Genomic DNA, 70,735 nt, shown 5'->3' on the forward strand with positions numbered 1-70,735 from the left:
GGGGACATGTGCCTGTCTTTTGTGATTTCATCCTGCAGGCAGAAGGTCTGGGATCCCAGGCACTGCACAGGGATCACACACCAGCTGCTTCCCAAAATGGTTTTCCCCTCCAGTACCTAATCAGGAGAGCGAGGGGGATTTCCTTTCAAACGTGCACTTTGATACTTTAATCCCCGCTCGCCGCCAGCCCGGCACTGCAGAGCTGCAGTGTGTTTGCCAGGCCTCACACCCGGTGTCCTCAGCGGGGTCACCCCGGGGCTGCCTTTGGGATGTCCCAGGAGGGGCTGTGTCCACTCGGGATCAGCTCTGCCGGCTCTGTGCAGGCAAATCCCTGCGCGGTTCACTCTGGCTGAGTGAGGATCTGCGGCTGCTGCACGGCTATGGACGTGTGTTCCCTGGTGACGTCAGCGATTACACGTTTCTTTACGTCACTGCATGAGCCGGCCGTTGGGTGGCTCTGCTCAGAACAAACCCCACTGGGTTCTGACCGCCCCCGGTACCGAGACCCCAAGAGCCTGCCCAGGCCCCGCCTCCGCAGCTCCCCTGACGTCATTCCGGTCGCACCGTGACGTCACGCCGTACCCCGTATTGTTGGCGTGACGTCACGCCCCGCGGCGCTCCCGCATTCTCGTTCCGCCTCTCAGGCCCCGCCCCGGAAGCGAGGTCACGCCCCCTCGCTGCTCATTGGTGCTCGTGCCTCTGTCCCCGCCCCCTCCCGGCACTGCCCGCCCTGCCTTGCCCGGAGCCGCGTCGCCCGCTCGGCCCCGCCCATTCTTGCCGGCTCCTCCAATTGGAGTACGGCTGCGTTGAGCGACAGCGCCGCCGCCTAATGAGGGCGGCGCGGGCTCCTCCCCGCGCGGGCGGCGGCGCTTGCTGTGTGAGGGGCCGGGGCCGCGTGTCCCCCGCCCCGCCGGACCCCGCGCCGACCGCTCCGGGCGCCCCCCGCCGCCCCCGGCCCCGCGCAGCCCCCGCGGAGCGGCCGCGCCCCCTCCCCGGGCCGGGCCCGCGGGCCGCGCCCCGCCGCCCCCACCCCTCCACCGGCCGGCCGCTCCCTCCCTCCCTCCCTCCCTCCCTCCGCCGAGCCGGGGCGAGGAATGGGCGGTCCCGGCCCGTAGCCCCCGGCTGCGGCTGCTCCTCCTCCCGGTCGCGGCGTCTCGGCGGCCTCCGCCCGATGCTGGCGGAGCTCGGGGTCTCGGCGGCGGCGTTGTGAGCGCTCCGGCCGGGCCGCGCCGCCATGTCCGGCGTGGTGCGCACCCTGAGCCGCTGCCTGCTGCCGGCCGAGGCCGCGGGCCGCGCTGGGGAGCAGCCGCGGCGGGACGGCAAGGAGCGGAGCCGCGATGCCGAGCGGGAGGCGCGGCGCCGGAGCCGGGAGATCGACGCGATGCTGGCCCGGGAGCGGCGCGCCGTGCGCCGCCTCGTCAAGATCCTGCTGCTGGGCGCCGGCGAGAGCGGCAAGTCCACCTTCCTCAAGCAGATGCGGATCATCCACGGCCGCGAGTTCGACCAGAAGGCGCTGCTGGAGTTCCGGGCCACCATCTACGAGAACATCCTCAAGGTGAGGGGCGGCGGAGGGGGGTGACGGGGCCCGGGGCCGTGCCCAGAGCCGCCGTAGAAAAGGCTGAGAGAGCCCGGCCGCGCCCCCCGCTGCCCCGGCGCGGGTCCCGGAGCTCCCTCTTCCCGGGAAAGGGTCTCGGGCAGGTGCTCGGAGGGCGGGGACCTTTGTGCTGCGGGCCCGGGGAACGGGAGATCCGGGGAATGGGGGATCCGGCCTTGCCCGGCTGAAGGCTTCCCGTGAAAAAGGCTCAAAGGAAATTTCCCTGCAAAGGGGATTGGGAAAAGCTTTGTGGAAACGCAGAGGAAAGAGGATATAGGTGTGGCCTGCCTTCTGGAAAAAACATTGTGAGAGCATCCTCGAAGTCGGAATTGCAGAAACTTCAGGAGTTGAAGAAATGAGGCGGAATTTCTCTGCTTTTGCAAAGTATCTCCCGTCTGTGCACCTGGAGATGGGACGAGCGAGGGCTCCTCGTACAGATGTTGTGGCTGCAAGTGGTTTTCACTTGGTGCATCTTTGGAAACGAGACAGTGAGGCCCGCAGGGTTGGGCACTGTGGGGTGTTACCAAACCTGGAGCTGAAACGGGAATAACTTTGGTTCGGTGCCTTTGCAGGCAAGTTTTAGTTCAGTGTGTATGCAGGTTTTATAGTGCTGGCAGCGTGTTTCTCTATTGACTGAAGACTGTAAAAGCTGCTGGTAGAGCCTTTGGCTTACAGACCAAAGGAAACCAGGGAAAACCAACGTTGACAAATCCTGTTCCTTTCAGGGCTACAAGCGTTGATGCCCTGTGCAGGTAGATGTGATCACACCAAAGAAAATACCTGAAGACACATAAAAAGCTGACTCAGAAGCGTTTCTCTCTTCATCTCCGTAATCTTTCCCTAAAAGAAATGCTGCCTTCCTGCCTATATTTTTCTGTAGGACTGTCTCCGTTCTTTTGTAGGCATGGATTTGTAAGGCTCTGTGAGATTTTGTAGAAAGTTAAAGGAAAGGGAACTATGCAAGTTAAAGATAACGAGTTACTTTTGAGTTTCCAGATTTCTGTTTAAATAGAAGCTTTATGTGCACTTAATAAGTGCATGCATACAATGACTCTTGTTTTTAAGAATGCTGCTATTCTGTAAAGGGCTTTCACTTCTGGTAATGAACAGGAAAATTGTTGTCTAATTTTCTTTTCCTTTTTTTTGTCCATTTTCAGGCTGGAGCCCATTAACTGCAAGAAAGTTGAAATTCAGAAGCTTCTCTCTGATTGTAGTTATGTGAGCAAAGAGAGTGTTATGATTTTTTAAATCTGTATGCCTAGAAATAAGGAGTCTTGTTTTAGCTCTTAATGCTTATTGTGGTCCTGCTGGTGATTTATTCTTTTACTTCTACTAATTTCAAGTAGTAGCAGAAGCTTTTAGGGAAGCAGTTTATGAGAATGGAAAAATCTGAGACTCCTTCCTCTTTGAGGTTGTCTGAGCAGTTATGGTAAAATGATGTAATATTTAGTTTATGCAGAAGGTGTAGAGCTTTCAGCAGTAGAACTTGGTGTACTTTGGGAAGGAAAGTGTCTCTGCCTTGTAGAAGTGGAGGCAGAGTCACACACTTGTTTGCTGGATGGCTCTGGGTAGAGTTGCAGAACTCAAAGTAGAATCCTGGTCCTCAGGATAGCAGTCAGGTGTTCTCACAGTTAACAGCACTTCTTGGACTATGTCAGTTGAACCTTTTAAACTCTTCTAATCCTTAAAGTAAAATTTGGAAGTAGCTTTAAAGTGGGTTAGTATGGCTCAGCAGATTGGTTGCCCTTTTGGCCTTGCAGGTGGTGATTTGGGAGTGTTGAGGTTAGGTTAGGGTTTCCTTTAGGTTCGTGTCATCCTTCCCTTGTTTCTCCAGATAACACAGGTGGCTCTTGTGTACAAGAATACAATTTATACTCCCCCTATAAGTTTTTGGGGAATGGCTTGGGAATAGTCACAGTGGAAAAAGTAGGCAGAAGGAGGAACAGCAAACAAAGAGAACTAGAAGAGTTTTCTGATGGGAAGGCAGGAGATGTTTTGTTTGCATTTTTGCTCATCAGAGAGAAACCTGATAACACCTTGATATTCTGCCATAATCATCAGGAAGAAATCAAATATCAACACAGAATAATGGCTTTCAAAACAGAGTGATTGTCAGTGCTTTTATTTTAGGTTAATTGTGTAATGCTCTCTTGCATTAAACTTTGTTCAGTGGATAAACATCCAGTGTTTAAAGTAAACTTATTTAGTTTCTTTGACAATGTAAATTGTCAAGTGCATGTGATTGCTGCTCTTCTATAACTGAGTGTTTAGACTACAGGTTCTTTTCACTTTTTCAGGAAGTTCAGTGACTGCCCACTGAGGCTTGATGAAGCCAAGATCACCATGTGTTTAACCGGCAATAAAAGATCTCAGATGAGTTTTTAGTGCTATATGTGGACAATGTGAAGTGGAAATGATCCTATCAAATAGCATTTAAATCTGTGTGACATTGTCAAGTGCAGCTGCAGCAACCTTAGCCCCTTTTTCCACACAGTCCTCAGCCTGCTCAGACAATGGTCCTGCTAAGCTTCTGCAGCACTGAGATCTGAGTTAGAAATGCAGTGTAAATCTCTGGGATTAAATGGTCAATTTTCATTTTCCAGCCATGACTAAACTTCTCTCTGAAGGAGGAGCATTCCTGCTCTCCTAACAGTGCTGGATATTTCTGAAGTGCTTATTGCAGGAGTGCTTAGGCAGCTCATGGAGAGTGAAGAAACTGCTTCAGAGAACACAATGTGAAACCTCTTTGAACATAACAGTGCTAACTATGAACTAACATTAGTGTCAGCTTCCACTTTGAGTTTTCACCTTCTTGCTTTTCTGATATCTTCTTAAAGCTGAGTTCTTTGCTTACCCTGTTCTCTCTGGTTCTCATCTCCCATTTTGGGGAAATCCTAGTCAGAAACAAAATGCTGGAGTAAAATAAACCTATGATGCAGAATTTACTTTTCCATTTAGTACAGGTGATGGTTCAGGGCCTTGCTAGCTTTTTCTGGCATTTGTGGGATGGTATTCAAATACAGGAGTTTTGCTTTGGTTTAAGGTAAATAGTCATCGGTTAACTCGGGTTTTGCTTGTTAATCGAGGCTAAGTTTCAAAGTAACTTTTTGGAACTTTTTGATGATTGAAGTGAAAAGCAGTAGTGTTAATACTCTGGTATGAGTACACAGGCTTCAGGACTTCAGCACACCCACCTGGAAAAGGAAAGTGCACAGGACGGGGCTGTCTGGCTGCTGAGGCCTGAATTTTAAGGTGACTCCTGGCTATGCAGAGACACTTGGAAAACTTTCATGTACCTTAAGTTTCAAATTTAAGCAGTGCGTGGTGGTATTACAGAGTATTTTGATGCTTTTCAACTGTAGCTACAGGAATCTTTTGATACCTTCCATCCAAAACAGATGGGTTGGCCTTGCTACTCTATTTGCTTCCTTTGATAAAAGTTAAAGAGCTCAGACACTCAACGAGTCACAACTCTGATGTTCCTTGTCTAAATGTTTTTTTTGTTTCAAGTATGTGAATACCATGCTGCTTAAAAAAACCCAGTTTAGTTGCATAAGAAAATAATTACAGCAATCTACAAGCGCCAGAGTGGTACTTGCACCAGCTTGTTTGGGAGATTTCCATCTGAAGAGAGAAAAATTCAGCTTTTAAAAGCTTGAAGTACAATCTGTTGAGCTCTTTTGGTAATGTTACTTTTCTTGTTGAGAATGGAAAGACCAGCTCGAGGTTTCAGTACATCCATGAATGTTTTCTTGTTGTTTGTGGCCTGCAGTACAATGATTGACTAAGGAATTGAAAAGCCTGGAATTGCAGAGGGAAGGACTCCACAGGAAATTATGTGTAATTTCATTTGTGAGCTCTGAGTGGGGAAAAAACAAGGAAAGATTCTGAACATGTAAAATCTTTGAGGAACAGTCCTTTGGGGCTTTTGAGTGCAGCTGCAATACACGAGGGGATACCTGAGAGCATTTCTCCTTGATAGCAGGAACATGAGTGGCAGTAAAGCAAAATGAGTGGCTTGTGCTGAAGGCAGCTTTAAAAACTTTAGACCTCTGCAATTAATACTAAACCTGGACTGTTGCTGGAACTCTGTGTACCTTGAATGTACCTAAATTGTGTTTGTGGTGGCTGAAGTAAGTTGGTTGTACCTCCTGTCATCAGCAAACAAACCAAGAAAACTCTTCTGCAGCTTTCAAGTTTCAGCCAGGTACAGATACAAACTCTGGGATGTGGAAACAGATTCGTTTGGGACCTACCCTTGCAATTGACCAAGTTACTACTCATTTGTAATGTAAGAATATTTCTTCCAGTGGCCTACAAACTCAGGGGGAATACATCAGGTAAACCCCAGTTACTCTTTAAATGGTCTTGACTCCACATTTCCCTGGGTTTACATGCAAACGACTTTGGAAACCCATTAGGAGGTGATAATGGTCACACTCCATCTGTTGCTTCAGAGCTGGGATCCAGCTGTTTGAGTAGTTGGTCTCAGGACAGTGTCAATCTCCTTTCTGATGGAACAGCTTCTTTTCAGAGGAATGACAAGGAGAGTATAGGAACTGTGGTTAATTAGAATCTCTTTCTTTAAATTTAATATGTAAGTGCTAAAGTAGTGTACTATAACAGTTTTTAAATTCTGATTATCTTTGCTCTGAGCTTATTTTATTAAGAAAAATAATATTCATTAGTTTATGTAGGAAAAGGCAAAAATCCCTTATGAATCAGGTTGATCTTGTTGTTCCAGGTTCATTTCATCAATGATCTCTTACTAACTTCTCGTTGATGCATTTTCTATGCGTTAAATGCAAATTCCATCCACTCTGGTGGTCCCTTTGCATTTGGTGTGTCTCTTGGTTGGGCTGGGAGACAGCAATCTCTCTTCATCGTGGCAGATGCTGGCAGAGGAATAATGGTCAGTAGTAAATGATAAATACTCATAGTTGTTCCAAAGTGGAGCTCACAATGCTCTTGTGATGTAGTCATTAGTATTGCGGAACATGACTTAGTCCCTGGAGACTGCAGGCACATACTTTGATGTCTTCCAGACAAAAGTTTAGTCACTGGAGTGACTAAATTTGGGAGCTTACATTATATTCACTTGGTTAACTATACATGTAGTTTTATGATTAGCTTGGAAACAGTATTGGCAAAAAAATTAGAAAATTGTCCTGTTAAAAATGTTTACAGGAAAACTTTGGAGCAAGCTCTAGTTTACATTGTCTAAACAGTAAGTTCAATGCAAATTCCAACAAGGAAAAAGCTGAAAGGAATTGGAGGCTGCAGAGCTTCCAAATGAATTTCCACCACTTGCCTGAGATTTTTCAGCCTAGTGAAGGTCAGGAGCTGGTTCCATCCTGGCACTGCAGACCCTGTCTGCAGATGTGCTGGGTCCATGAGGGCAGCATGGCAGGGATGTGTTTGGAGCTGCAGATGCTGCATCTCCTGCATTGAAAGCATGACCTGATAGTGGTGGGATGGTGTCAGGCCAAGGAGAAAGCTGCTAATACAAGTCTGAAAGCATTAACTGGGAACTTTTTGTGAGGTCCTGCACCACTCGTCATCTCTGAGGTCATCATCTCCCTGCCCTGTACTGAGTTACAAGTAAAGTTTGCAGTGAGTATTTTCCTTCTGCTGCGTTTATCGTCCTTTTGCAGGGCTCAGCCTGAGACAAGGACTCTTTTCAGAGTTTCCAGACGAGCAGACATCACTGCTGCTCCCAATCCAGAGACTCGGTGGCTAATCCAAATGTTTTTTAATATTTGTGTTCCTGTGGACTAGGTAAATGACACTTCCCCTTTGTTGCTATGTTTTATTTGTATGCTGGGCTGGAAGGTAGGTCATCTCTGCTGTTTACCCTGCTCTCACCTGGGTGGTACTGGAATCTGTGAGTGGTGAAAGGACATGCAGAACTGGGGAGCCTTTTCCTTGTCTAACTGGGCCAACTGGTGCTGTTCCCACCCCTGCCCTTGTGTGTGTCTCGCCTCACAGCAAACTAATACAGCCAGTGGAAATCACTTTTTATATGAATGGCTGGTTTTTGGTGATGTTTGCTCGCTGGATTGTGGGCTCAGGCAGATGACAAACCTATCAAACGCCAGGAAAGATGCCCCTTTGGATTGTACCTCGTTGTTTGACTGTTCTGTAATGTGAAACCTTATCCCGAATGACATTGCGTTCTCTCCTGCTGCTTGGCTGTAATGCTCCAAGGACATAGATCAAAGAAAAACTCAGTTAATGCTTTTGTGATAGTGTGCTGTAAAAATCTGATTGTCTTGCTATTGCTGTGTTTGTAGTAGGTCACCTTCTCTGCAGTGTTCAGACAGCAATTTACAAACAGTGCATACGATTATATTTGCTAACACTGGCAACTTTATTTTTAAAAATTGTGCAGCTGGGCCTGTGTTCCTATGGCTGCATCACCCTGTACTGTTCCTTTGGCTCCAGGGAATATCTGCAGGCTGAGGTGGGAGCAATCCTGTTGGCAGGAGCTCTGATTTAGATTGGTCTTTGTGAGATGAGATCCCCAGACTTTTGCCAGTTCCTTGTCAACAGCAGTGAGGAAAAACACGCAGTAGGAAACACGTTTGAATCTCCCTGTGCCTGAGGTGTTCCTGTTGCTTTGCAGCCGTAGGAGAAGGGAGCAGTGCCTGTTAACTGTGACCTGGAGCCCCCAGGGAGTGCTCAGCAGCGCTCAGCACTTCTCTCAGGACAATAAGGTCTGTAACTGATAGGTAGATACTGGAGATTGCAGGTGTTGCTGTGAGGTTAAACAGTGTATTAATGGTGAAAGTGTAAAAAGTAGCTGCTGTAGTATTTAATATGGAACAGTTACTCTGTTGTCTGTGATCTCATACCCAGCAGTAATTTCTTAAAATTATTTTGAGAAAATGCACTGTAGGAGACTCTTCTATTTGTATACAAACTCTGAGCAGGTTTGCATGTTCTCTCTAGCACTGAATCAGATTTTTTGATCACTTGAGTGCTGGTGTGTGCATGGAAGAACCTGGCCTTGCCTATGAGCAAGTGCTCCCCAAACCTGTTGAGCTAATTTTATGTTTGGTGCTTAACTGAGGGGTGTTCACTTGGCCTCTGAGTTGGTCCGTCTGGTGAAAGGTGTGAGGATAATGAATCCTTCAAGTACTGGAGCATATGAATAATTTAAAAAGTGAGTGTTGTGTTTTATGTAGCAGTGTAACTACAGATGTAAGATGTGCTTAAATCACACTGCTCTTTAAATACTGCAACACTTCTTGTCCTCTGTTGGCAAACATCTCTGGCTTCAAGTGACATTAGCTCATGATAACCTTTCTAACAGTTCCCACAAATCCATTTAATTGTTATTTAAAAATACAAGAGAATCTGGATTTTTTTGAAAGCTAGGATGCTTTCAAAAGTAAAGGAGAAAAAAATGTATTTGAGCTAGTCCTAGTAATGAGCATTTGTGTAAATGCTCATAAAACCTTCCTGCTGGTGAGTAGCAACATGCTCCAAACAGCTGTGCTGTGTCAGGCTGAGGAACTCGGCCTTTGTCTGTGACATGAAAAAACAACCCACAACCAAACCCGGGTAGGAGCACAAGGCAATGTGATCCTTTGGGGTGCTCCTCCAGTTATTGGCAGCCTTTGGTTTCGGAAACTTCTGGAGCCAGGATCTGCATCTGGAATGTAATCGAATAGTCCTCTCTGGACTCTGCTTCCATCTATTCTTCTTCATGGCTTTTGGAGGCCACTTATGCTTTTGGCCAACATCCTGTGTAAATGCATTTGGCTGGCCGGGGCTGTGGAGGTTTTGAGTTTGAACTGTTTGATAACTCATGTTTGTCTAGCAAGGGGAAGGAGAATAATAGTCTTTGTCTATTCCCTTTCTGCAAGTGGTTTGTAATTTCTGTACATTTCTTGTGTCATGTGCCTTAGTTGTCTTTTTTTCAGATCTATGGATTTCTAGACTTACTGTTTTCTTCTGTATAAGATACGGTGTTTTTATGAGGTAGATCTCATCACTGTCTGATTCCATTCAGATTTTGTGCATGCCAGGGATTTATGCAGTGACTTGAATATACTAAAAATTATTAAGAAAGGAATGGAACAGAGAATTTCCTATTTTTTCCTCCCTAGCTGGTGCTTCCATTATGCTGCTAGTTTTCTATTTTCTAATGCCTGACACTATCCTTATCTGTGAATTTTAATTCTTTCCATCTGTGCTTATTCTGGGTCCTACTTTAACTGCAGTACAAAAGCTTTAAATCAGTTAAGTGTTCAGAAGTTTATTTCCCATCTAAAGTTGTTCCTTTATTTTTTTTTTCAGTCAGATTTAAAAACAGAATGGTAATTGATGGTGTTCAGCCTCATGAATGAAAGAGTGAATTGACATTTTCTATAGTAGCAGAAAATCAGAAAAACTGTCAGGAAAGGGGTAGGAAAAGTGTCTTGCTTGTATTTCCAGTAAGAGGAATACTTTCCTATGGTTACTTGCTCTGCAGATTAATAAGGCAAGGATTATCAAATGCTCAGTGAGGTTGCAAAATACAATGTTACCAGTAAGTCTGAGATGCGAGAATAGCAGTACACAGGATCTAAATTTAGTGATTTCTCTGTTTCTCCTCATCTTTCTGACATCTGTTTGTAGCATTTATGGAACTGTTTTGTGGAGATGGAGAAATATTAAGTTCAGATTCACTTTACTGGGGGTTCTGCTGAGTCACACTTCTGGCTGCTAAGAGTTGGGAGGAAGAAACATTGACTGTTATGCTCGTTGTGTGAAGCTTTTATTCCTGATGTGTTTTAGAGACACATTTCAAAGCAGATATGCTCTAAAAGTTTTGAGAGGTGCTGTTTGTGTGGATGTGCATAGGACAGCATTCCTGCCAGCCTCTCTGCTGTTTTATTTTCTTCATGCAGTGTGTGTCTGTCTGTCAGTGCTGGTGTCCCACTACTGAATCACTTTGTCCCAGATCAGGCTCTACGTGTTCCTTGGCGGCAACATCTCTGTCTCTGGGACAGTCAGAGGAAGGTGCTGATGCCATGTGCTCCCCTTGGGTGACCTTACAATAGTTAATGCATTCCCAACAAGGTCTGTGGGACCTGAGCTTAATTCCCTCTCCTGCCTCAGGGAGGGTCAAGCCTGCATTTCCAATGAGCAGCAGCCAGCAGATAAGTGACTATTCTGGGACTGGAGCAGTCTCTATGCCCTTGATTGAAACTGTTCTGTGGTTTTCTCCACAAAAATAATTAAACTTTCCCTAACAACAAACAGTCTCTTGGGAACCTTCGTGTCTCCAGTAGGAGCAGGGAAAGTCAGGACAACAGTGTGGGGAAATGCCCTTGGACTGAGCTCCCAGTGCTCTTTTATCCAGGCAGGAATTGTGCAGACTGCAGCCATTCCTCTGAGATGCTCTGCAGTGTCTGTGAGGTGGAGAAGGGTTAAAGCAGCCGCAGAGCAGGAGCTGAGCAGCCAGGGGGGATCCTGCAGGGCCCAGGCAGGAGAAAAGTCAGAGCTGTGTGGGCTGGGAGCTCTATGCAGGGCCCAGGGCAGCCAGGGGGGGTGGTGACCCTTGGGGACATGGTGATCACTGTCCCACACACAGTACTGATTAACCATTTCATACACAACAATTCTCACTGAGCAGAGACAAACCTGGTATGAAGCACCTTGGAATAACAGTGTCCTGCTGGTCTCAGTCACCACAATCCTCTGGAAAAATCTCCCAAGTTCTTGAATAGGCTGACCCAGTCAAGAACTCACTGGGGAGCTGACCCTCCCTTTCAGTAGCAGCCAAGATGGGGATGGTTTGCAAAAGTGTCTGAAGCTGTGAGATGTCATGGAGGCATCTCTAATTCAGAGACAGAGCCTTATAAGTGGGGTTTTCATGCTTCTGTTTGTTAGTGCCATTCAAATAACCATTGAAAGACTTCTGTTAATAAAGGGATAAGCTCTGCTACTAGGAATGAGAGTTGGCTTTTGGTCTGTATGACACAGTTACTAAATAGTTATGTCTGGAATTTAAAGCAGCAGTTGGTAAATATATTTGATTTTAGTCTTTTCATGGTATTGTGGAGATCCATTCCCTACTTTGAGTGGTAACAATCAGTAGAGAATCATAAATATTTACATTTTGAGGAAGCTGCTCTTCAGGAGCACTGTTGGATAGTGACAAATGTGACACTTCACTTTGAGTTCCTATTCTGTGACACTCCACTAAGTTTCTTCTCACTTCCCTCTCTGATCTTGGTTGCTGTTGGGAAATTACTGTCGTGTGGTGCTGCTAAAGGACTGGAGAGCAGAAAGGTTCAAGTATTAATAAACCATACATGCAGTCTTGATAGCTTAAAGTATGCAAAAAATGAAATGAGTTCAGTAATGTGGAAGCTTATGTGAGTAGTTGTGGAAACAGAGCTTCACTTTTGGAGATTTTTAAATTTTTTTTTTCATATCTCTAGAACCAAAGATCAACCTAATGAGTGAAGTTATCCAGTAGAACCCACAGATTTTACTTGTGAATTCGATGGTACTTGAGATGCTGAGTCACCATTAGCAGATCTACCCATTACTAAAATGGGGCTCACTATTGAGAAATAAATATTGGTCATTGGAAGCTCTTTACTGCAGGTGAAGTTAGAGTCAAGACTGAAGTTTCAAATTTCTTTAACCTCATGTGTTTGGCTTGTTGCCATGAATATGAAATTAGGTTTCCATAAAAACTGCAAAATGTGAAAAGAACCAGCTCAGTAATCCTGAATTGAATTTGAGAACTAGATTAGTTTGCCTCCAGGTTTCTTTTCCAGTATTAGAGTAGCCAAACCTACCTGTCACACGTTGCTTAGTAAGTGTGTGGTAAGTTCAAAAAGTAAGCTGATTCTGAGGGAAAACTGGATCTGCTTTCCTGAGCCTGATAGCTTGGAATCTATGCAATGTCTTCAGTCCTGTAATGCTCCTCTGATCTCCCTAATGCTTGAGAAAGCTGGGATGTCCTTTTTGGCGTCAGAAACCCCAGTGCAAAGAAAAAGATGGAAGAATATGGTTTCAGGCATGGTGTTACTTTTAAAAGTACAGCTGTGATGATCACACATTAGTTCCCAGACACTTTTCTTAATTCCCAGACACTTCTCATACTCTCACTGATGTTTACTTTCATTATCTGTTGGTAGCGCTGCTTGTTGCCATTAGCTGTTGCCACTAATACTTTCTCCACCTGGAGAAATATTTTGTAGCTAAGTTGCTTACAGAAGCAGGCTCTATCTTATTTCTGTTGGAGATGTTGCAATAAACAATGTTTATGATTCTCTCCTGAGTTCAGTCTCACCAGAACAGTGTAAAAAAAAAAAATCTTTGAGTACCTTCAAGTCCTTGTTCTTTTTACACTTTAATCTTTGTATCACTGACTTTCTTATCTGAATCATTCCTTAGGGCTGCAAGGTTCTGGTTGACGCACGGGACAAGCTGGGGATCCCTTGGCAGTACACGGAGAATGAGAAGCACGGGATGTTTCTGATGGCCTTTGAGAACAAAGCTGGGATGGCCATCGAGCCTGCCACCTTCCAGCTCTACGTCCCTGCCCTGGGTGCTCTCTGGAGGGATTCGGGAATCAAGGAAGCCTTCAGCCGGCGCAGCGAGTATCAGCTGGTGAGTAGGGCCGTCTCCACGTGGGAGGAGGAAAGGGCTGCTGGATAAATCTCTCTCTCTCCAGCTGAAAGACAGCTTGCTACGTGCAAGATGGAGCCACCCTGTTAGCTGTTTGTAGGAGTGCTGTAAATCTGAGCACTTCAGCAGCAGACACAAGTGGTAATTGGAGCCAAACTTGAAAAACTACATGGCAGTAAGAGGGAGTGGAAAAGTGCACATGACTGGATAAACTGGAAGAGCAAGAGGAACCAAAAAAGGCAGGAATTGGTTGAACTAAAAATATTTTAGCAGCTCAGTAGGTCTGTTCATAGTAGGTCAGTGATGAAGGCACACTTAATTTGTAACTTTCCAGTCCTGCCAGCTTGCACTATATTGATACTGGCAAACTCTTCCTGCATGCAGCTCTTTTGAAGTGAATGCAGCACCCATTCCTGCTGCTGCTCCCTGACTGTTTCTTTTCATCCTGACGTCTGCAAGTGAAACTTGGATAAGCAACTGAAAGATGACAGTGAGCGTAAAAATGTGCTCTCTTCCTTGCTTTCTTGCTGTTAGGTCTTCATGCTCTTGTGCCAAAATAGCTGCACTTCTTGTATGGGATATGTTTCTGACAGCTGTTCATAATCCACTCCTTTTTCTTCTGTGATGGAGAGGATTTTTTTTCCTTTTCTTTTTCTTCCTGTTCTGTGGAAGAAGGAACTGATCCAAACAACCTGGTACCACAATTGCTATGTTATCATTTTTTAATTAGAGGGGTTAAAGGACAGAAACATGGCTTTGTATAGTCTCCTTTAGATTCTTTTACAAAAGAAGTTGATACAGCTGAAGGAGAACTAGAGAAATTGAATAGTGAAATTCTGATTGTTTCCTCATGCTGCTTCTCTGTGTGGGTTCTCTGGTGTCTGATACTGTAGTTAAACTCATGCTGCAGCCCTTAGGTGCTCATCTGTCTCCACTAATAAGATGCCTGTTTGAGTCTTGTTGCATATCTTTGAAATCTGTCTCTGAAGTATCATGAGACTGCCTAATAGGTAAAGAATAAATGAAATGGCGAAGTAAAGCTGTCACAGGATGATTGGATAACCCTCACTTCCTTAGGCTAAAAATGAAACAATTTCCATGTTACAGCACTGGGGGTGGGGGGAAGGATGTGCAGGGGGGGAGAGGATGGATTAATTGTTCTATTATTCCCAGCATCTGTAGACACAGGCTTTGCTGTTCTCAGCACTGTTCAAATGGGGAATAAAAAGACAGTTCGTGCCACAGGGAACTTGAATTTGCCATGAAACAACTACTAAGAGAATCCAGTATAGTAAGCAATAATTGCATCAGCAGCCTGTTAAGAATGTTTGTTTGTTTTTTTCCCTGGGAAATGCTATGGTCAAGCATGGATTTTGTTTGTAGAGGGAGATTCAGATGGGGATCATGTGGGAGGTTCATTCCTGTTCTGGTTAGCAATAAAGTCATATCAAACTGGGGAGAAAAAAAGTCCCATTTGTTGAATAAATAGCGTTCCAAAAGTAGTAGGCCTACCTCTGCATTCCCTGGCTTAGAGGATTAAACAGGAAATACCAAAAAAATAAAAAAGCCCCACAGAAACAAAGCAGAGAGGCATGCAATGGATCATTTGATATGCTGTCATCTTCAGCATCGTACTGCAGTTGTACAGTGCATCCTTTTGGGTGCCCTTGGTATAACCTGTGTTATAACCAATGTTATAACATTGGGTGCCCTTGGTATAACCAATGTTACTGGGGCACCTGGAACTGCAGCCTCGTGTGTCACAAAACCTCCAACTCCATCCCAGTCCTGCCCCTGTGCCACTGACAGCATGAAAATCTGGGTGCTGGTAGTTTATTGTGCAGGCTGCATCACCAGGGGATTAGAAAGTGCCTCACTTGTCAATAAAAAAAAAAAGCACTTGGCTACATAGGTGTTTTTTTTTAATATAGTACACTGGTCTGAAGGATGCAAATGCTGCTTCTGGATTAAACAAATTATTTGCACCTTAATGCTTTGAACAAATTTCCATATCTTGCTTCTAAAAGTCTGATTTCCTGAGTATATGGGAATAAGCAACTGTACAATTCCTTAAAAAAAAATTAACACTACATAACATTTTAAAGAAAGAAGTGGTTTAAGGAGATGCCTAATCTGTAATTGCATAGGATATGTATAAACCCATACCTTCATTTAGTTTAAACCCTTGCTGGATATAGACTTGTGTAAATAAATAGAAGCTAGATATAGTGGACTCTGAGAAAATAAATCTTTTCTGAACTGATTTTAACTCAGGCTAAAGAAAACCTCTGCATCAGCACTCTCTTTCTTCCCTACTATAAGCGAGCTATTAAATGGAATATGCTTGGTTTAAACTGAATTTATTATCTTTAAAATAGTTCTTAAATCATCACCAAAATTTTTGCAGCTTTACATTACTGTGATCTTTCTGAATGTGCCTTGACTCTGTTTCAGAAAACAACTCCACTCAGCACTGGCATTTTCTTCACCTTCATCTTGCAGTCAACTTTTTTTAATCTTTGTTGTTATTTTGGTTTCAAAGTTGTAGGATTATTGGTCTGCTCTTGAAGGCTCTGTTTCTCCAGGAAGTTGTATGACTGTTAAAAAGTAAAACACATTGGTTGGTAGAGCTGAAAATTGCAGTGTGCAGGTGCCTCCTCTGGTCTGCAATGCCCAGCTCAGTGGCTGACTCAGCAGTAACAAACTTGTTGAAAGAAAAGGGCCCTGACCATAACCCTGTGCAATCTCAAAGCTGCTTCTCTGGCACCGCAGAAGCTGCCTCTGGGCATTGGAGTGTTTTCTGCTTCATACTCAGTGCCTACAAGTGCTGGTTGTAAATCCCTGTCTGGGTCTTTGAGCGTTTCAGAAGTGAGTGGGTGGATTCTACTATAGCAGGCTGCTTTTTTTTTTTTTTTTTTTTTTTTTTTTTTTTTTTTGTCTTCCCAGCCTTTCTTAAAGCAGACAAACCAATTTTGCTTTCTCTTCACAAACATCAGCCTCTTGCTCTTCCCCTGCCCCAGCCAGTCCCCACCAACCCAAGTTCCTCTGTTCCTTGTATGGGAGCCAAGTAGTTTGGGGACAAAAGCTTCATTGTATGTTTGCTTCCATTGTCACGTCTGTCCTCGTTTTTTAACTACTGGAATAGGAATTCCTTTGTAATCAGAATGGGATTCTTCTCCCTTCTCCCCTGCCCTCATTATCCCCCCACCCCATTTTCTGTCTGTGTGTTAGAAGGGAACATATTGGTCATCAGTCTCCAAATGTCCTGGAACGTTTGTTCCTTGCAGGGTGCCCGTGGTAGTTTGGGCAAGGGGCTGCAGATCCCCCAGTGCCAGCAGGGGGAGACAAATCCCACTGGGAATGGATCCTGGAGAAAGGGGAATTGGGATTTCCAGCAGGATTTAGGTGCAGAGGTGGGAGCTTCTTCAGTTTGAGCCTAATGACAGGTGCTTGGGTGTATTTGGGAGTCTGGGTGTCTGCAGGCTCTTCTTCACCCATAAATGACATCTCCTTTTATGCTATAAACCATGGAGACCAAGGCCAAGATAGGAATTGCTTTGGCCATGTGGTTTCTGTTTTGTGGTTTGGGGTTTTTTTTTTGGTTTTTTCCATCCTCTCAGGTCTCTACTGTGAGAATGTGAGAAGCCATTCACTTCTTCTTTAGAGTGTCCAGAACAAAAAGTCTGACACAAGGTTAGATACTCTTTTGACTTCTTGCAGCTTGGCATGCTTGATGTCGTTGTGGGTAAAGATTGGACAAATAGGGCTTGTCAGGGAAAAAAAATTATATTTTTGTCACGGCCAGAACAGATGGATGTAGTAGTGATGAGTAGATCTGCCAAGGCCATCAAGTGGCTTTATCAGTTCTTAGAGCAAAATTAACATTGTTGATATAGAGAATATGTTCATGATCCATCACTAGAATATCAATTGAAATTGTTGTTATTGATGTATTAATATTATTATTGGTGTTCCCTGCACTGTTAAAAGACTTTCTGGTGTTTTAATAGCTCTTTTTAAAAGAAAAAATAAATGTCAGCATTAATGGGAAGTTGTGGTTCCTGTGAGGGAAGTAAGACTCTTGCAAATATAGACAAAAACCTTAGTACTGTGTCCATAGCTATTTTTAGATGTGTGCACAGGGAATTGTATGGAACGCTTCCATTAATACTTCAAATACTGAGAGCCTCTGAAGCCTTGGATGTGGGAATACTCTGGAAAATGTTTTAAAGACCCTTTCTTTTATATTCATTCACCATTCTCTGGGTGAGAGGTGAGGGGGAATTGGGGAATATTTGCAATAACACATGGATCACTCCCCTGAGCATTAACTATGGGGTTTGTTGTTTTTGCTTTAAGCAGACCCTGGAATTGGTTAAATTCTGCCTGCCAGGCCAGGCAGTGTTGGAACAGTGCAGAGGGAACAGCCTGCTCCTTGGGGTGGGGGAGCTTTGCTGCTGCATTCTCCCCATGCAAGGAGCTGATGGCTTCAAAGCCTCCCAGGCAGTCAGTGTGTGCTCTGGCCAGTGTACAGGGCAGGCACCAGTTACTCACTCTAATTCTTGGTTCAGAGTAGACAAACTGTGGCTTAAATTTCTTAATTTTTGTTTGAACAGAAATGCTCAATACAGCAGTGATGTAATCAGGAGTTGGGCTATACAGTGGCCCCTGAGGCACTGGGAGATTTAGTGGCAGCATTTGGCTGAAGCCAAATGAATTGGGAGATGGGGCAGCAGAAAACTGACTTAATATGAGAAGTAGGTGACTTTTGAAGTGACATATTCAATGAAATCTACAGCAGTGGGCTGTGTTTTGTCAGAATTCTTCAATGCACTTTAAGAGAGGTTTCCTGAATCCTGAAGTATGAAGTTTCTAACTGATTATTTCTCTTTAAGATGCAATGGCAGAGTAGGGCCAGCCCTAAAAGCATGTTTCCAGGCAATTTGCTCTTTCAGCACATATTGCAGAGCCCTGAAGTGCAGGGATCCTGGTGCCTGGCATGGCTGTAAAGCACTTTGCACTTGAGGAAATACCAAGTGTCAAATCCAGCCCAGCTTATACAATTGGCTGTAACACAAAAATGAGCTCTTCTCTTTGCAAACTACTGTTTGAATATGAGCTTACACCAGAGACTCTCAGTGTTGCCTGTTCTGCAAGGGTGATTTTTTTTTTCCCCAGAGCTGTGAAACTCTCATATTTCATCAGTGAAATCCATTGAGGCTTGACCAGTGATGGTGAGATGTACAAAGGCAATAACCACACTGTTCAAAGTTCCAGCCTGGGAAATCTTGTTACCATTTAATGCATGTAATTGGGACTAGGCAGCAACTCTGACAAATTACTTTTGAGCTCTGCATGGGTATTTCCTAGCTTGCAGAAGTCCTGTGAAACTAAATTATTTCTGGGAAGTTACGTGGGTTTTTTGTTTCCTTTTCTAGATCTGGATGGGACATACCACTCTAACCCACAAAATTTTTTACAAAACAAGGAATTGACAGTAGAGCTACAAGCAGAAACTCATGTTTGCTCTTGCTGAGCCCTAATTTTTTCTGTATTTGCACACTATTAGTGCTGGAAGTCAAGTACATCTGTATCTAACAATATTATATTATTTCCTTCTTTTTGAAGCTAATTATGAAGCTGTGGATGGTAAATCAGCTTGTCTGAATCATAGCTAATACATGTAAGGAATGATAATGCTGTATTTTATATATATAACACAATAGTAGTCAATCATAATCTGGTTTTGTTATGTTAGAATTCTGAAAGAGAATTCTGACACAAGATGTCATATTCACCCAAAAGATCACTGACTTGCCCTGGACTCGTATAGAAGGGAGAGTTATGAAGATATTTTTAGTTAAATATCTGAGCAAGGTTTTGAGCCAGTGTCATGGCAATTGAGTGCCAGAGATCCAGATGTAGGTTCTTAGTTCTTGTTCTGTTTCCAGTCCCAAGACCTCCAAAGTTTCTGCTCAGGTTATGGGGTCTGGCTCAGCTTTGTCCAGCAGGAGAAGTTAATTGCTTGTTTTGCTTGTTTAAGTGTGATACTGCAGAGCGTGGTGGCTGCTCTGCAGCAGGAAGGATTAGCAGCTGGAGTCCCTGGCTTCTAATCCCGTCTCTGTGACCAAATAGGAAAATTTTTTTCAGAGCAAGGTCTCAAGTAAGAACCCTCAAACAGAACTGGGATTTTGTTACAGGAGGTGAAAGTTGGTGAGCTATAGTTTAGGTTTTATTAAAAATTGAGAGATAGCAAAGAAAAATGCAGCTGGAAACCTTCACTCAGAATTCTCTGGGTACTGGCTAAGGCTGTAGAGTTTGTCAATTTGCATCTGCAGAAGTTCAGTCCTCAGTCTTATATTTGCAATATTCTAAAAATAAATGTTTAAATGAGATATGTGAATGGGCCTGCTGCCACCAGAGAGCTGTTGGAGCAGTGTGGGGTTTGGCTGTGCCAGTTTGACAGTCAGGGATTCAGGCTGAGGAGTGAGCTGGAGCAGGAGGCAGAGTTGGGGATGTTGGCTGTCACCCACAGCAAGGAATGCTGCACTTGGTGCTCTCAGTTTTGCTTTAAGTGCCATTGAACAAGAGGTGAGAACTTGTATTTAAAGTAGGTTGGATTCACAACCATTTAGAGAATCACTGCAATACATTTTGAATTCTAGCAAAATTTGCTCTTGCAAAATCTTTTCTCAAGTAGCAAGAGCTGTTCTCTGAGGCAGAACCAACCTAAGAAAGCTGTGATGGTTAAAAAAGTTATTAGCCATTCTTAAATACTTTCTGCTATTGGAGAGAAATAAGAAGAACCATAAAGGTCATGAATTACGACTTTTTAAAAACAGTGCAAGTGGAAAAGTCTTGGAGAACAGCAGTTTGTGACTGTGCCTACCTACCAAGCATTGAGTGTTAAATGCTCTGTGGAAAAATAGAAGGATTCTTGCCATGAATTTCTCCTGACCTTAGGTTATGACAAAGTGCAACAGCTGGGTGAAATGTAGCCTGCATGGAATTGGGAGGGTAAGTTGGAAAGTAATGAGCAGATCATACATAATAAATAAGTGAATAACAAGAAATTGATATGCCTACCATATGGGAGCTGAGATGGGTCTGAATAAAAGGAGCTGTGCTACTGGCTGGCCTGCTATTCTGTATAGTGAATTCCCAGCAATCAACAAATTTTTTTTAATTTTTACGTTATTTAAAGATCAAAAACTTTGAGCAAAATCACCTCCAAAGTCTGTAAGATGTGCAGTTACTGCACTTCATCAATGCTCTGCTCTCTGTGGGTACCAAAGGCTGAAATTCAGACTTACTGTGGATCTGCCTTTAACTTACAGATTCTTGAAGGCAGATTAAAAAGTCTGTGGTACTATGTAAGGCTTCCTGCAGGAGCTTTTTGCTACTGGTCCTTGGAAGCCAATACATCTTGACTGTGTTTTTGATGTGCTTAAGATAAATGAGAGAAACAACTTCATATTTACAGCTCCCATGGTGAAAGTTCATAGCAAGTGTTTGCCTCTGGCCTAATGATTGCCATTTTTCTGGTTGAAAGATTTCTTTTTCCTTATGTATATTTTACTAAGTACAGACTTTTTTTTGTCTTTAGAGAACCGTCTGAGTGTCCCAAAAGGTTTTTTAGTCACCCTTACATCTCTGTGTATGTGGAAGTGGTTATTGTTTGCTGTCTTACCTTCAGCAACAGCACTGAAACACTAAATCTAATGTTCTTAGGTTGGAAAAGTCCTTTTGGCTCCCAACTCTTGAGAATAAATGCCACCTTGGTTCTCTAAAGCAGCTTTAATTTTATTATGCATAAAATAATTAGAAAAAATACTCGGTATGTTTGTCTTTGCAGAACTGTTGTCCTAAGCCCTAATTAGTGCTACTCTAAATCTTGCAGGACTGTATTGAATATGAGGATTTGTTCAGAGCAAGTACAGCTGTAATTAATCTTTGCATTCCCATCAAGAAATGCTGGCACATGCTGTGAGAAACAAGGAAGGAAACTTTCAGTTCAGGCTGTCTGAGCCAGTACCCAACTACAGCTACAAACCACTGGAGTAATCTCTTTATCCCTCTCTAGTGTGCAGGAAAGGTCTGGGCAGAGACAAATCCAGCCCAGTGAGCAGCCTTTAGCTTTGATTATGCTGTTTAATTTCATACTCAAAAAGTTTCTAATGGACCTCAATCATTCAGGAGACTTTAAAATTGACAACTATTATCACCTTAGGGTTTCCCAGTAATGAAAATGTATTCCAGAAATCTGAGAAGTTAGGCACATTTGAAGGTGCACCCTTTGACTGACAAAGAGAGTCTAATGAAGAGTTCCTTCTGAAATTTGGTGGAACTGGAGAGAACTCACATATTCAGTAATGAGCATCTGCATAGGTTAAAGTCATGGTAGCACAAGGACAACTTTCATTTGAGTTGCTACAAAAATACTTCATTATGCAGAGACATATGTTAATGTTTATCTGCCTAAAAACAAAGACTATTGCTTCTTGTGGAAGGGCTCCACTTGTCAGACTGGTTTCATTCGCTCAGTCTCAAAGATACAATTGAAAAGGAGACTTTTATATTTGTGTTCCCGTGATATAGGAGTTCAGAGTTTTTGGTGTATGAAAGCTGTGTGCACTACTTGAAGATCCAGCAAGGACTGGCTTAGCTGAGTGAAGGAAAAGAGGGAGCTCCTGCTACTTGTTGTGTGCTGTATTAGCAGTTTTCTGACCCTGCGGTTGGTTTCAGGAAACTGGGGGGGAAAACAGGCACTGCCCAAGAAGAGGTGACTGGTTTTGTTAAGCCTGTCTCCCTGACATGGCTCTCTCTGCTCAGAACAGCAGTGCTGACAGTGCACTTCACAAAGTTCCAGTTTTACAAGTCAGCCTTTTGTACCTCATTTATATGTTCTTTGCAGTGATTCAGCTTTCTCTTGGTACCCATTCAGCTTTTTATTTGTACCAAACCTTGTGCTTTTCGCCTACCACTGGGACAGCGAGCAAGGGTGTTTTCAGTGCCTTTAAAAGTGTTCGAAAAGGTTCCCTTGAGAAAAAACTGTAAGAGGTTAAGGCTTGGATTTTTTCAAAGGGGCCACTGAATTTAATAGGATAATGGGTAATGAATGCTTTCAGGCTTTCCTGAATATCCTAGTTTATTGTAAGCTAGGTAGGATCAAGGACAAGTAACACGAACAGATGAACAAGTAAGCAAAACATTAAAAACTAGGTCTGTTTTTACAAGAAAGTCTTATTGGCATATCTTCTCTATTTTTATACTTAGCAGGTATTTGAAGTTTTTCTTTACTTGTCTCAATGACAATGAATTATGTTTAGTGAGCCCATGTTCTTTAAAAGATGGGACCTGACAGAAAGCTGAAAAGGAGAATGCTGGTAGGATGGTTAGGCAGCAGTAACCTGCTCAGGTGGTGATGTTGTACCCTTGCTACCCATCCAAATCCTGACCTTTTTGCAATGACTTCTCAAAAAGATTGTAATGTCTTTAACCTACCTTTATTCTGTTTCTTCCCCTGCTCCTGCTGTCTCCCAAACAAGCCTGGTTTTCCTTAAAACACAGAGTTTCACTGAATTCAAACCACTCTGGGGTTCAGCTTGCCTTGGGCTGTGGCTCTGGGCAGAGTAATCCTGGTGAGCAATAGGAAATGGTGGTTTGGGGAGTTCTGCTTTTGCTTTTGCACTGTGCTCTTGCTTATTTTGGTGGGGGGCTTTGGAAGCTGCTCTTAGAGAAGGGGTAGATGCAGCCTGGGGGTGACTGAGCACAGCTGGGGGGGTGTCAGGCTGTGCTGCTGGGGAAGGAACAAGCAATGGCCGTCACAAGTGGGCACAAATTGCCTTCACCTGCTGCTTGCCGAGGAGTGATGACAGTGTCTTCATCTCACTGACCCTTCTCCCAAGCAGTGGTTCCTTTCCTGATGCCAAAATAGGATGCCTGTACCTCAAAGAGGAGTTTTTTCAGTGTTTGTGTTCTGTGTTACTAGAGTATCTGAAGTGTTCACAGACTGTGCAAATCCAGGCTCTGTTTCACAGTTACTCAGTGTGGAGGAGGTGGTGAGCAGAGGAAGGGAAGAAAGTGACTTTTGACTTCTGGATTTATGTGCAGTGGTAGCTGTGCAGCAGGGGAGGGTTTCATGGATCAGTTGGCTTCAGGTCCATCTGAATGGGATGATGCTGTTCCAGGAAATATCTCAGTGCTCCAAAGTGCCACAAACCAACCAGCTGATAAGCAAACACTAGTGGAGGGAGCAGAGCTGTTGAGTGCCCTTCCCAAAGAAGAAAGGTAAGGTTAGTTCATTGTTTCACTTCTGCTCTCTCAGCTGCACTGCTGGAAAAGCTTCTGTCACAAAGGCAGAAAGCAGAATGGTTCTCACCTTGTCAGTATTTGCAGCTACACCTAAAGCAACTCAGAGGAGTAAACCTGTTTTGCTCTCTATTATTGACTTAGGATTTGGGGGAGGGCAGGAAAACTCTTTGGAAACATCATGCAAGATTTTCTGTCTGAGAAAGTGGAAAACATGTTGCTCTGAGAAGTAATTTATTGACACCTTTCGAATGTCTCCTCTGTATACAACACAGATTCCTGCAGTCAGACTGTGGCAGACTTGTGCTTCACTTGGCTTTCCTCCTGAACAAACTGTTGCTGTTTGTCCTTAGAAGGTCTGCCCTCCACCCCGCCCCCAAAGCTCTTAATTTGACTTGCTTTCCTTGATACTCCCTTAATTCTACTTTGGAAAACTTAGTAGTATCTCAAACTGGAAAAAGCACAGGTTTATTGATGGAACTCCTTCCCATGTAATTCCACCTCTAGATTCAAGACAGTGAATCAGTAATGATGTTAGATGTGGGCAGGAGACAAAAGAGCCACCTAATATATCCTCTTTTTCTGTCTTCTTTCCTCCAGCCCAGCACATGCATTCCTGGTTGCAGGGAGTTCAGCTGGCCATCCACGTGGCTGGACTGCTGCCCTCTCTCCAGTTCAGTAGGATGTGACCGAGGCTTTAATTAGGATTTTTTTATAGCCTGGTCTGCTCAACAGCTTGGAAAAGTTTGTTAAACTCACTTCACTTTCCACTGTGGCTTGATTAATTTGTATGTGTAGCTGAGGCCTTAAGGATAGAAGCTGTCACCTATTTCTAATCACAGATTTCATCTTTAGATTTGTTTTCAGACCTGAAACAGAACAAATTCTGAAATCAAATTAAAGGTAGTTTAGGTTGCATGAAATCTTCATACTGAAGTATCAATAGGATGAAGATTTAAGTGCAGATTTGGAGAATTCCTCCTCCTCATGCCAAAACAGGCATCAGGAAGGGAGAGAATATTTAGAATAGCTAATAAGGGTTTTTATGTGACTAGATAGAAAATCTTGCAAGATAATGCCTATAAATATGGTCACAGAGAAAACTTGTCTTGATTGTGAATGGACACTGAAGTTTATTTCAGGTCACCAAAGGTCCTTGGAGGTTCATTCATCTGCTGGACCCAACACAGGGCTGTCAGTGGCACTGGAGCAGGAGAGATGAGGTTGTGGAGAGGGCAGTCACTGCTTGGGTGAAACCCTCCCACAGCCCCAAAATGCAGCTGAGAGCTAATGAAATTAGTGTTCTTGGCATGTGATACAGCTTGATCTGGGGGTTTACAGGTGTGTGTGAAGGTCAGACTTGGTAGATACAAGTCTTGATGTAAGTGGGGGACACACAATGTGCTGAGGAGTTCCTCAGTGCAGAGAGCAGGATGAGAATTTCCACTGACTGCAAAGGCACTGGGAAAGCAGGCAGGGTAACAACAGGCAGAAACTGCACCTCAGAGTTCAGAGCTGGGCAATTCTAAGTCTGTTAGAATTAACAAATACCAAACTTCTATTGAAGAAGGAGGTTTTTTGTTTCTGGGGCAAATGATTTTTGAGAATCAGATGTGAAGCTGCCTTGAGGAGTCCCTCAGACTTGCAAGCCTTGTGTTCTCTATGGTAATGGGCATGGGGCACAACTTCAGAGTAATGTAAGCAGGAATTGAATTTCTTTCTGCACTCTGTTCTCTACACATTTGATTTTATAGGAATCAAACTGTTAAATAGCTCACCTGAGTGCAGCTAAGACTTAGCTGAGTTTTAGGTAAAACCTTACTTTCAGATACTGAGCAGCTTTCTGAGTTTTGCAAGACCATCATTTTAGTCTGCCCATCTAAAAATGTCTCAGTTGTATACCTACAGACAAAACGAGAAAATCTTATTTAGAACAAAATTTTAAAGAAATATGAGGAATGAATGACACTTTTCAATCCTTGTAGTCACCATTTAACAACAGACAGATTTAAGCATGACATGTCTGAGTTGATATTTCCCCAGAAAGTGGAGCGTTAGGACACTGCAGCAAATCTTTGGTGTGTAAGTGGAGCAGGAAGCATCATTCTGCAAAGATACTCAAGGTTATGCCTCTTGTGTGCATCCAAGTTGCTGAGCTTTCCAGCTGGCCACCTGCCATGGAAAAGTCCAAGCTCAACATTCTCTCATGGCTGGTGTTAGCTGCTTTTTCAGCCCACAAGATCTAAGATATTTATTTCCCATCCCTTGATCTGATAAGATTTGAAAGGGAAACTCGCTGGTAAACTTGTGATTTAGTCTTGATCAGATAGTCAGTACTGCTGACAAGATTAATTCAGAAGGTACTTTTTTTTTTGTCACTGTCTGTTCTAGTTCTGCAGATGTCTCCTGTAAACAAAGCAAGTTTCATGTTTCCATTTTGACCTGCTGGGAACAAAGCATAGGCCTGGGGTCACAGAATAACGGGATTGTGCATCATTCCAGGGGATGTAAAAACATCCAGTTGCTTCTAAATTCCACCTTGTTAGTTGAAAATGCTTATTTTTCCATGGTAGCTGCCCACTGAGAATAAATGGGATAATTTGCTGGTGATGGGCCAGAATCTTGGATCCATCTGTAAAGGTTTTGGTTCAGAACCAGACAGAAACACCAATTAATGGTCTCACATTCACTGAATTTAAGTGTCTGCTTTTTTGTACCTTTGGGAGATAGGATTTTGGAGAGAAAGGCAAAACAGGCCCTAACTTAAGGTAAACAGATTCTCTTCTCCTTCTACAGCTCAGAACTTTGTTCTAAGTGTGGCAGGAGTGGTGTTTCAGTTGCCTTTGGGTGTTGAGGTGGCTGTGCCTGCAATGAGAGGCTGAGCCTGGCGTGCACTCACGGGGCTCCATGGAGAACCTCCGCTGTGGGAGATGAAAGGGCTCTGGCAGCTCCTGCAGACAATGAATTCCCTTGGACAGCTGGCAGGGAAACAGGAAGGAATCCTTCCATGGGATGCTTAGGAGTAGGTCTGGCATCCACTCATGCCAGGACTGAGCCGGGCTCGCTGCTGATGTTGGATGCAGTTGTTGGACTATTTCTGTTGTTTAAACACAACTGTGATTCTTCCACATGAATTTGGTCTATATCCCCTTGCATCCGCTCCTTGACTCTTGCTAGCTGCTGGTCAGTGAAGGGTAGGACATGCTGAATCCCTGTGGCTGATGTGTAGGTCTGTCTGGTTAAGAGTTTTCTAGATTTATTTTTTTTAAAGCTAACATTTAGTGTGTTTGTGTTACACTTTGTGTTTTGTTTGTGGCCAGTACTGTTTTCCCTGCTGTTTGCACCTGTTTTTCTTCCAGCCACTGCAAATCTGTGAAGCAGAAACAGCAGTGATTAAGACAGTAAGTGTGAGTAAAATCAAAATTACAGGGGCTTTTTTGTTAATGTTCCTTGAAGCTTGTAGTGTAGGATGGAGCCTGCCTTAGTCTATTAAGAGAAAATTCCTTTCTTCCTGGAGGCACTGCTGCTGGTGTGCATATTTGAGACAAATGGACAGAATTGTTAACCTAGTCCAAAAGTAATTTATCTCATCTACATCCTGTTGATGTAGAAATACCTAGAATTTCAGGCAAAAATGTAACTTTGGTTTTCCCTTGCAGCACTTGGGAGGAAGAATTGCTGTATTTGATTGCTGGAAAAAGCTGGCACATGTTAAGGGTTGCCCTTCAGCATACGAACCCTGCTCCTGTATGAGTGTTTCTTAGCTGCAAGGCTGGAATTTCAGTCACAGGATTCCACAAATCTTACTGCTGATGTGGCAGCTCTGATTAGGCTGAAGTTGTTCTAGAGAATGAAATAAATATTTATCACCTATTATTATCCATATGCTGCAAAGCACAGTTAGGCCGTGTGTCATGTAGGATGAGTTCAAATAAACCCCCCCTGACATGTACAAAATTTTTCCATTGCCTGTTAGGACTGAGCTGACAAATAATGATTTTTTTTTAAAAATATTTTCAGACCTTAGCATCTGATACCTACCATGTGTGAGTAGGCAAGAGAAAGGAGAGTAATTTTTAGAAGTTTGGAACCATATGGTACTTTTTTTGTAGTTGGTATGTTTGTAGGGTCCAGATAGCAGCAACTTGGATAAGCACTGGAGTTGCTGGATGGGAGCCAAGGAGCTCAGTCTGTTGTTAAGGAGGAAGTTAAATAACTCTGGAGAGATTTGATAGCTGGAATTCTGTACAGCTTAAATAAGGAGAAGTGGTTGGTCTGTGCATTGGAGCTGGTGATTGAATGAAAAATTAATGCTTGTCTTGTGTCAATAAATTTCAATGCCCAGACAGGATGTAGAATATCTGTTAGAGCAGAATTGCAGTGTCCAATGGGCATCAGCATTTCAGGGCAATTTAGGTTACTTCAGCATCCTCTGGGGGAATTCTTAACAAGCACAGACTTGCTCACCTCCTTGAGAAATAATACTGAATTCATTAACTGTCAGAGAGGAGAGAATACATTTCTGGCTGCAGTAAATCCATGTCCTGTTAGCAGGGAGGCTGAAGAGAAGTGCAGATTTAGAAGTAATCTCTTGAAGGAGCCTGTGGGCTTGAGAGGGGGAGTTGTTTGTTTGTAGTTGTCCCTCAGGAGAATTTTAGCCTTTGGGCAGAAGCAGGGTGCAGAGCCTGAGCCTGTTCACTCTCAAAAGATTTGTGTTGTGGTGGTGGGGTCTCAGCCTGCTGCTTGTGTCCAGTGCCTCTCACTAAGGAAAGCATTTTCTGTGTCACTTTTTGATGGTGAGGCTTTGGTTCTAATTTCAGTACCCAAAAACTTGGCTGATCTAACTCCCAAACGTTTTCAAATACTGGTCCCCTGGTTATTTTGTAACCTTGCTCTTCCCTTGGGCCTCTTGCTTTTATAAAACATCTGAAGTGGTGACATTCAGACCCCTTAGTCAAGAGGTGATTGACATCCCAGGAAACTTGGAAAAGAGGAGATCTCAGGGTTTGCAAACAGAGATTTTGCTTGCAAGTTTGCTTTTTATCTGTATGTGTCTCAAGCAGCCCTCGGGGAATGGTCCCTTAAATAAAGGCCAGCTTTGGATGAAGTTGTGTCAATGCTTTAAGTCTATCCCATTTATGTATCCAAGATTTCGGAGCTGGGAGATTCCCAAACATCTTTCCTGGATTTCCTCTGTCTCCCAGCCCTGCTGCTGAATGTTTTGCAGCTCCTGAGCAGAGGATGGCTGACCAACACCAGTGTTTTATCTGGATCAGTGTTCTCTGACCTTGCAGATCATCCAGCTGCAGTTTGTAGCAGTTATTTGCAGTTTCTGTTTCTCTAGGTGTTTCTCTGTAGTGTGGGAATTCTGTTAGATTTGTTCTCTGTTTCTGTTAGATCTCTATTAGATGCTTCCTTGAAGTACAACATTTCCTTCCTCTGTGGTTTAATCCATCATCTGAAACAAGCTAAGACTGACAGGTCTACCTTAAATTGTGCACTCTAAATTTAGCAGCCAGAGACAGAATGATCAGGAAGGGCTAAATTAATATTATGTCAAAAAGGCCTTGGGACAAGGAAAGGAAAAAAGCTAGTTTGGAACAGAGGGTTCCCTTTCAAGTCGTTTAGTTCAGAGCAGAATTTAGAGGAACTGCTTTTCAGCAGGAAAAGTTTGAAATGAGCCAGGATTTTAGGGGACTGAACAATGGGGTGTTTCACTGTCCTTTGTGATCTGACCAGAACTCTGAATAACTGAGGGTTACAGTGACAAGTTGGTAAATTCTGCCCTTCCAGGACATGTCTGCTGAGTTTCTGGGGGTATTTTAAATTAATCTGCATATGATTGCTGTGCATTTATTTTCATGCAATAAATACTGCTTGGGAACTCTGCCCAAAATGAGACTACCAATGGCAAAGGAAGCAATGCCAGATTAGTTATAATATTTCTATGTGGCGATTTCCTCTCTGCTCTAAACGTAGCCTGAAGGGACAGGGATGTTGAATTCAATCAGTTATTTTCATGGTGACTTATTTGGAGCTCATGTTAAGATGGCATTCACAAAGTATGAGGTATGTAGATTAAAAATTTCTTTATTTCATGGCTTTTGCCCCTTGAGAATGCTGTGGTCAAAATAATCTAGCATATAAATAGAGTTTCAGAGGACTATTTCAGGAAGCAGGAGTATATGTTTACATTTCAACTTTCCTCCCTTTCTCCTCCACCAGTCAGTTTTTAAACAAATTGTACTATTTTCTCTGGCTTCACCAAACTTTATACTGCAGATAGCCCAGTTTAAAAGAATAACAATAAAAAAAAAATCCAATAGTGATACTGCATTGTGGGCTCATTTGAGGCCTTCTGTTTGTGTTTCTTGATTCCCCCAGTTCCCAGATGTGCAGTGACTCATCCTCCTGAACAATGGGAACAGCATCTCTCACTCCTTCTCTTGGTCCCACTTGGCAGGAGTGTTACTCAGAGGGTCTGGATTGCAGAGGGAGGAGAGATCAGCAGTGACACAATGAGTCACCCCAGCTCTGTGGTCACTCTGGTGTGGGGAGCAAGGATGGAACACGAATGGTCACTGCTCTACTCTGGGGCACTAAAAAAGGACCATCTAAGCTACGTAGAATTCATAACTCAGAGGTCACTGCTCCCTTCCCCACAGCTGTCCTGTAAAACACGGGGTGTTGGTGCAGGAGACACCACTGAAACATCTTGATTTATTATCAAGGAGAATGAAAATCCATCAAAATAGCAAACTGTAACTTTCCAACGTGAAATGTACTAATAGAGCACCAGTTAAAAATAAATAAGCAATGTCAGTGCCTAAATGCTTCACTGGCAGACTCTGCTGGGGCTGTGACAGAACAGGGCTTCCCATCTCAGTATTGTGCTGACTGAAATGAAATAGTCTTTCATATTTTAAAAGCATTATTTGTGAATATTGTTAGAATATTTTTAAAGGAAATGGTGTACTATTAGTGTACTACATATGTATGCATATGTACATATGTTTTAAAGGAAATGGTGTACTACAATAGTACTTAGTACTATTGTACTAAGTGCAAGCTGTGAGTCTTTTTTAATCTAAAAGGCAACGCAACAACCTTCTATGAACGTCATTGATCTGAAGAAGCTTCTGGAGCTGCCACAGATTTTGCAACATCAGCCTGTAAAAGATCTAATCTGGATCTTTTTTGGGTTTTTTTAAGTGAACACACCACGATGTGATTATATTTAGGTAGTTAACATAGTATAAATACACAGAGAGGGTATAAATATACATATATTATAAATAACTTCAGCTTTCATTTCTACTTTGCAAGCATAGCTTAAAATAGATTGTGATGTTAAAATGACCTTTTTTTTCCAATAGAACCATTAAAATACTGAAATTGAAGTCATTAATCTGCATGAAGATACTTTTAGTATCTGATGAATCAATTGCAAATATTTGCTGACACTTTTATAGGAAGTCATGGTCATGGACCTGAAATAACTGGCTGAGATCTGGAGGAGGAGAGCACTTGATGTGCTAAGCCAGCTTTGAATGGAGCTGAAAGGCCAGATGGATATTGGAGAAACACTAAATATTTGCACTGAAAAAATCAAACTAGCTTCTTTATGGCCAGTGTCTTGAAGAGAAAAAATAATTCAACAGGGAAGGGGCAGCTGATACTTTATTTTGATAATTATTTGCTTTGAATGGAAAATCTACTTTGATTCAGAAACTGTGTGTTTATTTTTATATGCATACATTTATATATATAACCATTTGTTTGTATGTGTGTATAATACCCAAAGCATGAGACAGCTTTGCATAAATTATAACTTATTAGTGGAATTCAAAAATCCATTGAAGTGCAGCTTGAGATAAAACTCAATAAATTTGACTTCTAGATCTAATTAATCATGTTGTCTATTTTCTCTAATGACTAGGAAAAATGAATATAGAAAGGAATGTTCACTTAGCACAATTATTCTAATTAAAAACACTAATAGCAAACAGTTGTGAAACCTGGAGTTTCCGTATTTTCTTCATTTAATACATTACATGTTACTCATCAAGTCCGTTAATACCCAGTGCATGTGTGTGCTGCTGGCTGGAGGAACTGAATGTGCTTCCCAGAACATCCCAGTTTGCTGTAAATCTGACTAAGACGTAGAACAAGGTTATTCCAGAAGCCTTTGGAGTCCACACTTCCATAGAACTTAATACAGGAATTGTTAATCAGGGAATCATTAAAGCAGGAGGTTTTGAGTGTGTGTGCAGGGTTTGGAGTTATTATTCTGGAAGCTTTTTGGTGGGTGTTTTTCCTCCCTTCATGTTTGTATGCTTGAATGTTTTGAGGGTTTTTAAACTTCAAACCTTCTGGAGCTTGTTGAGGATTTGTTGTTTTGGCTGGAAGCAGATATTTTGACTTAAGTACTGGATGCCTTTGAATGCTGTGCTAGAAGAGAATATTCAGGTGTTTTCAGATCTCTCAGAACACACATATGGTGCTCACAGCTGTTCCAGCCCCCTGACTTGGTTACTCAGCTCTCCCAGGGCTTTGCCATTGCTGCTTAAAATTGCCCTGAACAAATCACAAGGCTTAATAAGAGCTGGGTAAGACTCTAGAGAAGTCTGTTTTCCCTAAATCACTGCAGAAATGAACATGTAATTTTTCCATTAATCAGTTTATTTTCTTACCTCCCTATCAGTGTGCAGAAGGCCAGAGTGATGGATGTGTGGGGTGGGAATTAGGGGAGGCAGAGGCTATAAATCAGGTGCTCCTGCCTGTGTGTCCCTGCATTTCACAGGCACATGGCTCTTCCCTGCTCTGCTGTGGGAGGGTGAATGGACAGGCAGGGACTCCTAAAGCAACTGGGTAGAAAATTGGAAGAATTTCTACCAGAAATGGCCCCTTGGCAGTATTTTTGCTCATCTGAAGGTGCTGTGTGGGACGGAGCACAACAGATAGAGAAGGGTTTTTTTCTGTAGCTTCAGTGATTTTTTTTCTTTCTGGGCTCTCCCATCTCCTGGACATGACTAATGCTGTACAGGAAGCCCTTTTCTCTTATTCATGCAGTCTGTGATATCTCTTCTGATCCACAGAGTGCCAAAAAATACAGGAAATTACTTTCACCTTATGAAAATTCATGATTGTAAGGAAGCTCTTAGAGCAATTGTTCTTTGGAAACTTCCCCTCTCCCTCACCCCACCCCCCCCCACACCCCCCCCCCCCCAAAAAAAAAAGTGGTTTTTTTCTGCTAGCAATCCATTGTAAATCTTTTGTTGATACATAGTAGTCTTTTGCAAATCTGTGTGTTCTCGCTTCTTTATGGAAAGACTTCCAGTTTTCAATGTTAGGAAATAATAAGCTCCAGCTCCTTTTGTTTGTGCCTTATGCTGGAGCGTGTACTTGTCCAACACTGAATCCTCTGATCTCCAGTCTGATTGCTCACAATGAACTGTTGTATTCATCTGTTTAGAGTTGTACTGAGGGCAGTAATTGTTTTGCTGTCTCAGGCCTCTAGTGTAGAGGAGGATGTGTGGTTTGAGAGTTTATATTGCAGCTGGAGTCCAGGGTAGTGCTTGGAGGAAGTTCCATTCTGAATTAGTGACTTGGTGAGGGCACCTACAGTCATTTGGTCATGACTGACAGATCTGCTCTGTGATAAAGAATGGGTTTTCCTGCCTAAAATCACTAAAAGGCAGCAGGATTTTCCACTTTATCATTCTCATGACATGGCTACAACCACGAGACACATCCTGAACAATAAAGAAGACTTACTGAGTTACTTTTTCGTGAAGGGGAATATTTCAGAAGAGTTTCACTCCAGAGTAGTCTGCATCTGTATGGAAACAGTTTTGTTACTGCTTTTAAAGTCTGTGCAGTGTTTCTTGTCCCCACTTAATGCAAAGGGGCCCTTGATTTGAGTGGGACACACAGGCAAGCTTCTTTCATAAAAGACATCCTCTTGCACAAGAGTAAATTTTCACGCAAGAATGAATTTTCCCTGCAAACATTCCTATTTTCTTCTTAATAGAACTGCTAAAGGACTTTGTACAAGATGAGCAAATCTATTATTAAAAGTCTTGAGCTCAGAAGGGAAGCTATCTGTAGAAGAGCAAGTCCTTGAAAATATTCCTTTTTTTTGTTTGTTTGTGACAAGCAAGTCTAGCTTAAATCATCATAAATGGTGGGGGACTTAAATCTTCCAGTTCTCTAAAGATATGTCAGGCAGTCTAGGATATGCTTTTGTTCACTGTTAGGAGTTTTAAACAAATTACACCAGTTTCTTATAAATGTGTTTCATTTTTTACTCCCACTCAATGTCAATTAACTGCACTTATCTTACAAGGGGGAAAAAAGCTAAATTCTTTAAGTCAAAGAACTGACTTTAATAACACTTATTGTAGAGATTTACTGGATAGACCTGAGCATTTGTTCAAATCTCTTCTCAACTTTGATTTTTCCAGCCTTGGTGATATTGCTGTGTTAGAGTTCAGTGCATGTTGGGAAGAAGGCCTTGGTTCTGTTAGATTTGCTGTCCTAGAAACAAGCTCAGTTCCCATGTCTTTTCCTTTTCCCCAGGGTGAATCGGTGAAATACTTCCTGGATAACCTGGATCGCATCGGTCAGCTGGTAAGAAACCTTCTCCTTCTGAGCCAGAGAGCTCCAAGAGACAAGGAAAGCCCGAGTGGGCTGTGGTTCATGGGGTTTGCTGGGGTTTGTTGGTTGGTTTATTAAATGCATTAAATAATTTCAGTGTTCTTTCCCCAGAAACAGTAAACTCCAGCTTCCTGAAACTGAAGCTTGGCATTTGTTTAATCTTCCTTGACAGACAACAAATGGAAATTGTATTTGTGCGCATATTTTATCAGCCCTCCCATGCAGTCTCTGGATCTCATTCGCTTTTCCTGATGTTCTGATGGCTGGTGCTACTTAAGGCAGCAGAATAAAACCTTAGCAAAATAAAAACCATTTCTAGCACTTGTAGGATTCAAAATCTGTAATGAAAGCATCTGTCAGGAGACTTGGAGGAGAAAGAAGAAAAGTGATTTTCCTAAACATTAAGAGTGATAAGGTTCTGAAAAACAAATTTCTCTACAGTGGTAGATTGAGCTTCAGCTTGTGGTAGAATCTGTTGCTATAATTACTGGTCGTAGAGTGTGAATCTGGAAGAAGAATTTCCACTAAAGCTTTCAAGATGGTCCTTGTAAGAGTAATGAACTGTGGAAAAGATAGATTTAAAAAAAAAACAAAACCTTTCAGTGATGACTTGATCTGCTTTATTGAACAATACCTAAGTGGCAGTAACACTGTAGCTAAGAATTTCATAATGAAAAAATACACTTCAAAGAGGCTTGAAGGGTGAAAGTGTGAAGGAGTGAATTAGTCCTTTATTTCTGTTCTCTTATGTCTCAGGATCTTCTGTAGCTCTTTAGTAGTGTTGAGCTAAATGGCCAACAAGCCAGTTGAGTATTGTTGAGTATTCATTCTTCATCTGATAATTTTTAAATTTAAAAGCAGCTTCTGGTGATTTTACCCATCCCTTCAGTATTCAGGCATTAGCCAAAATTTTTGAAGGACTTTTTTTGACACTTCTCCCCTTTCTTTTGCAGAACTATTTCCCCAGCAAACAAGACATTTTGCTGGCCAGAAAAGCCACGAAGGGGATAGTAGAGCATGATTTCATCATTAAAAAAATTCCTTTCAAGATGGTGGATGTAGGGGGACAGAGATCTCAGCGTCAAAAATGGTTCCAGTGCTTTGATGGAATAACTTCCATTTTGTTCATGGTCTCCTCCAGCGAATACGACCAGGTCCTCATGGAAGACAGGCGCACAAACAGACTCGTGGAGTCCATGAATATCTTTGAGACAATAGTCAACAACAAGCTTTTCTTCAATGTTTCCATCATCCTATTCCTCAACAAGATGGATCTTCTCGTGGAGAAGGTCAAGACTGTCAGCATCAAGAAGTATTTCTCGGACTTCAAGGGCGACCCTCACCGCCTGGAGGACGTGCAGCGTTACCTGGTGCAGTGCTTCGACAGGAAGCGGCGGAACCGCAGCAAGCCGCTCTTCCACCACTTCACCACGGCCATCGACACCGAGAACATCCGCTTCGTCTTCCACGCCGTCAAGGACACCATCCTGCAGGAGAACCTCAAGGATATCATGCTGCAGTGAAGGAGAGCAGCCCCTGCTCTGTTGAAGTTTCGCCGGAGGGTTCGATCAAAGTTTTTTTTATCCTTTCTTTGTGGCCCTTGCATGCGGCGTGGGACCTGTGCGAATTCCTTGGCTCAGGAATGCTGTTCACTAGCCAGTCCAAACAGAGGAGCTATAGGCCGGAGGAGTCGTGTTGATGTTAGCTACTGAATCATTTGGACTAAAACACTACTGAAACCTGGCCGTGGTAGGTTCTGTACCGAGTTTGGAACGCTGAATGACACAACCACCGTCTGCCTTCTTCGAGAACAGAAATCTCTGACAGACCATGGATGGAAGACATGTTTCAAACGAATGCGCTCATTTTTCAGAGACACTAATTGTACAAACTGCCTTTTTTTGTAGTTTGGAGGTGCTGAATCAATCAAACTAATCTAAACACGATGAGATTGGCAGCTGTATTGGAGAATGTTAATGGAAGTTTCATTCTTAACCCTTAGGAATATAACCAGGTCTTGTGTGTGTGTTCAGCTTTGCCAAGGGTCTAGAATCCACCTCCTAAGGTGGATGCACAGCTCTTGTTTGAAGGTTTTGCATGAGTCTCCTGAGGCAGAAGTCTAAAACTGTGTAAGGAAACTCATGTTGGAGTAAATGGGATGGGGACTTAAGGCCTCACTGATACGGAGAAGGGTTTATTTTGCACTATGAGCGGAGAGTGTTACATCATGGGAAAACTAATTTCCTTGGTGCAGCAGCCTGTGCTGGGCACCCAGCCATGTACCTGCACAGTGAGTGCTGGAGGGAGATGTGCTCCATGGGCAGCCAGCACTGTCCTCACACCCACAGTGGGCAGCATTTGGGAAGGTTCAGTATCTCACGTGGCAGGGCTTCATCTGTACTCTAAAGTCTGGAAGCTGATTAAACTCTTTAAGCAAAGGTTTTGGTAGCACAGCAGCTGCTTGATTAGTTCCCAACAGCTGACCTAGGAGGACTGAACACCCCGGAGATCCCAGCTGCACTGATGTATTTGGACAGCAAGACCTTGCTGTAAAATTAGCCTTTAATCTGTGTCTTAATGGGATCTTTAGCCTATAGTGATGCACTAAGAACTCAGAGCACAGTCAGGTTTGGAGTCGCCCCTTTTGAGTAGTGGTTTGGGTGTAAAATGCCAAGAGGCTGTGAATAATCTGGATGTGAACTCCAAATTTCCTTGTGCTCTCAGTCTCTGCCAGGTGCCTTTTCTGTGTACAGACATTGAATCTTTTCTACTGCAGTGGGGTACATGGACAAACTGAAGATATTGTAGTGCTATCCTTTAGGTAACTCAAACATAGTTTACTGTGCAATTTTTTGTCATAGTTTTTATCCAAGAATAAAACCTGAAGGGCTGTTTGTACCCATAAAAAGTCAGCAGATTCCCTGGAGTTCTTATCCCCTTTGAGCCTGTAATGGCATGTCAAAACAAGCAAAGTTTTACTTCAGCTGGTAATCCCATGGGAAATGTGGTCAAAGAAAAGTCCTGTTCCGTTGTCCTTTCATGTTAATTTGGATAAAATCTGGAATCTTTCTTCCCCTCTGAAGCTTGCAGATGTTCATATCAGTATTTTTGTGTAGTTTCCTGATGTCACAGCCTCCTGGCTTTCTTTGTGCAGGCTCCAGAGTGGAAAAGCTGTGGCTGTTTCAGTGTCTGTAGCAGGCACAGAATTGAGGTAAGAAGCAACTGAGAAGTTGCAGATGGGAAAATCTAATTTCATAAACTTAAATTTCAGCAAACTTAAACAGGAATTAGCTTCCTTGTAACAAGTCTTATTTTGCCAGGACCAACTCTGTCTTTTAAATATTTATTAATTTTTAGCCTCGAAGGGGAAGAATGTTATGTGACTAATATTCAGATGAGGGAAAAAATCTTAAGATTATTACATTTGAAAAGGAAAACGTTTCACCACGGCGTGATGCAAACAAGTTTACTCATCACATAAAGGTTGGTTTCTCTGAGCCCATTTGTTTGGCTGAAGACTAAGGCTGCTTTCAAAGCTTTCAGATGTTTTCTGAGTTCTTGGTGGTGGTTTTCACTTCACACAAGACACTGGGAAAGAGGAGGCAGTTGTGGGCTCACCTGACTTCCAGGTTGACTTGACTTTAGTTCTTAGTTTGCTGTGAGCTTTATTCTTTCACTCAATTTTCCAGATGAGTTAATATTGTGCTTGTTTTCTCAAATGAGTTAAACATTCCCTTTCAACTGTATTTTTTCTCAAGAATTACCTCAGTTTGGTGTCTGAATCTACTGTAGTTTTACCTGGGAGGCATAGCATGGAATTTCCTGTTCTGTTTTACTCTTGACACTCATCCATGGTTTTGTATCCTTAGTCACCTTATGGATTTACCCTCAACACAGCTAACGATGCAACTTATATTTTAAGTAACTTAAAATCTGCACCTGGAAAAGAAACAGCATGAGAGATCTCACACTGAGCTCTCAAGCTGCTTTTTGTTTTTTGTATGATATGGCAGTTTTGCACACTAAGTCAGTTTTAGGGAACCAGTTTGCCCACCTTGGGCCCGTTATTGCCTTTCTTGTTTTAATTGATGAATTGGGCCTGAGTGTGGGGCTGCAGCTGCAGGTGAAAATCAGTGGTTTGGCTCTGTGGGCCCAGAGTTCTGTCAGGTTGGGATAGTGACGGATCACACCAGGAGCCCCAGGTCAGGAAACTCTCCTTGCAAAAGTCAAGCACTTCACAAGTTTGCAGAGGAGCTGCCTGTGAGTAAAAAGGGCATGGGAGGTCTTTTTGCAGTGTCAGTTTTCTCCTGCCACAGCCGAGGGGGCTTGGGTTTTTTTTTTTTTTTTTCAAGGTAATTTGTAGTATAATAAAGCCAGAAAATCATGTTGTGGTAAATCAATGAATGACTAAAGCAGAGCTTAGGTAGGTGAGGTTGTTCACACATCTCAGGACAGGCCTGGTCAGTTGCTTAGTCCTTTCACCAGAAACAAATAGAAAACTTTATTTTAAGAGACATCCTGGAGAACTTTGCAGGTAAACACAGCTGGAGAGAACATCTTTTTTTTTTTTTTTTTTTTTTTTTGTTAGTTTTGTTAGTTTTATAGGCTTATTGTTCACATTTGGCTGGTCAGGAAATAAGTCACAGGCAGGATGATCATCAGATGGAGACCTTGAACAAGTACCTTTTTTTTTTTTTTTTTTTTTAAGAAAAAAAGCAGCTTTTTGCTGTCCCTCCTCTGACACCCGGGGTCAGTGACAGAATGTTGCAGAGGGGTTGTTTCTCCCGAGGACAAAGAGAGGAAACTCTTGCAGCCTGTGCTTGGGGCAGAGACTTACGTAATTCTGGAGTCTAAGTAGAAAAATGAAATGGGAGTCATTTATCTAACACTACTTGGTGTTTGTTGTCCTGAAAACAAGTGTTAAGCTAATAGAGAGTGTGTCAGTAGCAGTCCTGCAGATTGCAGTGCTGTCAGGCTCTGAACAACCCTGAGATGCATTGCCAGGTGGCTTGGTGGAGTTACAGAGGAAGAGTGCTTTTCTGGAAGTGACATATTCAATAGGCACTTGTCACTTTGAAGGAATGAAATAGTTCTTAATGTTGAAAATTACCTAGTGGTGGTTATGGAATTGAAATTGCTGGCCTCTCAGCTTTACAACTCAAAGATGCTTTCAGTTTCATGCAAAGAATGAATCTTATTTAATACAGCAGCCTAGACTGACTTATTAACTTGATAGTATATTTAATTTTTTTAATTGCTGCTGTGTAAAACCTAGAAGTAGGCTTGTTACAAGAGTAAAGCTCCTGAGGATGAACATTTCCAGGCCTTCTGAGGCAGGTAAAGCTGAGCTGCAGGCAGAGCAGAGAAAGTAATGGCAAATAAACCATAGGGAAATGGAGTAGGAGGAGCTCATTGGTGCATGGCACTGGAGACAAAATTGTAATTCTCCTAGAGCAGCTGAAATGGCATTTGGTGTGAGAAGTGCATTTGGAGAGTGTCCCATCCTGTCTGTGTGTTGCCCCCAATCCCCATGGCCTCATTCCCTCTGGGAATTCACCCATCCTGGTTACTGTGATCTGCAGAGAAATGTAGAATTAAAGCAGTTAAAAGAACAGACATGGTACCACTGAAGAAACCAGCAGCTTTCTTTAGTGACAGATAGCTGCCTTCTACAGAACAGCATTTTAGAAAACAGGTCCTCTGCTGCCTTTAGATGGCTGTCTTTGTATTAACTATGTTTTAACTTATATTAACTTATGTTTTGGAGTCTTTTCTATGTGTGTACTTCTTTATTTCTGGGGAAAAAAATCCTTCTGTGCATGGACCTAGAGGATTTCTCTAAAAAGCCCCTCTGATTTTCAAGCAAGTGAGTTTTGACACCTGCCTTAGCTTGGCTTCTGTCATCAAATTTTCAGGAGTACCTGCTGGATTGATGGATGATTTGATGTGTGCCAGCTTGAGAGACAAACAAAATATGCAACACCTCCACACAGTGCAGTTTGTCATGTAAACCAAACATTGATCTCATGATGAGAACTGTAAGTTTAGCAGTACCTTCTTCTCTATATCCTCTTTTCTAGTCTAAAAGCACGTGGTGTAGTCAGGGGTTTAATATAGCACTGCCAACTCTTTACCTCATACTCTGTAATTCTGTAACACAAAGTGGTGGGTGGGGTGTTTCAGTAGCAACTATTAAACATCTGTGCCTACTTTTGTAAATGAGCTTTTACCAGTTTTTTAAGGAGCATCCATTATGGATGGGGAAGACCGGCGTGGTCTGGGCCAGACCTGGCCTGAGTTAATGCTGACTCCACACGGTTCCAGCTGAGGACTCTCTGGCCTAGTGAGGAATCATTGGTAATGCAGGACCTAGTGCTTTTTAATAATACCTGTTTTGTAATTAGCTGGGGTGATCTCTGCTTTGTGCTGTGACGTGGGCACTTCTTTGTTTTAACACTAATCTCTTTTACATAGGTGGAAATGAGTAAAGCCAGGAGATTTGGAGCTGAAACTGCTCTCTGCCAACCAAGTGATGCTGCCTCTTTGCTCATCTTGGTGCTTGGGCAGTTCAGCTTGATCCTTGACGTTTGTATCTTTCTAATGGCATTTGGAAAGCAGTGTTGAAGTTTGTCTGTGTGTTGATATGCTTGTGTTCTTACTGCGTGGGGAGTGTGGAGGTTCTAGATTGTCAGTGCTGGTGGTTCTGTGCCTGGCTTGGGGAGCTGTCCCAGCTCTTGGCCTGTGACTGAAGGTCCTATCTTCTGTCTGGTGTGAAAATAGTCAGAGGAGGAAAAAAGAGCAGCACTGACTTCCAAGGTGGGCATTCTGGTAAAAAAAAAAATAAATAAAAGCCAAAGTATGTTGGAGGGGAGCAGGAGAGGGGAGCTAGTTTCTAAACTGATCCCAAAAGCTGATGGTGCTTGAAGACTGTATTGAAGTGAAATGCCCTCTGCACTGACCCAAAAGCTTTGAGTGACTCCAGAGAGCCATTGGCTGTGAATTCAGAGCAGCAGGCTGGTCAAGCTGGCCCTGCCATTGTAAAACCTCTCTTCATCTGTTCATCACTGGGTGCTAAAACTCAATTTTGATAAAATACAGTATACAGATCTCTGGCCAGACAGTGCATCCTCCTCCTTCCTGACAGCTGCTTAAACTTTCTTCAGATACCAGAGCATGAGAAAGTAAGAGGCTGTTTCCAATTCTTTGAATAAAATCTACAACTGATGGAGGGCAACATTTTTTAATAAGTAGGACCTGAGAGAGCATCTTTGGAGGGAAGTGACAGGTTTTGGGGAGCACAACTTCTCTGCTATTGCTTGCCATTGAACTCCTGTGCAGAAAGAGATGGTTGGGCACAAAGGCTGAGAGGAGATAGCAGGAAGCAGGGGGATGTGGAGAAGAGAGGATCTGTTGGGAGCTCATGAGACTTGGGAAGGTGGTTGGTGGACTTAAGTTTGGAGAGGTGTGTTCAGAGTCCTGTTTGCATTGAGGCCATTAACCCTCTGTAGGATAGGGAGTGTTCCTCCAGGTTGTGTTGTCTGGAATGTAGAAAGGGCTTGAATTGATGATACAGATTAAAAAGTGTTTCTGGAGACTCCACTGAACAGCAGTGCTGGTGTTTCTCGCTCTGGTGAGGAGTTGTTTTGTTTGTGGAATCAAAATGTACAAAAGCAAACTGACAAAACACCAGGTTATCTGTGACACAACCACATAGCTTAGGAAGCCAAGTGATGTTATCCTTTATTCTGCAATGTACTTGCTCTCTGGTGCCTATGCATTAACACACATACTATGCAATATCAGTCTTTTTTTTAAACCAGTTCACTACATTGGGCAAGAAAGCCCTGAGTTTAGCCTTAATTTTCTTAACAATTCACAGGAAAGTACTTTAAAAACAGTGACAAACTCAAAAAAGGTGGAAAATGCATAAAGTAAAAGCACAGTCCCAGACTGCTCACATAAGTGTCTTTCTAGCACCAAAACAGCATCTGTGATAGAAGCAGCTACTTGCTGTAATAGTTTCAACTTATGAAAACTGTGTACTAGATAAAATTATATTGTGATGTGTAAAAAGTGTATTTTATAGCTTTGGTGACTTAGTTTACTGTTTTGTATATATGAATTTTATAAATCTATTAAAACTTGACTTGTTATACTGTTCTTTATGGGTTTCGTCTTTCAGCAAGTGTCTGATGTTTTTTCTTTATTAATTTTTTTTTCTGTGGACTGTGTGGAAGTGCAGCTGTCATGCCATGAAATCTGTCTGTAACCTTCAGGTATCTCCCAGTCCCCCAGTCCTGGCTGGAATAATTCTTCCTGAGTGTGTTCAGGAGCTCAGGCTGGTGACACATTAACCTGTGTGAAACCTGGGACTCATTCATCTGTGGCATTCCCAGGGCAGACTGGAGCATTAGCACTGATGGGAGGTGGGAGGGGAGGCACAGCTGGAGTTTGCTTATGTATTTTGAGCTCAGCAAGGGAAGATAATTTGGCCTGTTGAGATGGGAGACCTGTTAAGAGATTCTTCAGTGGTGTGTAGGGTCTGATAATAAATAGCCATGGGGACTGTGCCTGCTGCTTTCCCAGGGCCAGGCCCCTATCTGGGAGCACAGCAGGACCTTTGGAGGGTCACCAGTGTCCCTGTCCCACAGCAGGACCTTCAGAGGGTCACCAGTGTCCCTGTCCCACAGCAGGACCTATGGAAGGTCACTAGTGTCCCTGTCCCCACAGCAGGACCTTCAGAGGGTCACCAGTGTCCCTGTCCCCACAGCAGGACCTTCAGAGGGTCACCAGTGTCCCTGTCCCACAGCAGGACCTTTGGAGGGTCACCAGTGTCCCTGTCCCACAGCAGGACCTTTGGAGGGTCACCAGTGTCCCTGTCACACAGCATTGCCATCGTGTGGCAGCTGTGCTGGCAGCACTTGGCCTCCTTGGGAATTCCATTAACCTTTCCTCACATCCCCTCACCTCTAAAGGTCACATCTGGCAGATTTTTCTGGCAAGTCTTGATTTTTTCTTGTGTAAACTCTTAGTGCCAAGTCAATTCCACTGGCAGTGCACAACTTGTAAGACTTCATGGAGCATTTTTGGTCCTTTCTGCTAACAAGTGGAAATGCAGCACTTGAGCCAGATCAAGCTTTGGGAATGGCTGACTGTGCCTGGGCACTTACAGGTGAGATGTGTTGCCAGTGTTCAGCAGCTCCGCTGACCAGCAATTGCAAATTCAGTGTGCTGTAGTAGAAGGTGCCCAGGTCTAATCACTTTAACCTGAAAAGCTCTCAGCAGCAGCTCCAGGAGCTCTTTGGTGAGTTCTACAGAGCACAGTGGCCCTTTTGAGGCCCAGGTGTTCTGTGATGTGCCCCTTCCCTAACCCAGCTGCACAGATATTGCTCTATAAGAGCAGAGCTGCTGCAGTTGGTTCTGCAGGTGGGTTTGTCTGTTCAGTGCCAGTGAGTGCTTGTGCCCCAGGGAGAGCTTAAACTCCATATATTAGCTTGGAATTACCTTCCCAGGAGCAACACAACTCCCTGTTCAGAACCAGAGTATCTTTTCTGCAATTTCAGTAATCCAACACTGAAGATAAAAGGGAAAACATGTCTGTTTCCCCAGGGAGAGGCTGTTCCAAAATGCAAAGTATAGCTTGTTTTTTTTGCTCAAGTGTACAAGGTGTGAGATTTGGGGTGGTTATTAAAGTATTCGGTAGAACTCTTTGAGGAGAGAAATTAAATAAATCCTTGTGGTTTCTAGCTCCAGCCTGGTGTCTCATTATCCTTACAGACCTGGGAGGAAGTTTACTCAGTTACTAATCCCAAATTTCTTGCCACTCTTCCCAGGACTGGCTGGCATCTTGGGAGGCTGCGTGGTGTTAAGGCAGGAAGAGTTAATTAGGACGAGTGTTCAGGGATTTTACCAAAAGCAGCTTTCCCTTAAAGCCTCGATTTTGCACAGCAGAAGCAGACTTGAGTGAGAAGCACCATTTTTAGGGGAGAGAGGCAGTGACAGCCACTGTGTTAAATCACAAAGTGCTGGATCATGCTAATGAAGTGTCTGAGGAAGGTGCTGCTTTTTCCTCTCCCACCCTTGTGAGCTGTTGTAGGCAATTGCACCCTTCACTAGTAAAGAACATGGAATTTTTTGTTGTTTTATTCTCCCCCCCCCCCCCCCCCCCCCCCCCGGACAGTTGGTTTGTCTCCCCTCTCCCTTCAGCTACAGCAAATCCTTGTTTTCAGAGGAGTGGAATGTTCTGCCTGCTTATTCTTGGGAGAAGATATTTGTCTTTATGAGCTCGTAAAGCTATTAAAAGATTGTTTTTTACTATGTTCAAGATTAGACTTTAGAAATTGCTTCAAAACAAGTGTCCTTGAGCTTGGGGCAGAAACGGAACCATCAGCAACTGCAGGAAGGAGGTGCTGGTTGTGCTGGGGGATCTCCTGAAGGTGGATCGTGTGCAGGATTCATTGTCTGCCTGTCACCACGAGGCAGAGGAACACAAGCAGGGCCTTCCAGGGCTGCCAGCCAGAGCCCTGCCGTGCCCAGGGAGCTCAGGGCAGGCTGCTGGCACCGTGTCCCTCTGGGACCTGCTGTCCCCTCCCCTGAGTTCCTTCCCAAAGGCTCCCCAGGCTGTGGCTGAGGGCTGCACAGGGAGCACCCAGATCTCTGCCTGCCACAGAGAGGAACCGTTCCTGCACCTCTGTAACCAACCCCAACCTTGGCTGCTGCATTGCAAGCAACTTCTGCATGTTGGTTTTATATATAGAGCACCCTACTCCTTCTTTCTGATGTTTGATCCACAGCTTGACCTTCTAAAGTGACTCCTAATTCTCTCATCTGTATTTCTGTTTCACAGCTTACTCAGCAGCTTATTAGCTACAAGTTATGTTCCCACACCTTTCCAAGTAGAAGGATTTCCCCAGGAACCTGCTTCTTAAGATGCAGGAAATCTTTTTTGGAGACTTACCTTCAGTTTGGCCTAATAGTTATTCCTGTGTCAGCTGTCTTCTGCCCCCCCTGCAACTCTGGAACATGCAGAGAGGAGAAGGAGCTGTGCCTCTGTGTTTTGGTTCTGGTTATAACCTTCAGTTTTGGTGTACCCTTGGCCAGTACTTTTGTCCCTCTGTGCCCCAGGCTGCCTCTAGTCCTTTCCCTGGTGTGGGCTGGGGCAAAGTGCTGCTCACAGACCTGTGCTAAACGTGCTGCTGCAGCACTGGAAACCTTTGCTGGTGAGGAGCCCCTCCACAGGAGTGTCTTCACATGAGCAAAGCCTGCAGTGGAATATTGCAGGGCCCTCTTCTGCAGCTGCTGAAGGAATTCTGCATGTTCTCAGCCCCTTTCTGCCTCTTGCCCGTGGGCACTGCTGAGCTGCCCAGGTGAAGCTCTGAGTTTCTATCTCATTCATGTCTTACCTGAAGCACTCGTGGACAAGCTGAGCAGGTAAGTGGTGATGCTGGCAGTGACGGTGTCAAAACCACCCAGTTTGCAGTCACAAGAGCTCTCGAGCAGAAATTCCTGCTCTCACAGCAGCACTAACATAAGCCAAGTGTCACAAGGAGTGTCCCATCTGTGACTTCTGCCAGCCCTTCTGTGCCACCCCACTCCTCTGTTGCCTTTGGAATTTTCTGATGGAAAGCTGCCTCTGTTCCCTGAGGCAGGATTGTCATCCTGAGCCTCTTTCTGGAAAGTTTCTAAAGTTCAGCCTAATAACTCAGTCCAGAAACAAGGAAAGAGCAAACAAGGCTGAACAGAGAGTAATCTCTTGCTTAAAATAGTAAATGCGTTCAGGCAACGGCTGAGCGAGTCCGGGGGCAGAGCTGGGGTTTGTAACTCAAGCAGGGTTTGTTTGCACGGTTCCTGCCGCTGGGAGGGCTGTCCCGGCCGAGGAGGAGCCGTCACCTTGCGGCTGCCGGGAGAGGGCGGCAGCAGCGGCCCCGCTCCGAGCGCAGCCTGGAAAAACTTTTCCAGGAATTGCCGTCATCAGCCCCGGAGCCAAACTCCCTTTCCCTCCCGGTATGAATCATGCGGATGTGAAATGCTTGTGTTTCCAGAATCCAGCTGAATTTATTGCGAGCCCGTGTTCGCTACTCACCTGCGTGTGTAAATCTCCGGCGTTTTTCCAGTGTCTTCCAGTTGTCCTCTCGCTTCCTGCTCCAAAATCGCGCTCATGGGGTGGAGACCTCACAGTGCAAAGGGCAAGAGCTCCGGAAAGCCAAAGCTGTTGCCTCCTCGGAGGGAAACATCCTCTCCCTTCTCCCAGCTGCACTGAACCCGCTCCTACCTGCTGGTATTTTTAGCCGGGAGGAATCTGGAGCCGCGAGCGGTGGGAGCGTTATCAGTGCTCGGGGCTGAAGGGGCAGGGCATGGACAGGGTCAGCCTTCCCCTGGCAGCAGCAAAGAGCCCCTCGGCCTCTTGAGCTCGGGCTATAAATAGCCGGGAGGAGCAGAGAGGAGCAGCGTGCCCTGGCCGTGGGAAGGGAGGCTCTGCCGTGCCAGCACAGCACTGCCTGCCCAGGGGCTCTGCAGGGAGCAGGCGAGGGCCAGGGTGGTGGCTAACCAAGGCAGAAAGAGGAATACATGTGTGATTTCCCCTTTTACGTTAATAATCAATGAGTCTGTGAACGTTTCCAAAGGTTTCCTCTCCTGTGCCAACCTACAGAGGATGTGAGTAGTTCCAGCTCATGCTCCAAGCCTGGCTTGGTTTGAACTGAGGCAGCTCTGGAGATCCTCTAGAGAATCTGCCAAGAGACAATCTCAGACTGACACTGCTCTCTGGGGCAGCTGAGGGATCTTTCTGCTGTACTCTGTGCCCATCTCCCCCAACTCATAATGACAGTGCCTCAGCCTGGATTGTGCCCCTGTGCTCAGCACAGCCTCCAGCCTATGGGGCAGTGAGCAGAGCACTCTGAGTGTTTGTGAGGGGGAGAGGAGAGGGAGAAATCTCATCTGTGCCTGGGACTGATGTGCTAAGCAGAGAAGAGCTCCCTGTGTGGGGGAGCTGCCCTGGATTAATTTGCATCTGTTTGTTCAGATGGCCCAAGCTCCTGTGTGAGCATGTTCAGCCTTTAGTGGGGACCTGGCTGACCTCCTCCTGGCCAGCTTCAGACCAAGAAAATAAAAGCACCAGCATGGGACTCGAGGTGAGTGTGGAGTGGTGTCTAAATTGTGTCATTTAGACCAGCACGGGAAAAACCCTTAGAGAAGAACTAATCACATCAAAACTGTGTTAGCAACCTCAGAAAACAAAACACCTTTTATTCCTGGGGGGAGTTGCTGTTTCTCTGAGACAGCAACAGCTCGGGGTGAGGAAGGCTGGGAGCTGGGCCGGGGCATGAGCAGAGCTGGCCCAAGGCAGCCCCAGCCTAATTGTCCTCCCACCGCCAGCGATGAGGGGATGATTCCCCTTTGGACAGTTTTCTGGAGCTCAGCTTCCTCCTCAAGGAGGAAAATTTATCTCCAAGAACTTTGCGTAGGCCGGTGCTGTCCCTGGCAAAGGGCAGGTCCTTCCTCATAGCAGGCAGCTGGCCTGTGAACATCTCCCACTTCGCCAGGGCATCCACAGTCTGGTCCACTTGAGCCAGCTCCTCCTCGGAGACGTTCCTCTCCAGGGCAGCAATGCACATCTCCAGCCACAGCTCATAATCCTTGATGGTGTCCGTGGCCTTGCTGTGCCCGGGGTGGCGGGGCTGGCTCTGCCCCTCGCCCAGGGAGCTCGGCTGCTCATCCTGCTCCAGCTCTGGTCCCAGGGACAGCCCCTGGCTGCAGGTGTCGGGGGTCAGCGGCTCGGACAGCGAGGTGACGGCCTCGGAGTCGTTCTCGCAGCACAGCCCGGAGTCGGAGCTGAACGGGAGGATGTCCTCGGAGGCTGACAGCTCTGCTGGCTCCTGCCTCGGCCACCTGGACAGCACCGTCTGTGTCCAAGCATACAGCTTCTGTGGGGAGAGCAGAAAGGTTTTGTTGGGGAGGATGACACACACCAGTTACACCTTTCCCAGGAAAACCTGTTTATCTTGGGTGGCTCAGCTGCAGCTGCCATGGTCCTCTCTGCCAGACAATGGTTTTAGACAACTCCTGGTGACCCTAGAAAGCAGAAGCTTTCTCTTGTCCCATTTTCTTGGACTATGGCAGAGCTGCCTCCAATCAGATGTGGGCTTTATCTGCCCTGTTATTGAAGGTGGTAGGAGAAAACTGCACCAGCTCACTCTCTGCTGTGTGAATGTGGCCTCCAGGAGAGGCAAACCAACGCCTCTCCAGAGGAAACTGTGTCATTATAAAAACACCTGAGATGGTGGTGAAGAATTGTGTTTCATCATGTTGTTAATGCCTGTGGTAGTGTGTGTTTTATTCCCAAGAATAGCTCTTTCCCTCCCGAGCTGAACTGAACAAGTGGGAAGGCTGGCTCTAGGAAAGAATTAATGAAAGGAAAATGTCTGAGACAATTTCCTCTTTAAATATTAAATGCCACAATGAGGCATATAACAGGTTGCTCCTGGCACATTTGTTCCTTATGCTTTAGGGAATGAACCACAGTGCTCCAGTCATCCCTGGATAAAAGCTGATCTCGTCTGCCTTATTCCCAGTGTTCAGGATTTTTTTATGTGTGTTTTTCAGTTTTTCACACTCCTGTGGCCTATTTCTTCACTTTTACTTTCTGTAGCTCCCAGTGATCCACTTGCAAAGCCCCAGTTGTTCAGCAGTGCCAGGATTAGCCTGGGCTGTCCCCGTGCTGTGCCAGGCACAGGGCTGGACCCGTCCCTGCTCAGCTCAGGGGGAGCTGCAGTGTTTGAGGAGCAGGCAGGAGACTCCCAGCCCTGTGGAGCTCCCTTCCCTCACAGCCCCCACTGCTCCCCCCTCCTTCCCTCCTCCATTGCTCTCTCTTCAGGCAAGTGACAGAGAGGATAAAGAGCTCAAATTGAGTGGGTGGGAGAAATCGGCCCTGCTTCTCATTTCAGTCTGAGCATGGAGCCTCGGGGAAGAATCTCGTACAGGAATAAAATGGACTCTTTCAGCTTAGCTAATCCACCCTGCCCCCTCCCTCTGGGGCAAGAAAAATTGTAAAGGGACAACTTCTCTCCTGCCTCGTCCCACCTCCAGTGGCCCTTCCCTCCCTCAGTTTGTCCAACAAAGACAGTGCCAGAAGCTGTAGTGGGAGCTGGGCTGGGGAAAGGGACAACAAAGCTACTGGAAAGCTGCAAGCAGCCCATGATTCTGTGATGGCTCTAAATTCCCAAAAACAGTGGATCTGGGAAGGAATCCCAATTGCTACTTAGCCCAATTCCCAAGTAGAAAAAAGGCTGTGGAGATGTGGACTCTCCAACAGTACATTTGGGTTATTCAAGGCAAAAAAAGGGGATGCTCGATTCAGGATCACTGCCTGAATTCCCAGAATCTCTTCAGTCTCTCTCATCCTTTGGGTGGCTTATTCATTTGAACTTTGGGTGGGTTTGAAAGGCTGCAGCCTCTCATGTTCTCCTGTTTAACCAGGAAGGGATGAGCAGTGTGTGGGTTTTGTTTACCTGCAGGCAAGAGCAGCTGAAGTGGATGTCCACCCCAATGATGTCACTAAGACCTGCTGTCCCTGTGTGTGTGGCCACTGCAAACTCATCCAGCCACCACACGAGGACAGCCTGGGCTGCTGCACAAGCAGCAGGTGGAAATGTGGAAATGTTGATTGTGGTGGGGAAACACCAGGACAATTAACTCGCTTTCAGTTGTCAAGATGACTCACGCAGAAATAAGCAGCTGGAATAAAAAATGGAGTGTGGTTCTGAGTGCAGCTCAGATAAATAAGTTGAGGGGCTCTTTCTGCTGCGTAAGGGCTGGTTTTCTGCCCCAAGCCATGTCTCAGCTGCAGATCTCAGCAGTGTTACCTGCTGCTGCCGAGGCACAGCTTGGTTCTGGCATTTCCTGTGGTTATTATGAGTGTCTGAAGCTGTTTTGTGGCAGGTGGGGATCTGTGATAGTTTTCCAAGAGGAAATGTGAGTTCAGACTTACACTTAATGTGCTTGGCAAGTTAACTCTGCTCTCTGATATCGTCTCAAAATGCTTTCTGCTCTCTTCTGTCAGGTTCCTTAACTATTTAATTCATCTCTGGCATTTATGTCTCCTCTCAACATTATGGCAAAGCCTCTTACAGAGATTATCACAGCTCTCTTACACCAGCTTGTACTGTATCTAGTAGAGCTTTGCCTTCTGGAGGAAGCAGATGTGACATTTGGCAAGTGCATCATTCCTTCAGGTTTGTGTTCCCTGTCACCAGAGGATGCTGAGCCAGTCACAGTATTTGCTGCAGGTGGAAAGGCAAAAGTGTTTCTAGATAAGATTAATGCAGGTGGCAGTTCTCTTCTAGAAAGCACTGGCTGGATGCTGACAGGCTGGGTGTTTAAATAAAGCAGAATTTATTCTTTTGGTGGTTTGGGCAATTTAGACACCTCTCAGAGAGCAGTAGAGACCAGACAGCCAGAGAGTCAGAGAAGGGTCTGGCAGCACCACAGGTAAGCAGGAAAACCACAAAAAATATGTGTTTCCCCACAGACTTTGCCATCCTTCTGTGAATCTGATTCTACACTGAATGAAACTAGAGGCACCTCCTTTCTCATTCTGCTCCTATCTTGTCACAAACACAACCCACAGACTGTAAAATAGGCAGCCGAGGAAAATCCTACCTCTGAACATGATGTGTGTCAGACAGGAATCACAACCAGGGAGAAGATGGGTGCTGAGTGAGAAAGGGGACATTATTTCTATCCCACCAACCATTTGGCTACTGAATCCTGCTTTTTAGACAGCAGAGGTAGAAAACCCTTTCAAGAGCTAATGGTATGTTAGCACTGTTCTTGATCTGTCTAAATGTAGTTTGCAGGGGTATGGGTGGGAGAGAAGAGAGACAAGATGAGTCTGGGACCCTCCATGTATTGTGGGTAATAATTTGGGATCCTTTCTCATAAATTTGAACAGAGAAACTGCAGCAAAGTACACACATAATGTTTCCTCCCTGTTCCCAGCAGCCACAGAGGCAAAAATCCAGGTGGCACAGGAAGGGGCGTAGCTGTGGGAGCCCCTGCACACACTGCTGCTCCTGCCTGCAGTCTGCCTTCCCCAGCTCGTTTTTGGGAGCAGGGAAGTGTGGTTGGACTGTGGCAGTGTCACTTGGGAAGGGCCAAAGCCTGGAGCTTGTGCAAAGTTCTTTGTTTGTCAGAGCCTGTGTAGGACACCTCTGTGTTCAGGTGTGAGCTGCTGCCTCAGCACCCGGCACTGACAGCTCCTGGAATCTCCTGGAATCTCCTGGAATCTCCTGCCCTCACCAGGCTGCTGCAGCACCTTCAGAGCTGAGGTTTGGGCTGATCCAGCCTGTCCCTGCCCTGGCCCTGCTCCAGGAGGGACGGGGCGGTTGGGGCTCACCCTGTAGCGCTCGATGAGTTTGAAGCCCACGACGTGCTGCAGTTTCCGCAGGCAGATGGGGCAGGGCTCCAGGGGCCGCTGCAGCGCCTCGTCCAGGCTCAGGGCGCCCTGCATGATGCACTGCAGCCAGCGGCACGTCCCCAGCCCCAGCAGCTGGCAGATCTCATGGCAGGTCACCTGGCAGGGAGGCAAAGATCACAGCAGTGCTGGTCAGTCCTGCCTCTGCTGCTCCCTCCTCTTCCTCCTCTGCTGTTCCACCTCCCCTACTCCCTGCCAGTGTCCCCAAGCTCCTGCTCAGCAGTGGCACTCCTCCACTTTTCCACTCACTTTTCCAAGGTGATGAGAGAACCTCTTCCCAGCTCCGTGTTTGTGTTGTGAATGAAGGGTGGGTGTGGGTGAGGAAGATGAAGGAAGCCCTGTAGGCAGCGTGTTGGGGGCTCTTTCCCAAGGACACTGTGGTGTTTGGAGGGGTTTTTTTGTTGTTTTGGGGTGTTTTTAAGGATGAAAACCAGTCCCACTGGGGCCTGAAAAGAGCAACACAGCCTGTGTGAGAAATGTGTGAGAAGCTGTTGGCAATAACCGATCCTGGTCCTTCCAGAACAGACTCCATCAGCATTTGTGCCAAAGCAAAAAACGGAGCTGGAGTCAGTTGGCCAAGCATGACTGCCTTGGGAATTGGCAACTGTGGAAAGGCTGAGGATGGAGGATTCCTCTCCTCCTCCCATTGCAACTTAATATCATTTGAAATTATTACAGGGAGAGACCTCAAACTAGAAAATCCTGAGCAAACACGAGGGGAGCAAAGGAAAATGGTTTTGAAGGTGCTGGTGAGGCTGCTCTGTGTGGGCCAGCTTTGGGAGGAGCACTGGAATATGGCACATGTTGGGATGAGGGAGGACAGCACTCGTGAAGAGGATGTGTTGGAGGTGAGGGGTTTAAGGGCACCTTGCATATCAACAGATGTGCAAACTTGCCTGATTATTCCCATCCATGCATGTGACAGGTGTGGCACAGGGACCCCTCCCCTTACAGATGCCAATGTCTGAGGAGGACAGAGTCACCCTTTGCAGCCATCCATTAGTGTCACCAGCTATTCTGATTAACCTCCAAACACTGTATCAGCCCTGCTGATCAGTGCATGACAAGAAAAATATTCAGGATTACCCAAGCAGGAGCCTGGGATCTGGGCAGGGTTGTTTCAGTGCCACTCCATGACACAGCTTGGTTTAGTGGAAGGTGTCTCTGCCTATGGTGAGGGTTTGGGACAAGATGGTCTTTAAGGTCCCTTCCAGCCCAAACCATTCTGTGAATCTGAGGCCAGTCCTGTAGCCTCCCCATAACTGGTGGTGTCATTTGCTCTGGTGGCAAGGGGAGTAGGAGTTGTCTATGCAGTGCTCTAAAATTCAAGTTCCTTATGTTTGAATTCAGTGTGGGCTTAGCTGTGATTTCCTGTGCTTCTGGGAGCAGTCTCATTGCTGCTTCACTGGGCTGAGGCATGGATTATGCCCTGGTCTGAAATATCTAACCCTACACAGGAAGAAACACGTGCTGCAGGAGGTTTCTGGTCCTACCTTGCAGCACTGGACCATCTCCTGGGCACTGAACTGCAAGGTCCTGACTCTGGCCTCCTTGCTGGCTTCACACAGCTCCTCCTTCTGCGTGGGTGGGTTCAAGCTGCTACAACCAGCCTGGGGGAAATCCCCAGAAAACCTGGCAAAGCTGCAGACTCCCACTTCTGTGAAGAGAGAGGGGAGTACAAGTCAGGCACCTTCTCTTTTACAACTGTCTCTCACCTTAAGCAGCATGAAAATACAGCTGTGGGAGTACAGTCCAGCTGAGCACACAGGGTATGATGAGACCCACTCCCCAAAAGGTTTGTATCACCTCAATTATCTCTGGATCAGGAGCCCTGATCCCCCTAATTTCACACTGGGAAAACCTAATTCCTCTTACCAGGGAGTAACTTGTTAAGGATAAGATTTGGCTATTCCAGTGTCACAGGGAAGGGCTTTTTGGTACAGTACAGCCTTACTCACACACTGTGCTAGGTCACCATGGGACACCAATCCCACCTTGTCCTGGCAGGAATTTGCTGAATGTGAAGCTCCAGGTCTCACATGGGTAGAGGTCCAGCAGGGTAAGTCCAAGGACACACAAGGCATCCATGGGCTTGTTGTTCTTCAGGAAATTCAGGATCCCATCTGGACAAACACAAGAGAGATGTTCATTTAAATGAAGAATCCCTGGAAGGCAGAGAGACAGAATTTCTGCTGCTGATGGGAAGGAGGATGTAATCCAAGCCCACAGGCAGGCAGAGCTGCTGGATTCATTACCTCAGGTGGAGAGCCATGGCTGTGTAGCCCATCCCTCAAATCAGAGAAGACTTGACTTAGGAAGTGGTGCTGAGCATAGAGTGCAAGCAAAGCAGAGATGCTGGTGAATTCAGGACTAACCCATGGAAATGAGCACCTGGGAGCAGAATTTCCCTACAGGCATTTCAGAACTGAGCTGGAAGAGCCCCAGGGCTGCAGTGCTGGAACTGTGCTGAGCATGTGCTGCCCGTGGTACCTGCAAACATCCCAGGTGGATGTTTGTGCAGTGTGAGTTTGGCAGCTGGCAAACCCAGTCCCTTGGGCAACTGTGTGACACTTGAACCTTAATTTCCTATCATGAAAGGCCTGTGAGTTCCCCCCCTGCACCACCCAGGCCAATAATTTCCTTTGGCTCTGGACAGGAGATAGGAGAACCCAGACTGCATCAAATCAACAGAGCCTTCCCGCAGAGCTGATCTGATCCCTTTGCAGAGCTGGACCTAAACGTAATAGCACTGAAAAACACAAACAGTAGAGGAAAATATGATGAAAGTCACTTTGTTTTTTATTTCTGTTTCCAGCCTCAAAGCTCTGGGCTTTCCATGGGAACAGGATTTCTCCCTTTTCACTCCCTTCCTCATCCCCTCCCAGCTGAGGCAATGAAGGGCTGTGTCAGGCATTTCCTCAGGGAGAGCTCACGCCCAGGCTGGTGTCCCTGGGGCTCCCTGGTGCCAGGCCCTGCTCACCTGTGTGGAGCTGCACCCTGTCCGAGTCGCGGCTGTGGCGGAAGCAGCAGTGGATGGAGGAGACGGGGATGGAGGGAAGGCACTTCACACGCAGCCCCAGGAAGAAAGACTCCACACAGCTCTGGAGGGAATCCAGTAGAGAGAGCCCAGCAGGGCCTTCAATCAAATCTGAGGAGAGAAGCTCTGTTACCAGTCCCTTAAAGCCAGGGTGAATATTAGGGTCTGAAGGGGTTTTGTGGCACAGCAACTGGGGAGGGGCAGGCTGGTTCATTCTGGAGTTAGTTGCTTACTCTGGGATGTGGTGGACACCTCTGGATGGTTATGGGTATAGAGGAGAAGAGGGAGCTCTTTCTGAGAGGTTGCTCAAGGCATTAGTATGCTCTCATTAGCAGAGCAGATGTGCTGGAAGGTTTAAGGTCCTGTTTAAGTTGTGCAGAATGATTAACGTGGGAATGTGTGGCTGTGTTTAATGAACCATCAGAGACAGACCTCCAGAAATGCTGGTTTTTCCAGCACTGTTTCATACTTTGATATACATATATGCATAAATCCATAGCAAGCCTCACCCAGGGGCACACATACCATTTATATGGCAGGTCTACCACCACAGCTTGTGACTCTGGACTGGGGGCACGTCAGAGCCTGGCCTGTTACACTTGTCTTTGCCATGGCCATTGCATTTGCAGGTGAGTCCTCAGAGGAGGGCATTAGCAGCACTCAACACCACCCACCACCCTCCTGTGTCTCTCCAGGCAGCCCAGGGAAGATCCCTCTGTGGACCCAATATTTTCTGAGCCTGAGAATTGCTGAGCTCTTCCCAAGGGAAACTTTTCAACAGTTTTCTCTTTCCTAAAGCAACCTTGTGTAAACAATAGTAAACAACAGGTGTTGTTTGCTACTGGGAGCCAATGGGAGAGGTGTCAGCCCTATGGACCAATAACGTGCCTTTAACACAGCGTGTTATAAAAGGACTGAATGAATTGTAAATAAAACCTTCTGATTTCTACTGCCTCCCGACTGGAGTCAAGCACCTTTATTTCATGCCCTATTGCGACATCCTCATGTGGGGATTCACGAGAGTGAGACAGACTTAATTAGCATATCTAGTCTGGTGACTAGGATGTCCTGGCGAGGACAAACAGAACTTTGAGCTTATAAGAAGACGGGATTAGAAACCTGTTGTAATTCTCTAGGGAAATGGTCTCTCCCTCCTGACCCCCTGGAGTCCCTTACCACTTAGAGTGACCCTTACTTCCTTCTTTGACCCCACAGGCTGTGGTCCAGCTATCTCTTCTCTGACTGAGAGGCAATAAATTGTCTCCCCTTCCTTTGTTCTATCTCTTTTTCCCCCCTGGAATTTCGAAGAATAAATGCCTAGGACAAAGGTCCCAGGGAAAGGGCCTCTTCTGAGATATCTCACCTCGTCCTTTGTACAATTCTCTCCAAATCCTCCTAATAACTGTGATAGCTAAAGCCCCCAGGAGGAGGGCAGGAGAGTGAACTTATACAGAAACCTGCTTAAGGAAGAAGATTCAATCACCTCCTACAATGAAGATGTTGAAAAATGCATGAGTTGTTTGTATGATCTTTTAACCTAATTATTGTAATAGAAATTATTAACCTTCCTGAAATAGTATATAAGTTCTTGGAAAACCTGAGTAAAATCGAATTCTGATCATGGTCAGTCTCCCTGTCTCTCCATCAATATTCCCCCATTACCTATGGGCTGCAGGTAGATGTGCTTTCGGCAGAAGTTCTGCTTCCTCCTCAGCACGGCGCGGTAGAAGGTCTCGAAGTCCTCGGGGGCGTCGGGGTGGCTGAGCAGCCAGTCGAAGGCGGTGCGGATGAGCAGGGTGCAGAACAGCGTGCGCCGGGGGTTGTAGGCCTCGGACAGGAACAGCTTCTCAGCGCTGGAGAAGGCGCTGGCGTAGAGCTCCCGCAGCGCGGGGTCGGTGGAGATGAGCGCGTCCTTGAGCGCGCGCGGCCCGAAGCTGAACTCCTGCGCCTGCCGGCACTGCAGCATGGCCAGCTGCGCCTGCGGGGACAGGGTGGGCCTGAGAGAGTGTACCCTGCTGCTGATAGCATAGGTGTTGGGGAAGATGAATCAGGGAAACCTTATAAATATGATTGCTTAGCAAAAGATTCTGAAAATATGAAACCTAGAATCAAAATAGAAATGGAAGCTCACTTTGAGTTGTAGGATACCGAGTCTTAGTTACTCTATAACCTGAAGACAACAGCCTGGGCAGCTGAAGGAGAATCCCTTTGGATTGAACAATACCCTTCTGCTGGGTAAGGGATCCAAAAGTCAATGTAGCAAAACAGAAAAGTCTAAAGAGTAGTTTTTAGAGTTTAAAATATAGCACATGGTAATGTAGTAGTTCTTATAGGCTGTATGTAGATTCTCTAGGATTTTGTGTCTTGTATTGGTTGGTCACTGTAAATTAGAATATTCATCACAAAAGGAGATAGAATGTATTGTAACCAGGACCTCGCACTCTTTTCCCTGCTCTTTTCCCTGCTCTCTTCCCCCTGCACTCTGACCCTGCCCTGGCTCCCTCGCTCCCCTCTTCTTAGCCCATACCCTCTTGCTCTCTCTCCCTCTCTCTTTGGGACTTCCATTCAGCTGAGGCTGGTGGCTGAAGGCAAAGCCCTTTCTACCCATGACCCTTGCAATAAAACCATGTATTCTAGAATATCTCAGGTCAGCAGAGTTCCTTGTCCCTGTAAGTCATGGATGCTCCTACACATAGGGTTAAACTGATTTCTGAAGTAGCAAAGGGCCTCTGAGAACAGGAGATGGGCTCCACTGTAACTAGGATGTTATTCCATGCTATTGTTTTAACCAAATCAAGTATAACTTTGCTCAGGTGGTGGGAGGAGAAAGGCGGGGTGGGGGGGAACGCTGGTGATTCAGGATAGAGCACATAGGCCTTCAGAATAAAGTTAGGTCAGGAGGATCTGTACCTGTATAATCATTAGTATGATACATGCTAGAATTGTCAATTGTGATATTAGTTTGGTAACTAAATATGATTATTTTCTCAAACCAGAATCTTGAGCAAGAATCACAAAGATCATTGTTACTAGGGGTAGAATCAATGGAACAATGGGGTTTAATGATTAACACGAATCCTTATGTAACTAGAAAGGTATAAAATTGTATCCATTTAGCATGTTTGACGAGCTGAGATTTGGGTTGTCGGTCCAGACCCCTCAGCTTCCAAAGCTCTGAAATAAAGCACCACACACAATTTTGTGATTGTGTGTTCTTTCCTACACTAACACTAGCAGCTGCTAACTTTTCCCCAAGGAAAAAAATCTCTCAAGAAAAATCTCTTTTTTTTTTTTCTCAAAGCAATCTTGGCAAATAACTGTCCTTTCTCAAAACAATCTTTCTCCAGGGTGGTGTTTTGGTGTTTCTCTGGTTTAACCAATGGGATTACAGAGGTGTCTGTCGCCCTGATCTTTTTCAGCCTTCTGATGTTTGCATTTTTGTAGTAGAGTTTCTCACAGACTTTCATGTAAACAAAGTGATGTTTTTCATTCCTCTCTTGAGGAGGGAAAATTGATGGACTTCTAGTTTGATCAGTGTGGTTGGAGAGGTGTCAACCTCATCCTCCAATTTGTAGTGACTGTCCAAAATCTATATAAATCAAAGTAAGAAAATAAACTTCCCTCTTTTTACCCTAACGACCTGACTGCGTGTGTGTCATTCATTTTGTGTCCTGTAGTGACAGGTGTCATTCCTATTCACCAGTCATGTTCAGTCTGTATCGGAACACCTTATAAAAGGTAGTAAGAATTTGGACAAAAAAGCTTTTTTTCTATGCTCTTTGCCTTCTGAAATATTTGGAGTCTTTAATCTTTTTTCATGTCCTCCAGTGACAGGCACAGCCATCACACCCAGCCCTGCCAAGGACAGGAAACCTCCTCATGTTCAGCCCTCACAGCCTGTGCACCAATATGCAGCTGTGGGGCCTGGGGTGTCCTGGGGTGACTTTCTGATGCTTCTATCCCCAGTTGTCTGTTCTGTCTGTTTATGCTGGATATTAATTTCTACACCTTTCAGACTGGTTCTGAGAGCAAAGAGGGGGAGAAAGAAGAAGCAGCAGTTTGTTTTCAGACACTGCCTCACTCCTCTGCATTCCGCTCCTGGACTGTGTGTCTGCAGCAGGGACAGACAGCAGGACAGAGATCTCCTGTGCTTTTAGATAGTTTGCAGCTAGCTGAGGCAGAGAGGTTCCCTGGATTGTTATTTTGTTGTTGTTGTTGTTGTTGTTTTTCTTGGGACTGTTGAACCCTACTCTGGAGTGAAGACCCAGAAGAGCACCAGGAGCTCACACCTGCAGCCCACTGGGGCCTGGGCCTCACCCAGAGGACTGATAAGGTTTTCCAGTGCCAGAGGGACTGATAAGAGACTGAGTGGGCCAAGCTACACCCACAGCAAGGACTTACTGAATTTGCCATCTCACCTCAGAATTAGAGGTTTTATTGCTTCGTATTTTTCATTCTTTATGCTTGTGGGCACTTCGTTTGTTAAATAAATAGTTTTTTCCACTTTCCTCCGAGGAGATTTTTTCCTGGACCGTTTGGGGGAAGGGCTGCTTGAGTTTGCTATTCTGGAGGGACCCCATTCAGAGGTTTCCCTAAATTTTCCCTAAATCAGGACAGTGAGATCCTACAAACACCACACACTGCTCTGGCCCGCAGCCCTGCACTCCCTGTGGGAGTGGCTGTGATGGGTTCTCCATGTCCCTGTGAGTGTCACCAGCTCAGGGACCCTGTGCCAGGAGATGGAGAAGGCACAGCCCCAAAATGCTGCCCAGTGTCTGGAGTAAGCCAGATGGCTTGACTGGTTGGGGGTTTTTTTGGTGCTCTACCCTGGATCTGTATTTCCCAATAGGATGGGAAATACCTCTGCGTGTTGTGCAACTGGTTGCACTGGACCTTGTAAGATGTGGAAAGATGGTGCTCCTATTTGCCCGGGATAAACCACACTCCTTGGAATAGGTCCATGTCAGGAACAAAGAGGCTGATATTGGTCTTTATCTGTCGATCAGAAACCCAAACTTCTGACTTACACAACATCAGTGAAAGCAGCTGTTCTCTGATGACAATTTCCTCTAACACTTTTTAGTCCTAGCTATTATCCCAGGGCACCTGCTGGCTGCCAGTGCTGCTGTCAGGCTGCAGGATCTGGGGAGGTTTGCCCAGCCAAGGTGGGACTTGCTGTGCTGGTGGTGCCTCTCCAGCAGGACATGCTCAGGCCCGTTGCCATCGTGTCCCCTGGTGAACAGCTCCATGTCACACTGTGTTAGCATCAGCAATGCTGAGCATGATGTCAAGTGGTAAATAAAGAGCAAATGAAAGCCTGCAGCACAAAGAAACTAATTTGGAGCATCCTGGAAATACCCTCTCCAGGGTCCTTCCTAAGTCAAGCACCTATTTCCCACTGCAGTTTGTGCACTTGGGGAGGTGCCAGTGAACACCTTGGGGAGAGAGGAGAAAAGGGGGAAACAAAGCACAGCCCCTGTGACTAATCCATGTCTGGATTTTTTCCTTTCTGTAAGGAGACCATGCCAAGCAGAACTGGAGCATTTAGGAGCAGTGCTTTGGGCTTTTTGCCTACTACAGGTAAGTGCACCACCTGTTCACAGCAGAATGAGAAATTCAGGGCATATATGCACAAATGTCCAGGGTTTCTAGGAATAAGTGTTACCTTCTTCTAGGCAATTTCATGGTAACCTAAGAGGAGCCAAAAAAGCTTTTTGGATGGACAACAAATGCATCAGCTCCTGACCATCACTGCTCTAGCAGCAGCATTCAATCATAGGGAAAAAAATAGAGATTAAATATTTTAAGGAGGAACTGGTTAAGTCTATCATTTAAGTAGGTCTGCAGCCTAGTTCTGCCAGGTAAATGGCATTCAGTGGCCCCTGAGGACAGCAATATGATTAAGAAAATTCAATATTTTAAAAAAGTCGTACTAAAATGAGCCAAAGCCTCTCCTCAGTTATGCAGAGGTGGTTTGCACTCTAAGAGGGAAGTGGCAGCCCATTAAAATTAACACTGCATTCCTTCTCATCTAACCCTTGGGAAGAGCTGTGCATGTATTGGTAGTCCTTAAAAGAACTCATTTAGTGTGATCTTTCCTGTCTCTAAGGGTGTGTAGCTTGGAAAGGGAGTGGATAAGTTTTCTTTTATTTCTGCAGGCTTTGTATTTCACTTGCATTAAAGGCTGACAGCAGGTGGCATGGGGGGATCTGAAGTGGTACAAGGGCCCTAATCCAGTGAAAGTTTAGGAAAAAAAAAATCAGTGATACTTTCTCAGCTCTTTTTACTGCCCAAAATTGCCCAAATTGCTCCAGCTGGTTTTTACAGGGAGCAGCAAGAGTTTGTGTGAGGTTTCTGTGCACTTGGTGACTCAAATCTCTACACTTCTGACTTGCTTCCAGATTTGGGAGGACAAAGTGAGAGTCTGACCCCAGCAGGTCATCAGGAGTTTTGCCTTGGCTTAGGGTGAAGATTGGCATTTTCCTAATGGACAAAATTTCACTTGTTCTGCACAACCTTTAACTACAAGCATCCTTTTCCTGGTGATGGCAGAACTTTCACTGGGAAAGTCCTAGCAATATTCAACTCCCGTGAGGATGTGGTGCTGGGAGCTGCTGCCTGCCCAGTGCAAGTCAAGAAAGAGACTTTGCACATGGTCCAGATTGAGACTGATCATGTTAAAGGGTTGAATTTAAAAACTTCTGGAAGCATGAGCTGCTTACATTAACGTTTCAGGCAATAACTGGAGTCTCAGTCTGGGGAGGAGGAGCTGGTTAGAAAATGAATGGATTTTTCTCTGCTAAAAGGGAAGCAGCAAAGAGTGGATGTATGTGACAGCAAATACAATGAGTGCACAGTCTTGTAGTAAGTGTTTCCCCCAGGGTCCCTCATGGAATACATAGTGAGCCCAAAGCTATGGGATATACATTGTTCCCTAGGCTTCCTAAAAAGAGACATTCACCCAGCTCCAGACATTCCCAGCTGTGACCATGGGTGTTTTGTGATGTTCCCCATGCCCAAGGGTGCCCATGACGACGCTTCAGTGGTTCAAAAGCTCGGGCACAGGAATGCACTTGCAGGAATTCAGTCTGGGGTGACACATGCCTCCTTCTGCTGGAGGGTCTGGCTCTGCTTCCAACAGAACAGCAGCAACCCAGTACACTCCCCAAATCCAAGACAATTACTTCTCTTTAGTGAGCTTTTCTAAAATACTTCATTGGAGAAAATAAATGCTTCAGGAAAATTTTATGGACCAACTTCAATGGTTAGAAAAATAAGCTCCTCTACCACATTGGCCATAGTAGATGTTATTTATCTTGGTCTAATACATGGATATGGTGTTTCATTAACTGGAGCAGAGCAACAGGGCTTTATCATTTTAGCTCTTGTGTCTGGTACAACTCCCTGAGGCAGTCCCTCAGGAGGGAATGGCACTTTGCCTTGGATAGTTTCTTTCCCAACTCTGTTTTTAAGATGCCAAGGTGGGGATGAAGAAGTGGAAGCATCAATGCATCCTCCTGCCCTTCAGGTGTTTCAGAAGAAGATGTCCTGCCTTTAAGGAAGCTGATTTGGCCCCTTGCTAAATGACAAGCTGTAGGACCTGACCAGCAAGTCCTGGGGAGGAGAAAGTAACTCCTTTTGTTTAAAAGGCCAATAATTTGTAGTTGCACTTAAAAAAATACTTTAAGCAAAATAGTAATGTAGAGATCTGCTGCAAGGGGAAACACTCCCCACATCCACTCCTGTGCCTTTTTCTTTACCATTAGGAAAGCATCCTGTCCCCAACACACATTTTGTCATTCCATCTCACAGTCATTTGCTAACCCTGTAATTTTTCCTAAACCAGGAAGGAGCACCTGTGTTGGTCTGTATGAGATCCATGGAGGTTGGACCTGATGATCTTGGAGATCTTTTCCAACATCAGTGATCCTGTGATATGAAGGAGCAATATCACTGTGTGCAGGATGGAACCTGTGCCTGTGCTCTGCAGGATCCAGGGGCAGGGGAGGAGCCTGTGCTGGGAATCTCATCTAGTCCATGGAGATCCTCTTCTTTTTCTCTGTTTTTTGCAGATTTAATATCATCCATCATCACCTCCACACAGTGCAGACACAAAGAACCCAAAGATTTTGGCACTTGGCTCCCTGTCTGCTCCTGAGAAAACAGCCTTTTCCAAGGATAATGTTGTAGGACCCCAGTTGTGGCCTTTCTGCTTGTGGTGCTCCAACACTCTCCCTGAGCCTGGCTTTCAGCACCACTCAGAGGTTTCAGATCAGATTGGGCACATTACACAGACCTGTTTACTATGGAATCTGACAGATTTTATTTTCATGGTGAGTGTTTTCACAGGAAACGCCCCAAAATCCAGACTCAGCACAGGACACCTGAGCAGTCTGTACACTCCCTTTCCCACAGTAACCTGTTAATGTGCTTCATGTGCAAGTCAGGTTACTCATAAATAATTCTCTTTGCAAATCAGACACATATAAATTATTCTCTGTAATTGAAAATTACCTATGAATTATTCTGTTTGTAATTCACAGATATGTCATTTATTCTCTAATATATTGACATTGCTTTCCTGGATAGATGTGCCTGGGGCTGACAGTAACAGGGTGATTCTCAAAGGCCAAGGCAATATCATACAGTGTGAGTTCATTTGGGATATTCTGACAAGACAGGGAAGGTCTTGTGTGCAGAAATTCCATGTACAGGTTCAGAAAGGGCACTCAGTGAATTATGGATTTATTTGGTATTGGATAGAATTTAACCCTAACACTGCAGAGATTGTGGGTTTTTTAAAGCTGGTCATTCTAAAATTATTTATTTTATAAGCCAACTTGTAAGTAATTTCTAGCTCTGACTCTCCCATAGGCACTGCAGATGCATAGAAGGATATTCCCTCTGTTCCCTTCCCCTCTCATCTCTTGTGAAGTATTTGGAGACAAACTGACTTAACCCCCTTTGGATGTCAGAGGGACATTAGCAGGGTCTCTTAAGGCTGATTAATTACCTTTGTTAGGTGCTGTACTGTAAACAAGCAGTGATAGTGCAGAAAATTCATCGCCAGTCAATGGAAAGGAAAAGCCCAGAGCAAACATAACGAGCGATAACTAATTATCAACACATGCTCCAGTTGCTTAATAGCTCTTTCCCTGAGATTTGCACTTGGTGTCTGCTACTGCTGCTCCAGGATCAGCCTCTCCCTCCCAGTGCTTCCCAATATTGCACCAATGACAGCCCAAAAGCAATTTTCTCAATTTATTTGTTGACATGTATAAAAAAGTTTTTTCTTGATGGAGAAGCTCTGCTCCAAATAAAATCCTCACTGGTCCAGCTCCTTCCTCGAGGTGCTGAACACAGCCTCTCACAGAGACCCAGGCTTTGCCTGCTGAGTAGGCTCAGCTCCTGGAGTCACACCAAATCTTTTTAAAACCAGGTTCAGACCTGTTTTGGAGATACTCATCAGTTTTCAGGATCAATCCCCTCTGCTCACAGAGGAAATCCACTCTGGACCTGCTCAGCCCTCTACTTGCAGCCCCACGGAGCTCTGGCCTTCTCTGTCTGCTTGGCATTAAGTGGCCACAAAGTACCAAGTCAGATCTGTGCCTGTTCCAGCCCATAAACTCAGATAAAGCCTTCTGGCCTCACGCAGTGCCAGATCCCAATAATATTTGTGTGTAATGTCTCTAGAATATGTCTGTGCCTCAGAAACAGATGGTCTTGAGAAGAGTCATTCCTGGTGCTGTGGAAACCTTCAGGGATTCACACGTGCATTTACCAGGAGCAGAATCTGCCTGTCCTATTGGAGCTGTGATTGATGTGTTCTTGCTGCAAGACTCACTCCTGGAAGTTTGTCCTCCCAGGAATCTGCCTCATCAATTAACTTGGACTGCTGGACAAGTCAGATGGACAAGTCAATGATATATAACAAAGGTCTGGAAGGTGAAAGACAAGATTTGTAAAGGTCATTAAATACCTAAGATGGAGGCAGAGGCTTCCTTTTGTCCTTATTTAAATATTCTTATTTAAGTGTTCTTAAGTATTTAAAAACACATACACGTCCACTTTGCCCTTGATTTTATGTTAAAGCTGCTCTCTCAATACCCTGTGCCTCATTTTAATACGCACTGAGGACAAACATTATTCCTCGTTTCAGCCTTCTCTCCTACACATTTTATTTATTCTGTGCTCGTACAAAGCTCTACCCTATTTTTCAGCGCCTGCTACTCAAGGCTCTCTAAGTGTCACACAAACATTCATGAACTTCTCTGTGCTACCCTCCAGAAAGTAAGCTGGCAGTATGTGCCTCTCCCCCCTCCTCCCCCTCATCACCCATTTATTCACCATTTCCAGAGTTTTCTCTCTTCTTTTTAGTCTGGTTCAACTGCCTGTGATGCTTCTCCCATGAACACGTGTGATGAAGGGCTGGCCGTGTTCTCCCTCTCTGGCTCTGACATGGAACATCCTCCACACTGGGTGTGTGCGTGCTGTGCACTCGCTAAAGGCACCGAGCAGCCTCTCTCAGAGCTGCACAACAAACGCAGCACTGCAGAGATGCCCGAGCTCTAATCACTCACAGCTCCAGGCACTTTGCTCTTCATCACACTTGTCTAGACAGACTAAATGGTCTCTGCGAGACAGCCCTGGTGTTAGGCAGGAAAGCGGCCGCGTTTTCCATACGGATGAACTCGCAAACAGGTAGAGCTGAGGGCGGGTATTCCCTGGAGCACGGGCGGTGTGGAAGCGCCTCATCCCGCGGTGAAAAGGGACGGGAACGCGGCGCCTCCTCCTCCTCCCAACACACCAAGTGCTTTCTAAGTGGTGCCGCCAGGTCGGGGATGTCTGTGGGCATTTCAGGGCCAAGGGGAAGGAAGGGGCTGCAGGGTATCGCTGGGTATCCCCCGTGTCTGGGGACAGCGACAGAGCCCAGACCCGCCCAGGGGTTTACAGGGGCCAGCAGGGCCCTGAGCCCCCGGCAGCGCTGCCGGCCGGGCTGCTGCGTGCGGGGCACGTTCTGGAAGAGCTGCAGGAGCAGGTGCTGCCCTGGGACACCTGAACAGCCCCGGCCCCGCTGCTGTGCAAAAGGGGCTGTGGATGCCGGTCCCGGGGCAGGAATCCCACGGGTGGGTGTGCAGGGAGGGAACAAGTCCCCCAGCACTCTGGGACGATGCAGGAAGCACGAACTAACCCCCCGGGAGGTGCACCGAGAGTGCCCGGGCAGGACCCCCGGAGCGCAGTCCCCGATTCCCGGCGGGAATTGCCCCGAGCGGGGCCACCAGCCCCCGCTGGGGGATGCTCTAAAGCTGACCCGCCGCCACCGGGGGAGGATGCCCCGGGCACGGCCACCATCCCCCGCGGAGCGATGCCGTGGCCGGGAAAGCGCTGCCCATCATCCCGGGAGATGCCCCGGGCTCGGCTCCCCCCCCCCCCGCGGGGAGCCCCCGTCACCCCGGGGCGATGCCCGTCAGTCACCCCGGGACATGCCCCAGCCCGCCGGGACCGCCCGGACCCCCCTTCCGCCCGCCCGGGCCCTCCCCGATGAGGCGACCCCGCGACCCCCCGGGGGACAGGACAGGACAGGACAGGACAGGACAGGACAGGACAGGACAGGACAGGACAGGACAGCACTCACCGCCCGCGGGCCGGGACTGCGGGGGCCGGAGGGGCGGCAGGGCCGGGGCACCCGGCTCGGGGCTGGCGAGCCGGAGCGGAGCCCGGCAGCGGCGGCGGCGGCAGGAGGAGCAGCAGGAGGAGGAGGAGGAGGAGGAGGAAGAAAAGGGGGAGCAAAGGGGGGCCCGGCCCCGCCGCCGGGAGCCCGCGGGATTCGCCGAGCGGCCGCAGAGCCGCCTCCTGCAGCGCCCGGGGCAACCGCCGGGGGGCGCCCGCGGGGCGGGACCGACACCGGGACACGGGCGGGGACAGGACACGGGGACGGGACACGGGGACAGGACACGGGGACAAGGACAGGACACAGGGGCGGGAGGGACACGGGGACAGGACACGGGTGTCGGAGGGGACACGGAGTGCGGAGACAGGAGCGGCGGGTCCCGCTGTGCCGCCGGGGCCGGGGGCGGAGCGGGGACAGCCCTCCTTTGGGGAAGCGCAGCCCCGAAAGAGCCCGGGGCGGGCAGCGCGGCGGGGCCGGGCCCGGGGCGCCTTTAACCCGTGCTGTGCCCAGAGCTGGGCCAGGAGCCGCTCTCTGGGGACCGGTTGTGCCGGGGGCTGGTGCCGCCCCCGCCCTGCCAGCCGTGTTTGCCTTGGCCTTGATGCCTCGCTCACAGCACCGCTCCCACATGACCTGGAGGCATTTCTGTGTCCCACGATGTCCTTTAATTCGGGAATATTATCTGTTCTTGGAAAGGTTAATTACATTAAAGGAGTGCATCTCTGCTGCCATTTCTTCATGGCTTCATTTATTCTGCCTTTCATGTTTTGATCCTCTTCAGAGCTTTGATCCCTCATTTCTGCCATCCCTGGATGGGAGGAAAAAGGGATACCCTGGCTGGGACCCAAGCGTGTCCCTAAGTGATAGAAACTGAAATTAGGAAAAAAAAAATATTTTACAGCCTCAGGAGCTGTAGCAGTGCTGCAGCTCAAATGCCATCTGCACTCCCAGCACAACCACAGGCCTAGAAGGGCCAGCAGAATGTCCTGCTGGAGTGGTGGTGGCCACAGGAGTGGACAGGTGACCACGTGCCACACTGCAGGATTAGCCAGCCCCAGGATGAGACCATTCCTGCTGCAGCCTGCCTGCCTGGGACCTGCATTGCTCTCAAGGCACTGGCAGCATCACTGGTGAAAAATTGCCCTAATTTGCTGCTCTCATAATCAGGCCAAGGCGAAGCAGCAGCTTCTCCTGGCAGCAGAGGCTGCTCGTGAATCTTCCTTGTGGGAAACCTTCCTGAGATTTAACGTGTGGAAAGGGCAGGAGGGAATTCTGAGGCCTTGCAATAGCATCTTCTTCCACTTCAGCTGTTACCCAAAGCACAGGAGATGCCCTCTGTGCTGTTTTAATTGGTTGCTGCTTGTAATGAGACTTTATTTGTATTAATTACTTAAATTATGTATTTATGAGTTGCTCTGAGTACACCATCAACATGTTTAGAGCCATAACAAGCCTCAAAGAGTCAGCTCCTACATGAGGAAGCTGTGAACTGAAAAACCAGACACACTGATACAGTGTGCTCCTAAAATGCACTTTTTATTTGTTAAACCTATTGTAAACTTTATAATTAGTAGTTGGCTTAGCTGCCAGCCCACTGACTGACCAGCACAGGTAAACAGGACTGTAGGTGTTGTTAAATATTCTCCTAATGGTGCATTTATCCTGGGCAGACACAGGATAAGGTGGCAGCCCTTGTCCAGCAGGGCTGGCAGTGAGGGAGATGGAGGCAGGGACAGGGACAGTGATGAGGAAACACTCACACAGTCACTCTGATTTTTTGGGAGACAAGTGGTTTAGTAAGAGAGGATCAGTAGAAAAGGAAGAGGAAAGGGAGCAGGAGGGGGTCAAAACTCAGATGAGAAGACAATCAGGAGTTGCAGAGAGCAGGGAATCAGAGGGATGGGGATTTGGGGATGGAGGGAGCAGAAGGGCATCGGGACAGTTGCACCCAGCATTGGCTCAGCTGTGACTGGAGCTGCTCACAGCACAGACGTGATGCTCACCACAAGTGCCTTTTATCTGCAGTGATCAGCAGCAGTCACCATTCTGCTCTGAAATCAATCTCTGTTTATGCAGAGCTGTGTTTCCTGGGGTGGCCACGATCTGTGTCCTCCGCACAGGAGGGTGTAAAATACAAGGGCATGTGCTTTGGGCTGGTGAGTGCAGGAAACTCCATGGGGCAGCACATCCTCAGGGAGAAGCAGAATGAAAAAAATCCCAAAATTGCTGCCTGAGACTGGAATTCAGGCAACTGTAGCTATTCAGCTGAAGAAAGTTGTACAGATACACAAACAGCTCCATGGGGAGAAAAGGCAGGTACCCACGAGCTGTGCAAGCCAGAGAGGAGAGACAGCCCAAACCCACAGCTGCAGGCTGAAGCCAGACTAATTGAAATGAGAAAATAGGCATTAATTTTTTAAAGAATGAAGTTGATTAGCTGCTGGAACAAATTACTGAGGAAAGTGAGTCTTCCCATGCGATAGTGTTTTCTATTCCAGATTAGATGCCTTTCCCCAAGTGGCTTCAGCCAGGCACATGTTCCTGTGTTCAGCAGAGCAAGGATGGGGTGAAATGTGGTGGTCTCTGCTCTGAGAAAGTGAAGAGGTGATTTGTGGCCTCACCTTGATTTTAGGAAATTAATTGAAGGCTGTGCTCCTGGCATGGATTTTTAAATCCCTCCTGGATGGTGCTCCTAATTTCAGTTTGTGCTGCTACCACAAAGCATAAATGCACACAAGCAACCAAACTTTCTGGAAGTTTGGACCTTAGCAGAAGCCCAGAGAGAGCAGAGTGGATTCAGCTTGTGTTGTCTCTGGTCAGTCACAAAACCCTGACATTTGGGCAGCACTGTGGAATGACCAGCAGCTACTTTGATGTTGGTCCTAAAACAATTTCAGCCACATCTGTCTCACCTTTGGACTGTGTTGTGCACAAGGAGGAGAATTAGGGAATGCTCACACAAAAAAAATAAGAACCTAATCTCATGTTGCTGCTTCTATGGAAATGAGTAAAGGACAAAATTTGCTAGGAGGAACAGGCTCAAAATCAAAGGGTGAGATCTCCTACATGTTAATGGTGATGGAAAGGAGGAGGAACGGGAGTGACTGGTTTGCACAGGAGATTGAGAGCTCCCATCCTGGGAGGCAGAGGGAGGATGCAGCACAGACCTGGCTGGGGTCAGGGTTGCTCCCTTTGCAGCTGAAGGCCTGGTGGTGTGGTTCTGAGGCAGGAGATGGGGAGTTCTGGAAGTAGGATTTCACCTTGAACTGGAGAGTCTGAGGGACCTCATCTGACGAGACTGCAGGAGGTTTCTGCTTCCTCACTAAAATCAGTTGATTTGGCTCCCTGCCACACATCAGAGGGCGTGGAACGGGGATGAAATGTCCCTTGTCTCCTCCACTGACACCGTGAAAATGCAGTGCATTGTGCTGGTGCTGAGGAGAGGCCCCTCCTTGCCCAGCTGCTGCCCTCCATTGGGTAGTGCCATTCCAGTGGTGTGCCAGGACATGCCCTGTGATGCTGCCTCGTGCTCCATCCACCTCCCTTCCCCAAAAACCTCCTGGGGATGTGGATGAGCAACTCTGAGTGTGGCACTTGCGGATTTCCACAATCCCCTGAGAAACCCGAGGGATTGGCAGCAGTCAAGGAACAAAAAGCTTCCTCCCCTCTGCAGGAGGTGGCAGAAGAGAAGCAGAGAGCAGCAGGCACCTCCTGGTAGGTGATGGAGTGGGGGTATCAGTGTTCCTAGGGCAGAGCCAGACCAGCAAAATTGTCCCTCTCTGCTGTGTCCTGGCACAGTCCAGGCTCCACTGGCAGCTCAGGGAGGAGCTTTAATGAAAACAAATGTTTGGGTGGTGTTGCTGTGGTGCCACAGACTTCAAGGAGCAAACAGAGAGAGCCCAGCCCCTCTTTGATTAGTGAGTGCAATCTGCTGCCACAGCTGATGCTGGAGGAGAAGATAAGAGAGAAAGAGAGAACAGCTCTGGAGTGAAGATGAAAACACTGGGCAGAAGATCTGTGGGCGGATGAAAGGGAGCCATTTATTTGCAAATAAGTTGCTAGATCAGGCTTCATGTGCATCTGGGCAGCTTCTAATACTATGGGCTTATTCAGAGCTGAGAGTTTTGACTGGAGTTGGAGGCTCTTGAGACACCAGCCCACATGTGTAGGCAGTAGCTGGTCCAAGTCTCTCTTGTGCCAATCAAAGGAAAATTTAAGGGTCTCCTTCACTTTTTACCATTGATTTTGTCTCTCTGCAGGAAGTCGGTGTGGCTGCTCCATGATTCATTCCCATGAGGAAGAATGATTTCAGGTCCCCAGATGGTTGCAGAGGCAGAAGAGGGGGCAGATATGTATTTT

The 70,735-nt window shown here is 45.8% G+C and overlaps 2 protein-coding genes across 2 annotated transcripts; one reads left to right on the forward strand and one right to left on the reverse strand.

Moving 5' to 3' along the window:
* Positions 1-1,180: 1,180 nt before the first annotated feature.
* GNA12 (G protein subunit alpha 12) lies at positions 1,181-41,711 on the forward strand. The gene is made up of 4 exons (XM_083872815.1): positions 1,181-1,555; positions 12,998-13,213; positions 34,124-34,174; positions 35,155-41,711. Exons 1-4 carry the CDS (start codon positions 1,235-1,237, stop codon positions 35,722-35,724), a joined length of 1,158 nt encoding a protein of 385 aa, XP_083728941.1. The 5' UTR covers positions 1,181-1,234; the 3' UTR covers positions 35,725-41,711.
* A 5,842-nt stretch (positions 41,712-47,553) lies between these two features.
* On the reverse strand, positions 47,554-56,674 carry AMZ1 (archaelysin family metallopeptidase 1; the record flags this gene model as incomplete). Its single annotated transcript, XM_083872721.1, has 6 exons — positions 47,554-48,123; positions 51,594-51,770; positions 53,165-53,328; positions 53,666-53,794; positions 54,652-54,819; positions 56,371-56,674. 6 exons carry the CDS (start codon positions 56,672-56,674, stop codon positions 47,554-47,556), a joined length of 1,512 nt encoding a protein of 503 aa, XP_083728847.1.
* Between the last annotated feature and the right edge of the window lie 14,061 nt (positions 56,675-70,735).

This window comes from Zosterops lateralis (genome assembly GCF_965231275.1).
Source record: "Zosterops lateralis genome assembly, chromosome: 15".
NCBI lineage: Eukaryota > Metazoa > Chordata > Aves > Passeriformes > Zosteropidae > Zosterops > Zosterops lateralis.

Coding starts and splice junctions, on each gene's coding strand:
- GNA12 (XM_083872815.1), top strand. CDS start 1,235: ATGTCCGGCGTGGTGCGCACCCTGAGCCGCTGCCTGCTGCCGGCCGAG. Junction 1,556..12,997: donor TCTACGAGAACATCCTCAAG/GTGAGGGGCGGC, acceptor ATCATTCCTTAG/GGCTGCAAGGTTCTGGTTGA. Junction 13,214..34,123: donor GGCGCAGCGAGTATCAGCTG/GTGAGTAGGGCC, acceptor CCTTTTCCCCAG/GGTGAATCGGTGAAATACTT.